At 45.9% G+C, this 72,089-nt stretch overlaps 3 protein-coding genes and 1 long non-coding RNA gene across 60 annotated transcripts in view; 1 reads left to right on the top strand and 3 right to left on the bottom strand.

Annotated features, from left to right (window-relative positions):
* The window catches only part of LOC118372507 (uridylate-specific endoribonuclease C-like), a 24,353-nt gene extending 23,954 nt beyond the window's left edge, over nt 1-399 (bottom strand). Inside the window, exon 1 of the mRNA XM_052475876.1 lies at nt 266-399. Coding sequence (XP_052331836.1) covers nt 266-276 — 11 coding nt within the window. The 5' untranslated portion in view covers nt 277-399. The remainder of the gene's footprint in view (nt 1-265) is intronic.
* A 39,316-nt stretch (nt 400-39,715) lies between these two features.
* Nucleotides 39,716-41,282, top strand: LOC127910855 (uncharacterized). 50 transcript variants are annotated; one of them, XR_008076409.1, is made up of 5 exons: nt 39,716-39,958; nt 40,164-40,204; nt 40,246-40,532; nt 40,697-40,983; nt 41,081-41,218. It is a non-coding gene; the product is annotated as an uncharacterized LOC127910855 (long non-coding RNA). The 50 variants fall into 50 exon arrangements; XR_008076412.1 differs by having other exon boundaries at nt 40,164-40,245; nt 40,369-40,532; XR_008076406.1 differs by having other exon boundaries at nt 40,123-40,204.
* Nucleotides 41,144-61,025, bottom strand: LOC118379968 (serine protease FAM111A-like). Of its 8 annotated transcripts, none has more exons than XR_008076355.1 (8): nt 60,836-61,025; nt 60,502-60,605; nt 53,550-53,725; nt 52,612-52,742; nt 52,444-52,518; nt 44,568-44,627; nt 41,781-44,265; nt 41,144-41,678 (listed from the first exon to the last, which is right to left on the bottom strand). XR_008076355.1 is itself a non-coding variant. In XM_052475874.1 (7 exons), exons 4-7 carry the CDS (start codon nt 52,657-52,659, stop codon nt 42,199-42,201), a joined length of 2,250 nt encoding a protein of 749 aa, XP_052331834.1. In that variant the 5' UTR covers nt 52,660-52,742; nt 53,550-53,725; nt 60,502-60,605; nt 60,836-61,025; the 3' UTR covers nt 41,776-42,198. The 8 variants fall into 8 exon arrangements, 1 of the variants encoding a protein (XP_052331834.1); XR_008076358.1 differs by having other exon boundaries at nt 41,144-41,625; XR_008076359.1 differs by having other exon boundaries at nt 41,144-41,572.
* Nucleotides 61,026-67,463: 6,438 nt separating this feature from the next.
* Nucleotides 67,464-72,089, bottom strand: part of LOC118379969 (zinc finger FYVE domain-containing protein 9-like) — a 65,919-nt gene continuing 61,293 nt past the window's right edge. The window contains 2 exon segments of the mRNA XM_052477384.1: nt 67,464-70,231; nt 71,579-71,761. Coding sequence (XP_052333344.1) covers nt 70,070-70,231; nt 71,579-71,761 — 345 coding nt within the window. The 3' untranslated portion in view covers nt 67,464-70,069.

The following is a 72,089-nucleotide window of genomic DNA, read 5'->3' as shown; positions in this document are numbered from 1 at the left end:
CCCTACACCTGCTGTATTCCGCGCATGTGACAAATCAAATTTGATTTACATTAGTGTTCAACTAACTAATATTTTTCGTAGCAGGCTGTTTGATTTAAAGATCAAACGCAAAAATAACATCACAAAAAAAATATACAATTGAGCAATCAACATTCACTAAAACTATATATTTTTTTGTTGCCAAAAGTAAATCTATCATTATTTGCGGTTGATCACTATAATTCAACAGCATGTATGCGAGAATTTAGGCTAAAATGTAACTCACCTCCGTGCCATAGTTAATTCTTCAGTAAGTAAATTACTTCCGACCTCGCATCCCTTCTTCAGCAATAAACAGTTTGCATGAAGACGGTTATCTGAGCTGTCCGCCAAAAAGTCCCTGATGTTTGTCCAATAACATGACAGACATATGAAAACGCGTCTGGGCGGGGCGTGGGGGCGGGGTTTGCACATTTTAGACCATTCCATTGGTCCTTAAGTGAAGTCTCCATGTACCTTGTGCACCAGGCATTGGGCGAATTTGATTGTGCTGATCCGCGGGGAAAGAAACGGTGAGGGAGGAACACTCTCTCAAAGCGAACAGTCATCTGCGCTGCTCGGTCATGTTATCAACAAGGCATGGTCCATTTTTCAGCAACAAATATAACTTCTATTTTACATAATATAGATTTATTTTTTTTATTCCAAAACGAATGCAATCAATGTTCACCTGGCGCAAAACCCGCCTCCACGGGCGCCCGAGCCAGATAAACCTAATCCGCTCCCTGCGGAACGTATAGGCCTGATCACGTGACACTGTTCGGCTTGAGGAGGAACCGGCTGTGAGGAAATACTCTCCGCTTTAACAGTGGGTACAAATCGGCTTGAGGAGGAACCGGCTGTGAGGAAATACTCTCCGCTTTAACAGTGGGTACAAATCCACTCAAGAGCATGGGAAACATGTTTAAATTGCCAAAGCAAGTGAAATAGATAAACAAAAGTGAAATAAACAATAAAAAATGTACAGTAAACATTTCACTCACAAAATATCCAAAGGAATAGACACATTTCACATGTCATATTATTACTATATACAGTGTTGTAACAATGTACAAATAGTTCAAGCACAAAAGGGAAAATAAATCAACCTAAATATGGGTTGTGTTTACAATGGTGTTTGTTCTTCACTGGTTGCCCTTTTCTTGTGGCAACAGATCTTGCTGTTGTGATGTCACACTGTGGTATTTCACCCAATAGATATGGAAGTTTATCAAAATGGGGTTTGTTTTCAAATTCTTTGTGGGTCTGTGTAATCTGAGGGAAATATGTGTCTCTAATATGGTTATACATTTGGCAGGAGGTTAGGAAGTGCAGCTCAGTAAGATTTCCTTCATTTTGGGTCAGTCACAGTGGTCAGGTATTCTGCCACTGTGTACTCTCTGTTTAGGGCCAAATAGCATTCTAGTTTGCTCTGTTATTTTGTTAATTATTTCCAATGTGTCAAGTAATTATCTTTTTGTTTTCTCATTATTTGGTTGGGTCTAATTGTGTTTTCTATCCTGGGGCTCTGTGGGGTCTGTTTGAGCTAAACGACTATCGGCCCCGTAGCACTCACTTCCGTCATCATGAAGTGCTTTGAGAGGCTAGTCAAGGATCATAACACCTCCACCCTACCTGACACCCTAGACCCACTTCAATTTGCTTACCGCCAAAATAGATCCACAGACGATGCAATCGCCATCACACTGCACACTGCCCTAACCCATCTGGACAAGAGGAATACCTATGTGAGAATGCTGTTCATCGACTACAGCTCAGCATTCAACACCATAGTACCCTCCAAACTCATCATTAAGCTCAGGGCCCTGGGTCTCAACCCCGCCCTGTGCAACTGGGTCCTGGACTTTCTGACGGGCTGCCCCCAGGTGGTGAGGGTAGGAAACAACATCTCCACCCCGCTGATCCTCAACACTGGGGCCCCACAAGGGTGCGTTCTCAGCCCTCTCCTGTACTCCCTGTTCACCCACGACTGCGTGGCCACGCACGCCTCCAACTCAATCATCAAGTTTGCAGACGACACTACAGTGGTAGGCTTGATTACCAACAATGATGAGACGGCCTACAGGGAGGAGGTGAGGGCCCTCGGAGTGTGGTGTCAGGAAAATAACCTCACACTCAACGTCAACAAAACTAAGGAGATGATTGTGGACTTCAGGAAACAGCATAGGGAACACCCCCCTATCCACATCGATGGAACAGTAGTGGAGAGGGTAGTAAGTTTTAAGCTCCTCGGTGTACACATCAACGACAAACTGAAATGGTCCACCCACACAGACAGCGTTGTGAAGAAGGCGCAGCAGCGCCTCTTCAACCTCAGGAGGCTGAAGAAATTCGGCTTGTCAACAAAAGCACTCACAAACTTTTACAGTTGCACAATCGAGAGCATCCTGTCGGGCTGTGTACTGGTACGGCAACTGCTCCGCCCACAACTGTAAGGCTCTCCAGGGGGTAGTGAGGTCTGCCCAACGCATCACCGCATAACAAATGACTTTGTTATGGAAGGTTTGGGAATCGCTTCCTTTTAGGTGGTTGTGGAATTGAATGACTCTTTTCTGGATTTAGTTCATTAGCAGGTATCGGCCTAATTCTGCTCTGCATGCATTATTTGGTGTTTTACATTGTACACACAGAGTCTCAATTTGTGAAATTTTGTGAATTTATGGTTGGTGATCGGACCCCAGACCTCACAACCATAAAGGGCAATCGGTTCTATAACTGATTCAAGTATTTTTTTTGCCAGATCCTAATTGATATGTTTCATTTTATATTCCTTTTGAAGGCTTCTTGCCTTGCCTCTCAGATTGTTCACAGCTTCGTGGAAGTTACCTGTGGAGCTGATGTTTAGGCCGAGGTATGTATAGTTTGTGTGCTCTAGGGCAGGTATTTCCTCCAGGGATACACACAAAGCCGTTGGGGGTACGCCAAATAAAAATGTGATTCACATTTATTTGTTAAAACAACACATTTTTTTGTAGTTTAAAAAAATAAAAAATCTTCACATTTATAGCCCTCTGATTGACCAGTGTCTGCAGCCTGTTAGCACAGAGATGATGCATTCTGGGAGTTTTAATGAGAGGAGGAGCAGCTATTCTTGGTGCTGTGTGTGTGCGCGCGTAATGCCCGTAAAGCATGTAGCATATTGTAGGAGAAAATTCATGACTTATGGGTGATTTTTTCTGTATCTAGACTGTTCTCCCAGAAGTAGTAAGCAGAATCAACATAAGGTTAATTTAGAGACATGTGCAAGCAGAATAAAGGCTGAGCTCAGGTGAATGAGAGCTGGGTCAACATGGAGTTAATCACTAGACATGTAAAAACAAGAACGTAAGCAGAAAATGTATGCCTGTGCTGTTGTAGGCCTGAGGGAAGTCATTACCTGGTACTGTGACTGGCTTTATGGAATGTAGTTGTATTGTATACAGTTGAAGTCGGAAGTTTACATACACTTATGTTGGAGTCATTAAAACTCGTTTTTCAACCACTTCACAAATTTCTTGTTAACAAACTACAGTTTTGGCAAGTCGGTTAGGACATCTACTTTGTGCATGACACAAGTAATTTTTCCAACAACTGTTTACAGACAGATTATTTCACTTATAATTCACTGCATCAGAATTCCAGTGGGTCAGAAGTTTACATACACTAAGTTGACTGTGCCTTTAAACAGCTTGGAAAATTCCAGAAAATTATGTCATTGCTTTAGAAGCTTCTGATAGGCTAATTGACATCATTTGAGTCAATTTGAGGTGTACCTGTGGATGTATTTCAAGGTCCACCTTCAAACTCAGTGCCTCTTTGATTGACATAATTGGAAAGTCAAAAGAAATCAGCCAAGACCTCTGAAAACAATCCCAGAACAACAGCAAAGGACCTTGTGAAGATGCTGGAGGAAACAGGTACAAAAGTATCTATATCCACAGTAAAACAAGTCCTATATCGACATAACCTGAATGGCCGCTCAGCAAGGAAGAAGCCACTGCTCCAAAACCACCATAAAAAAGCCAGACTATGGTCTACAACTGCACATGGGGACAAAGATTATAGTTTTTGGAGAAATGTCCTCGGGTCTGATGAAACAAAAATAGAACTGTTTGGCCATAATGACCATCGTTATGTTTGGAGGAAAAAGGGGGAGGCTTGCAAGCTGAAGAACAACATCCCGACCTTGAAGCAGGGGGTAGGGTCGGAGGGGGGACCGATACTCCAGTCAGGGGGCAGTATGACCAGACACATACCGTATCGAGCTTCATTGGGAATCTATACAGACAGCTGGTCAATTCCTGTTTCCAAACCCTTATTGCAACATTACTTGACAAATATGTTACCGTATGTTACCGTTATGTTTGCTGAGGAGGCAAAGTGTGAAATAAACATATTGACACTGTTTGACATTGTTGACCTACTGACAACAGTTGGTGTTAAGGAAGCTAAATTATCCAGATCCTAAGAGCTGATATCTGACCTAAATACACCTCCATCTTATTGTTTGCTGATGCAGCAACTTTCAGGTTTGGACTAAAAAGACTGGAGGTGTGGTGTACTTAGGTGTCAATATGTTTATTTCACACTGGACTGGTGACCTCCACCTAGACCAGAATACAGAGACGCATCAGGACTGGTGACCTCCATCTAGACCAGAATACAGAGACACATCAGGACTGGTGACCTCCATCTAGACCAGAATACAGAGACGCATCAGGGCTGGTGACCTCCATCTAGACCAGAATACAGAGACACATCAGGACTGGTGACCTCCATCTAGACCAGAATACAGAGACGCATCAGGACTGGTGACCTCCATCTAGACCAGAATACAGAGACACATCAGGACTGGTGACCTCCATCTAGACCAGAATACAGAGACACATCAGGACTGGTGACCTCCATCTAGACCAGAATACAGAGACGCATCAGGACTGGTGACCTCCATCTAGACCAAAATATAGAGACATCAGGACTGGTGACCTCCACCTAGACCAGAATACAGAGACACATCAGGACTGGTGACCTCCACCTAGACCAGAATACAGAGACACATCAGGACTGGTGACCTCCAACTAGACTAGAATACAGAGACACATCAGGACTGGTGACCTCCAACTAGACCAGAATACAGAGACACATCAGGACTGGTGACCTCCATCTAGACCAGAATACAGAGACACATCAGGACTGGTGACCTCCACCTAGACCAGAATACAGAGACACATCAGGACTGGTGACCTCCAACTAGACCAGAATACAGAGACACATCAGGACTGGTGACCTCCATCTAGACCAGAATACAGAGACACATCAGGACTGGTGACCTCCATCTAGACCAGAATACAGAGACACATCAGGACTGGTGACCTCCATCTAGACCAGAATACAGAGACACATCAGGACTGGTGACCTCCATCTAGACCAGAATACAGAGACACATCAGGACTGGTGACCTCCATCTAGACCAGAATACAGAGACGCATCAGGACTGGTGACCTCCATCTAGACCAAAATACAGAGACACGATTCAGGACTGGTGGCTCCAGCTAGACCAGAGTTTGGACACGGGGAATATATATACCAGGTGAAGGGAGTAGGTTTGGGTGGTATACTGTATATACCAGGTGAATGGAGTAGGTTTGGGTGGTATACTGTATATACCAGGTGAATGGAGTAGGTTTGGGTGGTATACTGTATATACCAGGTGAAGGGAGTAGGTTTGGGTGGTATACTGTATATACCAGGTGAAGGGAGTAGGTTTGGGTGGTATACTGTATATACCAGGTGAAGGGAGTAGGTTTGGGTGGTATACTGTATATACCAGGTGAATGGAGTAGGTTTGGGTGGTATACTGTATATACCAGGTGACGGGAGTAGGTTTGGGTGGTATACTGTATATACCAGGTGACGGGAGTAGGTTTGGGTGGTATACTGTATATACCAGGTGAAGGGAGTGCATTTTACAGGAGAAAAGAACAAGTAGCCCCACATCAGTCAGAGCGCTGTCTGCTGAGAAAATGCTTGTTTGTGAATTGTCATGAGTGGAGAAGTGCTACTGAAGCACAAAATGAGTCTGAAACCGAGCAGAAATTACAATAAGAAGCCTCTAAGATCTGCGTTTACAAAACGCAGCAAGAAAATGTATTTTGTTTTTTACAATTGTATCTAGTTTAAGTGGCTGAATTAATAAGGTGATGGGGCATCATGTTGCGTTAGCTTCCTGCCGTGTTTGAGAAGTCAAAGCCCCTTCGGATCGGTTATCTGTGCAGCTGCTCCTGTTTACTTCCTTGTTTTTTTCTCCTTTCCGTTCTCTGCTCCTCCGCCCTCTTCTCAGAGCAGGCTTGTTGCCATAGCGACTCGACGACACACACACACACACACACACACGCTGCTCCAGAGCCAGTACGGTTCTTCCTTCAAAACGTTGTGAATTTGCATAATGTCTCTCGTTCACATTCGCTTGTAAAATGTCCGAACTCACCAAAGATAACATTCGGTAACTTTAAGACTGCCTGTCTTTGCAACTCATTTATTTTCCTTTGCGCTCATTTCCATATTTAGCCAGCAGCCTCCATGGAAATGTGCATTACTAATTTGCATTAATGTTGTTAGCATGGAGAGAAAGACAGGATATAGAGAGAGGTAGACACAGTGAGGGAGGTGTAGATAACTCTCCATGTTGTTGTTTGTTTAGTGTTTTCCAATTTTCCCAGAAGGGGTTATTATTCTATGGATTCTTCAATTACATTGAGCTGATTTCTGATGTACTGAACCTCCTTTTTCCGAAGTGTATTTCTGTATTGTTTTAGTGATTCACTATAATGAAGGCGTAGACTCTCTGGGTCTCTATGTTTTTGGTTGGACAGGATTCTCAATTTCTTTCTTCGGTTTTTTGCATTCTTCATCAAACCATTTGTCATTGATGTTAATTTTCTTAGGTTGTCTGCTTTGATGCTGAGAGGTCAAATATACTGTTTAGGTTTTCTACTGCCAAGTTTACACCTTCACTATTACAGTGGAATGTTTTACCCAGGAAGTTGTCTAAAAGGGATTGAATTTGTTGTTGCCTAATTGTGTTTTGGTTTCCACACTACTTTCCTTCCATCTATAGCATTTCTTAATGTTACTCAGTTCCTTTGGCTTTGATGCCTCATGATTGAGTATTGCTCTGTTCAAGTAGACTGTGATTTTGCTGTGATCTGATAGGGGTGTTAGTGGGCTGACTGTGGTCTGATAGGGGTGTCAGTGGGATGACTGTGGTCTGATAGGGGTGTCAGTGGGCTGACTGTGGTCTGATAAGGGTGTCAGTGGGCTGACTGATCTGATAGGGGTGTCAGTGGGCTGACTGTGGTCTGATAGGGGTGTCAGTGGGCTGACTGTGGTCTGATAAGGGTGTCAGTGGGCTGACTGATCTGATATACCAGGGTGTCGGTTTGACTGTGGTCTGATACCAGGTGTCAGTGGGCTGACTGTGGTCTGATAGGTGGGAGTCAGTGGGCTGACTGTGGTCTGATAGGGGAGTCAGTGGGCTGACTGTGGTCTGATAGGGGAGTCAGTGGGCTGACTGTGGTCTGATAGGGGTGTTCAGTGGGCTGACTGTGGTCTGATAGGGAGTCAGTGGGCTGACTGTGGTACCGATAGGGAGTCAGTGGGCTGACTGTGGTCTGATAGGGGTGTCAGTGGGCTGACTGTGGTCTGATAGGGGTGTTTGGGTGGGCTGACTGTGGTCTGATAGGGAGTCAGTGGGCTGACTGTGGTCTGATAGGTGTCAGTGGGCTGACTGTGGTCTGATAGGGGTGGGCTGACTGTGGTCTGATAGGGTGTCAGTGGGCTGACTGTGGTCTGATAGGGGTGTCAGTGGGCTGACTGTGGTCTGATTGGGTGTCAGTGGGCTGACTGTGGTCTGATAGGGAGTCAGTGGGCTGACTGTGGTCTGATAGGGTGTCAGTGGGCTGACTGTGGTCTGATAGGGGTGTCAGTGGGCTGACTGTGGTCTGATAGGGGTGTCAGTGGGCTGACTGTGGTCTGATAGGGGAGTCAGTGGGCTGACTGGTCTGATACCAGGTGTCAGTGGGCTGACTGTGATCTGATAGGGGTGTCGGTGGGCTGACTGTGGTCTGATAGGGGTGTCAGTGGGCTGACTGTGGTCTGAAGGTGTGTCAGTGGGCTGACTGTGGTCCAGGTGATAGGTGTGTCAGTGGGCTGACTGTGGTCTGATAGTTTGGGTGGGCTGACTGTGGTCTGATAGGTGTGTCAGTGGGCTGACTGTGGTCTGATAGGGGTGGGCTGACTGTGGTCTGATAGGGGTGTCAGTGGGCTGACTGTGATCTGATAGGGGTGGGCTGACTGTGGTCTGATAGGGGTGTCAGTGGGCTGACTGTGGTCTGATAGAGGTGTCAGTGGGCTGACTGTGGTCTGATAGGTGTGTCAGTGGGCTGACTGTGGTCTGATAGGGGTGGGCTGACTGTGGTCTGATAGGTGTTCAGTGGGCTGACTGTGGTCTGACAAAGGGGTGGGCTGACTGTGGTCTGTTTTTTACAATTGTCAGTTTGGGCTGACTGTGATCTGATATGGGGGTGGGCTGACTGTGGTCTGATAGGGGTGTCAGTGGGCTGACTGTGGTCTGATAGAGGTGTCAGTGGGCTGACTGTGGTCTGATAGGGGTGGGCTTTCCGTTGTGGTCTGATCAGAGCAGGTGTCAGTGGGCTGACTGTGGTCTGATAGGGGTGTCAGTGGGCTGACTGTGGTCTGATAAGGGTGTCAGTGGGCTGACTGATCTGATAGGGGTGTCGGTGGGCTGACTGTGGTCTGATAGGGGTGTCAGTGGGCTGACTAGCCAGCAGCATGAAAATGTGTGGTCTGATAGCCAGCAGGGAGTCAGTGGGCTGACTGTGGTCTAGATGGGAGTCAGTGGGCTGACTGTGGATATAGATAGAGGGAGTCAGTGGGCTGACTGTGGTCTGATAAGGGGAGTCCATGTGGTTTGACTGTGGTCTGATAGAAGGGAGTCAGTGGGCTGACTGGGTTCTTAGGGAGTCAGTGGGCTGACTGTGGTCTGATAGGGTGTCAGTGGGCTGACTGTTTTGGTCTGATATGGGGTGTCGGTGGGCTCTACTGTGGTCTGATAGGGGTGTCAGTGGGCTGACTGTGGTCTGATAGGGGAGTCAGTGGGCTGACTGTGGTCTGATGTTAATTTTCTTGGGCTGACTGTGATCTGATAGGGGTGTCAAATGGGCTGACTGTGGTCTGATAGGGAGTCAGTGGGCTGACTGTGGTCTGATAGGGGTGTTTTCAGTGGGCTGTCTGTGGTCTGATAGGGGTGGGCTGACTGTGGTCTGATAGGGGTGTCAGTGGGCTGACTGTGGTCTGATAGGGGTGTCAGTGGGCTGACTGTGGTCTGATAGGGGTGTCAGTGGGCTGACTGTGGTCTGATAGGGGAGTCAGTGGGCTGACTGTGGTCTGATAGGGGAGTCAGTGGGCTGACTGTGGTCTGATAGGGGTGTCAGTGGGCTGACTGTGGTCTGATAGGGGTGTCAGTGGGCTGACTGTGGTCTGATAGGGGTGTCAGTGGGCTGACTGTGGTCTGATAGGGGTGTCAGTGGGCTGACTGTGGTCTGATAGGGGTGTCAGTGGGCTGACTGTGGTCTGATAGGGGTGTGGGCTGACTGTGGTCTGATAGGGGTGTCAGTGGGCTGACTGTGGTCTGATAGGGGTGGGCTGACTGTGGTCTGATAGGGGTGTCAGTGGGCTGACTGTGATCTGATAGGGGTGGGCTGACTGTGGTCTGATAGGGGTGTCAGTGGGCTGACTGTGGTCTGATAGAGGTGTCAGTGGGCTGACTGTGGTCTGATAGGGGTGGGCTGACTGTGGTCTGATAGGGGTGTCAGTGGGCTGACTGTGGTCTGATAGGGGTGTCAGTGGGCTGACTGTGGTCTGATAGGGGTGTCAGTGGGCTGACTGTGATCTGATAGGGGTGTCAGTGGGGTGACTGTGGTCTGATAGGGGTGGGCTGACTGTGGTCTGATAGGGGTGTCAGTGGGCTGACTGTGGTCTGATAGGGGTGGGCTGACTGTGGTCTGATAGGGGTGTCAGTGGGCTGACTGTGGTCTGATAGGGGAGTCAGTGGGCTGACTGTGGTCTGATAGGGGAGTCAGTGGGCTGACTGTGGTCTGATAGGGGTGTCAGTGGGCTGACTGTGGTCTGATAGGGGTGTCAGTGGGCTGACTGTGGTCTGATAGGGGTGTCAGTGGGCTGACTGTGGTCTGATAGGGGTGTCAGTGGGCTGACTGTGGTCTGATAGGGGTGTCAGTGGGCTGACTGTGGTCTGATAGGGGTGGGCTGACTGTGGTCTGATAGGGGTGTCAGTGGGCTGACTGTGGTCTGATAGGGGTGTCAGTGGGCTGACTGTGGTCTGATAGGGGTGTCAGTGGGCTGACTGTGGTCTGATAGGGGTGTCAGTGGGCTGACTGTGATCTGATAGGGGTGTCAGTGGGCTGACTGTGGTCTGATAGGGGTGTCAGTGGGCTGACTGTGGTCTGATAGGGGTGTCAGTGGGCTGACTGTGGTCTGATAGGGGTGTCAGTGGGCTGACTGTGGTCTGATAGGGGTGTCAGTGGGCTGACTGTGGTCTGATAGGGGTGTCAGTGGGCTGACTGTGGTCTGATAGGGGTGTCAGTGGGCTGACTGTGGTCTGATAGGGGTGTCGGTGGACTGACTGTGGTCTGATAGGGGAGTCAGTGGGCTGACTGTGGTCTGATAGGGGTGTCAGTGGGCTGACTGTGATCTGATAGGGGTGTCAGTGGGCTGACTGTGGTCTGATAGGGGTGGGCTGAATGTGGTCTGATAGGGGTGGGCTGACTGTGGTCTGATAGGGGTGGGCTGACTGTGGTCTGATAGGGGTGGGCTGAATGTGGTCTGATAGGGGTGTCAGTGGGCTGACTGTGATCTGATAGGGGTGTCAGTGGGGTGGGGTGTCAGTGGGCTGACTGTGGTCTGATAGGGGTGTCAGTGGGCTGACTGTGGTCTGATAGGGGTGTCAGTGGGCTGACTGTGGTCTGATAGGGGTGTCAGTGGGGTGACTGTGAACGCTCTGAGAGACTCTGGGTTGAGGTCAGTGATAAAGTAGTCTTCAGTACTACTGCCTAGAGATGAGCTATAGGAGGAGTAGGAGTCCCCTCGAAGCCTACCATTGACTATGTACAGGATACAGAGCCAGGATGTAACATTGACTAGCTGCATAAGTTTCAGTTGGTTATGTGGTCATAGTACCAATGTAACAGTTTTGTTTCTGTCCCCCTCCTCGCCCCAACCTGGGCTCGAACCACGAACCCTCTGCACACATCAACAACTGACACCCTCGAAGCATCGTTACCCATCACTCCACAAAAAGCTGCAGCCCTTGCAAAGCAAGGCAAACACCTACTTCAAGGTCTCAGAGCGAGTGATGTCACCGATTGAAACGCCATTAGCCGCGCACCCCGCTAACTAGCTAGCCATTTCACACCGGTTACACCTAGGGGGGGCATATGGGAGAGGGAATGCTGTCACCTTCTGGCAGGTGTTTGTCCCCCTGTGTGCTGAGGGTGTCAGGTTCTTGTCCTGTTCTGGCATTTAGGTCGCCACAGACTAGTACCATGTCCCTGAGCCTGGAAATGATTGATTTCCCCCTCCAGGATGGAGAAGCTGTCTTCATTAAAGTATGGGGATTCTATTAGGGGGATTTAGGTAGCACACAGGAGGACAGTTTTCTCTGTTGAGATAATCATCGTATTCATTTCTAGCCAGATGTGGGTTAGGTCTGCTCTATACCCGAGTCCCTTCCCTGTTTCACACCTGGTAGTGTGGTGGATGGGACTACCAGCTCTCTGTAACCTAGAGGACAACCAGTGGGTCCATCTCCTCTATACCACCCACCTGCTAGTGTGGTGGATGGGACTACCAGCTCTCTGTAACCTAGAGGACAACCAGTGGGTCCATCTCCTCTATACCACCCACCTGCTAGTGTGGTGGATGGGACTACCAGCTCTCTGTAACCTAGAGGACAACCAGTGGGTCCATCTCCTCTTTACCACCCACCTGCTAGTGTGGTGGATGGGACTACCAGCTCTCTGTAACCTAGAGGACAACCAGTGGGTCCATCTCCTCTATACCACCCACCTGGTAGTGTGGTGGATGGGACTACCAGCTCTCTGTAACCTAGAGGACAACCAGTGGGTCCATCTCCTCTATACCACCCACCTGGTAGTGTGGTGGATGGGACTACCAGCTCTCTATAACCTAGAGGGCAACCAGTGGGTCCGTCTCCTCTATACCACCCACCTGGTAGTGTGGTGGATGGGACTACCAGCTCTCTGTAACCTAGAGGACAACCAGTGGGTCCATCTCCTCTATACCACCCACCTGGTAGTGTGGTGGATGGGACTACTAGCTCTCTGTAACCTAGAGGACAACCAGTGGGTCCATCTCCTCTATACCACCCACCTGGTAGTGTGGTGGATGGGACTACCAGCTCTCTGTAACCTAGAGGACAACCAGTGGGTCTGTCTCCTCTATACCACCCACCTGGTAGTGTGGTGGATGGGACTACCAGCTCTCTGTAACCTAGAGGGCAACCAGTGGGTCCGTCTCCTCTATACCACCCACCTGGTAGTGTGGTGGATGGGACTACCAGCTCTCTATAACCTAGAGGGCAACCAGTGGGTCCGTCTCCTCTATACCACCCACCTGGTAGTGTGGTGGATGGGACTACCAGCTCTCTGTAACCTAGAGGGCAACCAGTGGGTCCATCTCCTCTATACCACCCACCTGGTAGTGTGGTGGATGGGACTACCAGCTCTCTGTAACCTAGAGGGCAACCAGTGGGTCCATCTCCTCTATACCACCCACCTGGTAGTGTGGTGGATGGGACTACCAGCTCTCTGTAACCTAGAGGACAACCAGTGGGTCCATCTCCTCTATACCATGTTTCTTGTAGGATGACAATGTCTGTATTTCCAATTTCATTGATGAAGTCTGGGTTCCTGCTCTGTAGGCCAAATGCAGATGACCTCATGAGATAGTAAAAGCTGTGTGTTCCATAGTGTCTAGTGTTCCATAGTGTCTAGTGTTCCATAGTGTCTAGTGTTCCATAGTGTCTAGTGTTCCATAGTGTCTAGTGTTCCATAGTGTCTAGTGTTCCATAGTGTCTAGTGTTCCATAGTGTCTAGTGTTCCATAGTGTCTAGTGTTCCATAGTGTCTAGTGTTCCATAGTGTCTAGTGTTCCATAGTGTCTAGTGTTCCATATTGTCTAGTGTTCCATAGTGTCTAGTGTTCCATAGTGTCTAGTGCTCCATAGTGTCTAGTGTTCCATAGTGTCTAGTGTTCCATAGTGTCTAGTGTTCCATCGTGTCTAGTGTTCCATAGTGTCTAGTGTTCCATAGTGTCTAGTGTTCCATAGTGTCTAGTGTTCCATAGTGTCTAGTGTTCCATCGTGTCTAGTGTTCCATAGTGTCTAGTGTTCCATAGTGTCTAGTGTTCCATAGTGTCTAGTGTTCCATAGTGTCTAGTGTTCCATAGTGTCTAGTGTTCCATAGTGTCTAGTGTTCCATAGTGTCTAGTGTTCCATAGTGTCTAGTGTTCCATAGTGTCTAGTGTTCCATCGTGTCTAGTGTTCCATAGTGTCTAGTGTTCCATAGTGTCTAGTGTTCCATAGTGTCTAGTGTTCCATAGTGTCTAGTGTTCCATAGTGTCTAGTGTTCCATAGTGTCTAGTGTTGTTTTCATGTGGTTTAGGCCCGGACCATCACAGTAGGTGTGAGCAGAGCATGTTGAGTATCCGATACATACCTCGTAGATACATACCTGAGAAAGTCTCTCAATTTAGCATACTTCATGGTCTTCTGATGGTTGATGAGCTCCTCATTGTATTCAAGGGGGTTAGGGTTAGGCTTGTGCCCCCAGAGCATTCATACCTGGCCAGTGGGGAATCAACAAGCAGTCTGTACTTCACAGAGCCTTGGAAGTTACCGTTTTCTTTTTCAATCACGTTGGTACAATTTTCACAAGCATGTCGTTCAGCACAAAATCAAAAACAGATCAGAGTGGGGCTCATGTTTCAAAACTCTCTAAAGCACATTTTCAGTTGACTGAGTCGCAGAAAACAAATTCACAAAGTCACTTGTTCACTGCACCAAATCACTTTCAATTAGGATACAAATTCGATCTAATTATCTGCTTTTCAAAATGCAATATTCACTTTACTATTGATATGATTTTCTTGTCATGTTAACAATACAATTAACTATCACTTAATCAACTGCTCAAAACTGATAGCTATTAAACCTAAATTACATAGTGCCTAGTTAACGTATATAGTTTGATAACTGCTGAACCTTGTAAATGTCTTATTTTACCCCTCATGAATATATAAATATGGCATCTATTCATGTTTATACCTTACATTTCAGTCAGTTAGAAGATGCTCTTATCCAGAGTGACTGACAGAATCAGTTACGGTGAACTGCCTTGTTCCAGGAAACCAAATTATATGAGCAGTTTGATTGGGTCGGCAGGTAGACTGGGGGGGGGCGGCAGGTAGACTGGTGGTTAGAGGGGAGGGGCGGCAGGTAGACTAGTGGTTAGAGTTTAGAGTGGAGGGGCGGCAGGTAGACTAGTGGTTAGAGGGGAGGGGCGGCAGGTAGACTAGTGGTTAGAGGGGAGGGGCGGCAGGTAGACTAGTGGTTAGAGTTTAGAGTGGAGGGGCGGCAGGTAGACTAGTGGTTAGAGTGTAGAGGCGGCAGGTAGACTAGTGGTTAGAGTGTAGAGGTGGCAGGTAGACTAGAGGTTAGAGGGGAGGGGCGGCAGGTAGACTAGTGGTTAGAGTTGGAGGGGCGGCAGGTAGACTAGTGGTTAGAGTGTAGAGGCGGCAGGTAGACTAGTGGTTAGAGTGTAGAGGCGGCAGGTAGACTAGTGGTTAGAGTGTAGGGGCGGCAGGTAGACTGGTGGTTAGAGTGTAGGGGCGGCAGGTAGACTAGTGGTTAGAGGAGAGGGGCGGCAGTTAGACTAGTGGTTAGAGTGGAGGTGCGGCAGGTAGACTAGTGGTTAGAGTGCAGAGGCGGCAGGTAGACTAGTGGTTAGAGGGGAGGGGCGGCAGGTAGATTAGTGGTTAGAGTGCAGAGGCGGCAGGTAGACTAGTGGTTAGAGTGTAGGGGCGGCAGGTAGCCTAGTGGTTAGAGCGTTGGGCCAGTAACCGAACGGTTGTGAATCCCCGAGCTGACAAGGTACAAATCTGTCGTTCTGTCCCTGAACAAGGCAGTTAACCCACTGTTCCTAGGCCGTCATTGTAAGTAAGAATGTTCTTAACTGACTTGCCGAGTTAAATAAAGGTCAAATAAAGGTTATATAAAATAAACTGTATGGATGTGTCTGTAAATACTATATCATCATTCTCCATCAGCCAGTGTGCTTCAATAGGACAAAGTGGAAAGAGTCACTCTCTGTGCTGCCATTATGAATGATCGTGTTGTGTACAATGTACTGCTGAAATACCTGTGTTGTTTCTGACAATATGTTCCACCCATTGTCGGAATTTCATTGATACACTGTAAGCAAAGAGACGGGCAATACTGTATAAGTTAATAAGTCGTATATAAAAAGTTGCTCTTGTACAACATGTTTTTTAAAGGAGCCAGCTGTTTTATTTCTGATGATTGTTTACGGATAATGAAAATGTAAAAGACTGACATATTTCTCAACATGCTCACAAACCGCCATTGGATACAAATGATAAACTGTCACACCCTGATCTGTTTCACCTGTCCTTGTGCTTGTCTCCACCCCTCCTCCAGATGTCGCCCATCTTCCCCTGGGTATTTATACCTGGGTTCTCTGTTTGTCTGTTGCCAGTTCATCTTGTCAGGTCTTACCAGCCTGCTTTCCCATCTCCCTTTTTCTCAAGTTCTGTTTCCTAGTTTTCCCGGTTCTGACTATTCTGTCTGCCCTGATCCCCGAGCCTGCCTGCCGTTCTGTACCTGCCTGACTCTGCCCTGATCCCCGAGCCTGCCTGCCGTTCTGTACCTGCCTGACTCTGCCCTGATCCCCGAGCCTGCCTGCCGTTCTGTACCTGCCTGACTCTGCCCTGATCCCCGAGCCTGCCTGCCGTTCTGTACCTGCCCGACTCTGCCCTGATCCCCGAGCCTGCCTGCCGTTCTGTATCTGCCTGACTCTGCCCTGATCCCCGAGCCTGCCTGCCGTTCTGTACCTGCCTGACTCTGCCCTGATCCCCGAGCCTGCCTGACGTTCTGTACCTGCCTGACTCTGCCCTGATCCCCGAGCCTGCCTGCCGTTCTGTATCTGCCCGACTCTGCCCTGATCCCCGAGCCTGCCTGCCGTTCTGTACCTGCCCGACTCTGCCCTGATCCCCGAGCCTGCCTGCCGTTCTGTACCTGCCCGACTCTGCCCTGATCCCCGAGCCTGCCTGCCGTTCTGTATCTGCCCGACTCTGCCCTGATCCCCGAGCCTGCCTGCCGTTCTGTACCTGCCTGACTCTGCCCTGATCCCCGAGCCTGCCTGACGTTCTGTACCTGCCTGACTCTGCCCTGATCCCCGAGCCTGCCTGCCGTTCTGTACCTGCCTGACTCTGCCCTGATCCCCGAGCCTGCCTGCCGTTCTGTACCTGCCTGACTCTGCCCTGATCCCCGAGCCTGCCTGCCATTCTGTATCTGCCCGACTCTGCCCTGATCCCCGAGCCTGCCTGCCGTTCTGTACCTGCCCGACTCTGCCCTGATCCCCGAGCCTGCCTGCCGTTCTGTACCTGCCCGACTCTGCCCTGATCCCCGAGCCTGCCTGCCGTTCTGTACCTGCCCGACTCTGCCCTGATCCCCGAGCCTGCCTGCCGTTCTGTACCTGCCCGACTCTGCCCTGATCCCCGAGCCTGCCTGCCGTTCTGTATCTGCCCGACTCTGCCCTGATCCCCGAGCCTGCCTGCCGTTCTGTACCTGCCCGACTCTGCCCTGATCCCAGAGCCTGCCTGCCGTTCTGTATCTGCCCGACTCTGCCCTGATCCCCGAGCCTGCCTGCTGTTCTGTACCTGCCTGACTCTGCCCTGATCCCCGAGCCTGCCTGCCGTTCTGTACCTGCCCGACTCTGCCCTGATCACGAACCCCTGCCTGTCCTCCACCTGCCCCATGTTTGTAATAAATGATCTGAGAACTGTACTATCAGCCTCCTGAGTCGTGATAGAAAACTTTATGTATGTCAAGTTATAGTGAAATTCTGGGAAATTATAATATAATAAATGATATTGACGATCTATTCTTTCTATTCATTACTTCAAAAATAACATAAATGTGCATCTTGTATTTTTGCTATTGGATTAAACTTAAAATGCCTAGATGGTGGTAACATGACCGAATAACTACTGTTCTGACCAGCATCACATAACCCCTCCAGGCTGAATAAATAACATGACCCCTCTAGGCTGAATAAACTACTGTTCTGACCAGTATAACATGACCCCTCCAGTCTGAATAACTACTGTTCTGACCAGTATAACATGACCCCTCCAGGCTGAATAAACTACTGTTCTGACCAGCATAACATGACCCCTCCAGGCTGAATAAACTACTGTTCTGACCAGCATAACATGACCCCTCCAGACTGAATAACTACTGTTCTGACCAGCCATAACATGACCCCTCCAGACTGAATACACTACTGTTCTGACCAGTATAACATGACCCCTCCAGGCTGAATAAACTACTGTTCTGACCAGTATAACATGACCCCTCCAGACTGAATAAACTACTGTTCTGACCAGTATAACATGACCCCTCCAGGCTGAATAAACTACTGTTCTGACCAGCATAACATGACCCCTCCAGGCTGAATAAACTACTGTTCTGACCAGCCATAACATGACCCCTCCAGGCTGAATAAACTACTGTTCTGACCAGCATAACATGACCCCTCCAGGCTGAATAAACTACTGTTCTGACCAGTATAACATGACCCCTCCAGACTGAATAAACTACTGTTCTGACCAGTATAACATGACCCCTCCAGACTGAATACACTACTGTTCTGACCAGTATAACATGACCCCTCCAGGCTGAATAAACTACTGTTCTGACCAGTATAACATGACCCCTCCAGACTGAATAAACTACTGTTCTGACCAGTATAACATGACCCCTCCAGTCTGAATAAACTACTGTTCTGACCAGTATAACATGACCCCTCCAGACTGAATAACTACTGTTCTGACCAGTATAACATGACCCCTCCAGTCTGAATAACTACTGTTCTGACCAGTATAACATGACCCCTCCAGACTGAATAACTACTGTTCTGACCAGCATAACATGACCCTCCAGACTGAATAAACTACTGTTCTGACCAGTATAACATGACCCCTCCAGACTGAATAAACTACTGTTCTGACCAGTATAACATGACCCCTCCAGACTGAATACATAACATGACCCCTCCAGGCTGAATAAACTACTGTTCTGACCAGTATAACATGACCCCTCCAGTCTGAATAAACTACTGTTCTGACCAGCATAACATGACCCCTCCAGGCTGAATAAACTACTGTTCTGACCAGTATAACATGACCCCTCCAGACTGAATACATAACATGACCCCTCCAGGCTGAATAAACTACTGTTCTGACCAGCATAACATGACCCCTCCAGGCTGAATAAACTACTGTTCTGACCAGTATAACATGACCCCTCCAGACTGAATGAATTACTGTTCTGACCAGCCATAACATGACCCCTCCAGACTGAATAACTACTGTTCTAACCAGTATAACATGACCCCTCCAGACTGAATAACTACTGTTCTGACCAGTATAACATGACCCCTCCAGCCTGAATAACTACTGTTCTGACCAGTATAACATGACTCCTACAGGCTGAATAAACTTCTGTTCTGACCAGTATAACATGACCCCTCCAGACTGAATAAACTACTGTTCTGACCAGTATAACATGACCCCTACAGGCTGAATAAACTACTGTTCTGACCAGTATAACATGACCCCTCCAGGCTGAAAAACTACTGTTCTGACCAGTATAACATGACCCCTCCAGTCTGAATAACTACTGTTCTGACCAGTATAACATGACCCCTCCAGTCTGAATAAACTACTGTTCTGACCAGTATAACATGACCCCTCCAGGCTGAATAAACTACTGTTCTGACCAGTATAACATGAACCCTCCAGGCTGAATAACTACTGTTCTGACCAGTATAACATGACCCCTCCAGTCTGAATAAACTACTGTTCTGACCAGTATAACATGACCCCTCCAGACTGAATAACTACTGTTCTGACCAGTATAACATGACCCCTCCAGGCTGAATAAACTACTGTTCTGACCAGCATAACATGACCCCTCCAGGCTGAATAAACTACTGTTCTGACCAGCCATAACATGACCCCTCCAGGCTGAATAAACTACTGTTCTGACCAGCATAACATGACCCCTCCAGGCTGAATAAACTACTGTTCTGACCAGTATAACATGACCCCTCCAGACTGAATAAACTACTGTTCTGACCAGTATAACATGACCCCTCCAGGCTGAATAAACTACTGTTCTGACCAGTATAACATGACCCCTCCAGGCTGAATAAACTACTGTTCTGACCAGTATAACATGACCCCTCCAGACTGAATAAACTACTGTTCTGACCAGTATAACATGACCCCTCCAGTCTGAATAAACTACTGTTCTGACCAGTATAACATGACCCCTCCAGACTGAATAACTACTGTTCTGACCAGTATAACATGACCCCTCCAGGCTGAATAAACTACTGTTCTGACCAGTATAACATGACCCCTCCAGACTGAATAACTACTGTTCTGACCAGCATAACATGACCCCTCCAGACTGAATAAACTACTGTTCTGACCAGTATAACATGACCCCTCCAGACTGAATAAACTACTGTTCTGACCAGTATAACATGACCCCTCCAGACTGAATACATAACATGACCCCTCCAGGCTGAATAAACTACTGTTCTGACCAGTATAACATGACCCCTCCAGTCTGAATAAACTACTGTTCTGACCAGCATAACATGACCCCTCCAGGCTGAATAAACTACTGTTCTGACCAGTATAACATGACCCCTCCAGACTGAATACATAACATGACCCCTCCAGGCTGAATAAACTACTGTTCTGACCAGCATAACATGACCCCTCCAGGCTGAATAAACTACTGTTCTGACCAGTATAACATGACCCCTCCAGACTGAATGAATTACTGTTCTGACCAGCCATAACATGACCCCTCCAGACTGAATAACTACTGTTCTGACCAGTATAACATGACCCCTCCAGACTGAATAACTACTGTTCTGACCAGTATAACATGACTCCTACAGGCTGAATAAACTACTGTTCTGACCAGTATAACATGACTCCTACAGGCTGAATAAACTACTGTTCTGACCAGTATAACATGACCCCTCCAGACTGAATAAACTACTGTTCTGACCAGTATAACATGACCCCTACAGGCTGAATAAACTACTGTTCTGACCAGTATAACATGACCCCTCCAGGCTGAAAAACTACTGTTCTGACCAGTATAACATGACCCCTCCAGTCTGAATAACTACTGTTCTGACCAGTATAACATGACCCCTCCAGTCTGAATAAACTACTGTTCTGACCAGTATAACATGACCCCTCCAGGCTGAATAAACTACTGTTCTGACCAGTATAACATGAACCCTCCAGGCTGAATAACTACTGTTCTGACCAGTATAACATGACCCCTCCAGTCTGAATAAACTACTGTTCTGACCAGTATAACATGACCCCTCCAGACTGAATAACTACTGTTCTGACCAGTATAACATGACCCCTCCAGGCTGAATAAACTACTGTTCTGACCAGTATAACATGACCCCTCCAGTCTGAATAAACTACTGTTCTGACCAGCATAACATGACCCCTCCAGGCTGAATAAACTACTGTTCTGACCAGCATAACATGACCCCTCCAGGCTGAATAACTACTGTTCTGACCAGTATAACATGACCCCTCCAGACTGAATAACTACTGTTCTGACCAGTATAACATGACCCCTCCAGGCTGAATAACTACTGTTCTGACCAGTATAACATGACCCCTCCAGGCTGAATAAACTACTGTTCTGACCAGTATAACATGAACCCTCCAGGCTGAATAACTACTGTTCTGACCAGTATAACATGACCCCTCCAGTCTGAATAAACTACTGTTCTGACCAGTATAACATGACCCCTCCAGACTGAATAACTACTGTTCTGACCAGTATAACATGACCCCTCCAGGCTGAATAAACTACTGTTCTGACCAGCATAACATGACCCCTCCAGGCTGAATAAACTACTGTTCTGACCAGCCATAACATGACCCCTCCAGGCTGAATAAACTACTGTTCTGACCAGCATAACATGACCCCTCCAGGCTGAATAAACTACTGTTCTGACCAGTATAACATGACCCCTCCAGACTGAATAAACTACTGTTCTGACCAGTATAACATGACCCCTCCAGGCTGAATAAACTACTGTTCTGACCAGTATAACATGACCCCTCCAGGCTGAATAAACTACTGTTCTGACCAGTATAACATGACCCCTCCAGACTGAATAAACTACTGTTCTGACCAGTATAACATGACCCCTCCAGTCTGAATAAACTACTGTTCTGACCAGTATAACATGACCCCTCCAGACTGAATAACTACTGTTCTGACCAGTATAACATGACCCCTCCAGGCTGAATAAACTACTGTTCTGACCAGTATAACATGACCCCTCCAGACTGAATAACTACTGTTCTGACCAGCATAACATGACCCCTCCAGACTGAATAAACTACTGTTCTGACCAGTATAACATGACCCCTCCAGACTGAATAAACTACTGTTCTGACCAGTATAACATGACCCCTCCAGACTGAATACATAACATGACCCCTCCAGGCTGAATAAACTACTGTTCTGACCAGTATAACATGACCCTCCAGTCTGAATAAACTACTGTTCTGACCAGCATAACATGACCCCTCCAGGCTGAATAAACTACTGTTCTGACCAGTATAACATGACCCCTCCAGACTGAATACATAACATGACCCCTCCAGACTGAATAACTACTGTTCTGACCAGTATAACATGACCCCTCCAGGCTGAATAAACTACTGTTCTGACCAGTATAACATGACCCCTCCAGTCTGAATAAACTACTGTTCTGACCAGCATAACATGACCCCTCCAGGCTGAATAAACTACTGTTCTGACCAGCATAACATGACCCCTCCAGGCTGAATAACTACTGTTCTGACCAGTATAACATGACCCCTCCAGACTGAATAACTACTGTTCTGACCAGTATAACATGACCCCTCCAGACTGAATAACTACTGTTCTGACCAGTATAACATGACCCCTCCAGGCTGAATAAACTACTGTTCTGACCAGTATAACATGAACCCTCCAGGCTGAATAACTACTGTTCTGACCAGTATAACATGACCCCTCCAGTCTGAATAAACTACTGTTCTGACCAGTATAACATGACCCCTCCAGACTGAATAACTACTGTTCTGACCAGTATAACATGACCCCTCCAGGCTGAATAAACTACTGTTCTGACCAGCATAACATGACCCCTCCAGGCTGAATAAACTACTGTTCTGACCAGCCATAACATGACCCCTCCAGGCTGAATAAACTACTGTTCTGACCAGCATAACATGACCCCTCCAGGCTGAATAAACTACTGTTCTGACCAGTATAACATGACCCCTCCAGACTGAATAAACTACTGTTCTGACCAGTATAACATGACCCCTCCAGGCTGAATAAACTACTGTTCTGACCAGTATAACATGACCCCTCCAGGCTGAATAAACTACTGTTCTGACCAGTATAACATGACCCCTCCAGACTGAATAAACTACTGTTCTGACCAGTATAACATGACCCCTCCAGTCTGAATAAACTACTGTTCTGACCAGTATAACATGACCCCTCCAGACTGAATAACTACTGTTCTGACCAGTATAACATGACCCCTCCAGTCTGAATAACTACTGTTCTGACCAGTATAACATGACCCCTCCAGACTGAATAACTACTGTTCTGACCAGCATAACATGACCCCTCCAGACTGAATAAACTACTGTTCTGACCAGTATAACATGACCCCTCCAGACTGAATAAACTACTGTTCTGACCAGACCCCTCCAGACTGAATACATAACATGACCCCTCCAGGCTGAATAAACTACTGTTCTGACCAGTATAACATGACCCCTCCAGTCTGAATAAACTACTGTTCTGACCAGCATAACATGACCCCTCCAGGCTGAATAAACTACTGTTCTGACCAGTATAACATGACCCCTCCAGACTGAATACCATGACCCCTCCAGGCTGAATAAACTACTGTTCTGACCAGCATAACATGACCCCTCCAGGCTGAATAAACTACTGTTCTGACCAGTATAACATGACCCCTCCAGACTGAATGAATTACTGTTCTGACCAGCCATAACATGACCCCTCCAGACTGAATAACTACTGTTCTGACCAGTATAACATGACCCCTCCAGACTGAATAACTACTGTTCTGACCAGTATAACATGACCCCTCCAGACTGAATAACTACTGTTCTGACCAGTATAACATGACTCCTACAGGCTGAATAAACTACTGTTCTGACCAGTATAACATGACCCCTCCAGACTGAATAAACTACTGTTCTGACCAGTATAACATGACCCCTACAGGCTGAATAAACTACTGTTCTGACCAGTATAACATGACCCCTCCAGGCTGAAAAACTACTGTTCTGACCAGTATAACATGACCCCTCCAGTCTGAATAACTACTGTTCTGACCAGTATAACATGACCCCTCCAGTCTGAATAAACTGTTCTGACCAGTATAACATGACCCCTCCAGGCTGAATAAACTACTGTTCTGACCAGTATAACATGAACCCTCCAGGCTGAATAACTACTGTTCTGACCAGTATAACATGACCCCTCCAGTCTGAATAAACTACTGTTCTGACCAGTATAACATGACCCCTCCAGACTGAATAACTACTGTTCTGACCAGTATAACATGACCCCTCCAGGCTGAATAAACTACTGTTCTGACCAGTATAACATGACCCCTCCAGTCTGAATAAACTACTGTTCTGACCAGCATAACATGACCCCTCCAGGCTGAATAAACTACTTTTCTGACCAGCATAACATGACCCCTCCAGTCTGAATAACTACTGTTCTGACCAGTATAACATGACCCCTCCAGACTGAATAACTACTGTTCTGACCAGTATAACATGACCCCTCCAGACTGAATAACTACTGTTCTGACCAGTATAACATGACCCCTCCAGTCTGAATAAACTACTGTTCTGACCAGTATAACATGACCCCTCCAGACTGAATAACTACTGTTCTGACCAGTATAACATGACCCCTCCAGTCTGAATAACTACTGTTCTGACCAGTATAACATGACCCCTCCAGACTGAATAACTACTGTTCTGACCAGTATAACATGACCCCTCCAGACTGAATAAACTACTGTTCTGACCAGTATAACATGACCCCTCCAGACTGAATAACTACTGTTCTGACCAGTATAACATGACCCCTCCAGGCTGAATAACTACTGTTCTGACCAGTATAACATGACCCCTCCAGGCTGAATAAACTACTGTTCTGACCAGTATAACATGACCCCTCCAGTCTGAATAAACTACTGTTCTGACCAGTATAACATGACCCCTCCAGTCTGAATAAACTACTGTTCTGACCAGTATAACATGACCCCTCCAGACTGAATAACTACTGTTCTGACCAGTATAACATGACCCCTCCAGACTGAATAACTACTGTTCTGACCAGTATAACATGACCCCTCCAGTCTGAATAACTACTGTTCTGACCAGTATAACATGACCCCTCCAGACTGAATAAACTACTGTTCTGACCAGTATAACATGACCCCTCCAGACTGAATAAACTACTGTTCTGACCAGTATAACATGACCCCTCCAGGCTGAATAACTACTGTTCTGACCAGTATAACATGACCCCTCCAGGCTGAATAACTACTGTTCTGACCAGTATAACATGACCCCTCCAGGCTGAATAACTACTGTTCTGACCAGTATAACATGACCCCTACAGGCTGAATAAACTACTGTTCTGACCAGTATAACATGACCCCTCCAGACTGAATAACTACTGTTCTGACCAGTATAACATGACCCCTCCAGACTGAATAAACTACTGTTCTGACCAGTATAACATAGCCCCTCCAGGCTGAATAACTACTGTTCTGACCAGTATAACATGACCCCTCCAGACTGAATAACTACTGTTCTGACCAGTATAACATGACCCCTCCAGACTGAATAACTACTGTTCTGACCAGTATAACATGACCCCTCCAGACTGAATAAACTACTGTTCTGACCAGCATAACATGAACCCTCCAGGCTGAATAAACTACTGTTCTGACCAGTATAACATGACCCCTCCAGGCTGAATAACTACTGTTCTGACCAGTATAACATGACCCCTCCAGACTGAATAAACTACTGTTCTGACCAGTATAACATGACCCCTCCAGACTGAATAACTACTGTTCTGACCAGCATAACATGACCCCTCCAGGCTGAATAACTACTGTTCTGACCAGTATAACATAGCCCCTCCAGACTGAATAACTACTGTTCTGACCAGTATAACATGACTCCTCCAGACTGAATAACTACTGTTCTGACCAGTATAACATAGCCCCTCCAGGCTGAATAACTACTGTTCTGACCAGCATAACATGACCCCTCCAGACTGAATAACTACTGTTCTGACCAGTATAACATGACCCCTCCAGACTGAATAACTACTGTTCTGACCAGTATAACATGACCCCTCCAGACTGAATAACTACTGTTCTGACCAGTATAACATGACCCCTCCAGGCTGAATAAACTACTGTTCTGACCAGTATAACATGACCCCTCCAGACTGAATAAACTACTGTTCTGACCAGTATAACATGACCCCTCCAGGCTGAATAAACTACTGTTCTGACCAGTATAACATGACCCCTCCAGACTGAATAAACTACTGTTCTGACCAGTATAACATGACCCCTCCAGACTGAATAACTACTGTTCTGACCAGTATAACATGACCCCTCCAGACTGAATAAACTACTGTTCTGACCAGTATAACATGACCCCTCCAGACTGAATAACTACTGTTCTGTCCAGTATAACATGACCCCTCCAGACTGAATAACTACTGTTCTGACCAGTATAACATGACCCCTCCAGACTGAATAACTACTGTTCTGACCAGTATAACATGACCCCTCCAGACTGAATAAACTACTGTTCTGACCAGTATAACATGACCCCTCCAGTCTGAATAAACTACTGTTCTGACCAGCATAACATGACCCCTCCAGGCTGAATAAACTACTGTTCTGACCAGCATAACATGACCCCTCCAGGCTGAATAACTACTGTTCTGACCAGCATAACATGACCCCTCCAGACTGAATAACTACTGTTCTGACCAGCATAACATGACCCCTCCAGTCTGAATAACTACTGTTCTGACCAGTATAACATGACCCCTCCAGACTGAATAACTACTGTTCTGACCAGTATAACATGACCCCTCCAGACTGAATAAACTACTGTTCTGACCAGTATAACATGACCCCTCCAGGCTGAATAAACTACTGTTCTGACCAGTATAACATGACCCCTCCAGTCTGAATAAACTACTGTTCTGACCAGCATAACATGACCCCTCCAGGCTGAATAAACTACTGTTCTGACCAGCATAACATGACCCCTCCAGGCTGAATAAACTACTGTTCTGACCAGCATAACATGACCCCTCCAGACTGAATAAACTACTGTTCTGACCAGTATAACATGACCCCTCCAGACTGAATAACTACTGTTCTGACCAGTATAACATGACCCCTCCAGACTGAATAAACTACTGTTCTGACCAGTATAACATGACCCCTCCAGTCTGAATAAACTACTGTTCTGACCAGCATAACATGACCCCTCCAGGCTGAATAAACTACTGTTCTGACCAGTATAACATGACCCCTCCAGACTGAATACATAACATGACCCCTCCAGGCTGAATAAACTACTGTTCTGACCAGTATAACATGACCCCTCCAGACTGAATAAACTACTGTTCTGACCAGCCATAACATGACCCCTCCAGACTGAATAACTACTGTTCTGACCAGTATAACATGACCCCTCCAGACTGAATAACTACTGTTCTGACCAGTATAACATGACCCCTCCAGGCTGAATAAACTACTGTTCTGACCAGTATAACATGACCCCTCCAGACTGAATAAACTACTGTTCTGACCAGTATAACATGACCCCTCCAGACTGAATAACTACTGTTCTGACCAGTATAACATGACCCCTCCAGACTGAATAAACTACTGTTCTGACCAGTATAACATGACCCCTCCAGACTGAATAACTACTGTTCTGTCCAGTATAACATGACCCCTCCAGACTGAATAACTACTGTTCTGACCAGTATAACATGACCCCTCCAGACTGAATAACTACTGTTCTGACCAGTATAACATGACCCCTCCAGACTGAATAAACTACTGTTCTGACCAGTATAACATGACCCCTCCAGTCTGAATAAACTACTGTTCTGACCAGCATAACATGACCCCTCCAGGCTGAATAAACTACTGTTCTGACCAGCATAACATGACCCCTCCAGGCTGAATAACTACTGTTCTGACCAGCATAACATGACCCCTCCAGACTGAATAACTACTGTTCTGACCAGCATAACATGACCCCTCCAGTCTGAATAACTACTGTTCTGACCAGTATAACATGACCCCTCCAGACTGAATAACTACTGTTCTGACCAGTATAACATGACCCCTCCAGACTGAATAACTACTGTTCTGACCAGTATAACATGACCCCTCCAGACTGAATAAACTACTGTTCTGACCAGTATAACATGACCCCTCCAGTCTGAATAAACTACTGTTCTGACCAGCATAACATGACCCCTCCAGGCTGAATAAACTACTGTTCTGACCAGTATAACATGACCCCTCCAGTCTGAATAAACTACTGTTCTGACCAGCATAACATGACCCCTCCAGACTGAATAAACTACTGTTCTGACCAGTATAACATGACCCCTCCAGACTGAATAACTACTGTTCTGACCAGTATAACATGACCCCTCCAGACTGAATAAACTACTGTTCTGACCAGTATAACATGACCCCTCCAGTCTGAATAAACTACTGTTCTGACCAGCATAACATGACCCCTCCAGGCTGAATAAACTACTGTTCTGACCAGTATAACATGACCCCTCCAGACTGAATACATAACATGACCCCTCCAGGCTGAATAAACTACTGTTCTGACCAGTATAACATGACCCCTCCAGACTGAATAAACTACTGTTCTGACCAGCCATAACATGACCCCTCCAGACTGAATAACTACTGTTCTGACCAGTATAACATGACCCCTCCAGACTGAATAACTACTGTTCTGACCAGTATAACATGACCCCTCCAGGCTGAATAACTACTGTTCTGACCAGTATAACATGACCCCTACAGGCTGAATAAACTACTGTTCTGACCAGTATAACATGACCCCTCCAGTCTGAATAAACTACTGTTCTGACCAGTATAACATGACCCCTCCAGACTGAATAAACTACTGTTCTGACCAGTATAACATGACCCCTCCAGACTGAATAACTACTGTTCTGACCAGTATAACATGACCCCTCCAGACTGAATAAACTACTGTTCTGACCAGTATAACATGACCCCTCCAGACTGAATAAACTACTGTTCTGACCAGTATAACATGACCCCTCCAGGCTGAATAACTACTGTTCTGACCAGTATAACATGACCCCTCCAGGCTGAATAACTACTGTTCTGACCAGTATAACATGACCCCTCCAGGCTGAATAACTACTGTTCTGACCAGTATAACATGACCCCTACAGGCTGAATAAACTACTGTTCTGACCAGTATAACATGACCCCTCCAGACTGAATAACTACTGTTCTGACCAGTATAACATGACCCCTCCAGACTGAATAAACTACTGTTCTGACCAGTATAACATAGCCCCTCCAGGCTGAATAACTACTGTTCTGACCAGTATAACATGACCCCTCCAGACTGAATAACTACTGTTCTGACCAGTATAACATGACCCCTCCAGACTGAATAACTACTGTTCTGACCAGTATAACATGACCCCTCCAGACTGAATAAACTACTGTTCTGACCAGCATAACATGAACCCTCCAGGCTGAATAAACTACTGTTCTGACCAGTATAACATGACCCCTCCAGACTGAATAACTACTGTTCTGACCAGTATAACATAGCCCCTCCAGGCTGAATAACTACTGTTCTGACCAGTATAACATGACCCCTCCAGACTGAATAACTACTGTTCTGACCAGTATAACATGACCCCTCCAGACTGAATAACTACTGTTCTGACCAGTATAACATAGCCCCTCCAGGCTGAATAACTACTGTTCTGACCAGCATAACATGACCCCTCCAGGCTGAATAACTACTGTTCTGACCAGTATAACATGACCCCTCCAGACTGAATAACTACTGTTCTGACCAGTATAACATGACCCCTCCAGGCTGAATAACTACTGTTCTGACCAGTATAACATGACCCCTCCAGACTGAATAACTACTGTTCTGACCAGTATAACATGACCCCTCCAGACTGAATAACTACTGTTCTGACCAGTATAACATGACCCCTCCAGACTGAATAACTACTGTTCTGACCAGTATAACATGACCCCTCCAGGCTGAATAACTACTGTTCTGACCAGTATAACATGACCCCTCCAGACTGAATAACTACTGTTCTGACCAGTATAACATGACCCCTCCAGGCTGAATAAACTACTGTTCTGACCAGTATAACATGACCCCTCCAGACTGAATAAACTACTGTTCTGACCAGTATAACATGACCCCTCCAGACTGAATAACTACTGTTCTGACCAGTATAACATGACCCCTCCAGACTGAATAAACTACTGTTCTGACCAGTATAACATGACCCCTCCAGACTGAATAAACTACTGTTCTGACCAGTATAACATGACCCCTCCAGACTGAATAAACTACTGTTCTGACCAGTATAACATGACCCCTCCAGGCTGAATAACTACTGTTCTGACCAGTATAACATGACCCCTCCAGGCTGAATAACTACTGTTCTGACCAGTATAACATGACCCCTCCAGGCTGAATAACTACTGTTCTGACCAGTATAACATGACCCCTACAGGCTGAATAAACTACTGTTCTGACCAGTATAACATGACCCCTCCAGACTGAATAACTACTGTTCTGACCAGTATAACATGACCCCTCCAGACTGAATAAACTACTGTTCTGACCAGTATAACATAGCCCCTCCAGGCTGAATAACTACTGTTCTGACCAGTATAACATGACCCCTCCAGACTGAATAACTACTGTTCTGACCAGTATAACATGACCCCTCCAGACTGAATAACTACTGTTCTGACCAGTATAACATGACCCCTCCAGACTGAATAAACTACTGTTCTGACCAGCATAACATGAACCCTCCAGGCTGAATAAACTACTGTTCTGACCAGTATAACATGACCCCTCCAGGCTGAATAACTACTGTTCTGACCAGTATAACATGACCCCTCCAGACTGAATAAACTACTGTTCTGACCAGTATAACATGACCCCTCCAGACTGAATAACTACTGTTCTGACCAGCATAACATGACCCCTCCAGGCTGAATAACTACTGTTCTGACCAGTATAACATAGCCCCTCCAGACTGAATAACTACTGTTCTGACCAGTATAACATGACTCCTCCAGACTGAATAACTACTGTTCTGACCAGTATAACATAGCCCCTCCAGGCTGAATAACTACTGTTCTGACCAGCATAACATGACCCCTCCAGGCTGAATAACTACTGTTCTGACCAGTATAACATGACCCCTCCAGACTGAATAACTACTGTTCTGACCAGTATAACATGACCCCTCCAGGCTGAATAACTACTGTTCTGACCAGTATAACATGACCCCTCCAGACTGAATAACTACTGTTCTGACCAGTATAACATGACCCCTCCAGGCTGAATAAACTACTGTTCTGACCAGTATAACATGACCCCTCCAGACTGAATAAACTACTGTTCTGACCAGTATAACATGACCCCTCCAGACTGAATAACTACTGTTCTGACCAGTATAACATGACCCCTCCAGACTGAATAAACTACTGTTCTGACCAGTATAACATGACCCCTCCAGACTGAATAACTACTGTTCTGACCAGTATAACATGACCCCTCCAGACTGAATAACTACTGTTCTGACCAGTATAACATGACCCCTCCAGACTGAATAACTACTGTTCTGACCAGTATAACATGACCCCTCCAGACTGAATAAACTACTGTTCTGACCAGTATAACATGACCCCTCCAGTCTGAATAAACTACTGTTCTGACCAGCATAACATGACCCCTCCAGGCTGAATAAACTACTGTTCTGACCAGCATAACATGACCCCTCCAGGCTGAATAACTACTGTTCTGACCAGCATAACATGACCCCTCCAGACTGAATAACTACTGTTCTGACCAGCATAACATGACCCCTCCAGTCTGAATAACTACTGTTCTGACCAGTATAACATGACCCCTCCAGACTGAATAACTACTGTTCTGACCAGTATAACATGACCCCTCCAGACTGAATAACTACTGTTCTGACCAGTATAACATGACCCCTCCAGACTGAATAAACTACTGTTCTGACCAGTATAACATGACCCCTCCAGTCTGAATAAACTACTGTTCTGACCAGCATAACATGACCCCTCCAGGCTGAATAAACTACTGTTCTGACCAGTATAACATGACCCCTCCAGTCTGAATAAACTACTGTTCTGACCAGCATAACATGACCCCTCCAGGCTGAATAAACTACTGTTCTGACCAGTATAACATGACCCCTCCAGACTGAATACATAACATGACCCCTCCAGGCTGAATAAACTACTGTTATGACCAGCATAACATGACCCCTCCAGGCTGAATAAACTACTGTTCTGACCAGTATAACATGACCCCTCCAGACTGAATAAACTACTGTTCTGACCAGCCATAACATGACCCCTCCAGACTGAATAACTACTGTTCTGACCAGTATAACATGACCCCTCCAGACTGAATAACTACTGTTCTGACCAGTATAACATGACCCCTCCAGGCTGAATAACTACTGTTCTGACCAGTATAACATGACCCCTCCAGGCTGAATAAACTACTGTTCTGACCAGTATAACATGACCCCTCCAGTCTGAATAAACTACTGTTCTGACCAGTATAACATGACCCCTCCAGACTGAATAAACTACTGTTCTGACCAGTATAACATGACCCCTCCAGACTGAATAACTACTGTTCTGACCAGTATAACATGACCCCTCCAGACTGAATAAACTACTGTTCTGACCAGTATAACATGACCCCTCCAGACTGAATAAACTACTGTTCTGACCAGTATAACATGACCCCTCCAGGCTGAATAACTACTGTTCTGACCAGTATAACATGACCCCTCCAGGCTGAATAACTACTGTTCTGACCAGTATAACATGACCCCTCCAGGCTGAATAACTACTGTTCTGACCAGTATAACATGACCCCTACAGGCTGAATAAACTACTGTTCTGACCAGTATAACATGACCCCTCCAGACTGAATAACTACTGTTCTGACCAGTATAACATGACCCCTCCAGACTGAATAAACTACTGTTCTGACCAGTATAACATAGCCCCTCCAGGCTGAATAACTACTGTTCTGACCAGTATAACATGACCCCTCCAGACTGAATAACTACTGTTCTGACCAGTATAACATGACCCCTCCAGACTGAATAACTACTGTTCTGACCAGTATAACATGACCCCTCCAGACTGAATAAACTACTGTTCTGACCAGCATAACATGAACCCTCCAGGCTGAATAAACTACTGTTCTGACCAGTATAACATGACCCCTCCAGACTGAATAACTACTGTTCTGACCAGTATAACATAGCCCCTCCAGGCTGAATAACTACTGTTCTGACCAGTATAACATGACCCCTCCAGACTGAATAACTACTGTTCTGACCAGTATAACATGACCCCTCCAGACTGAATAACTACTGTTCTGACCAGTATAACATAGCCCCTCCAGGCTGAATAACTACTGTTCTGACCAGCATAACATGACCCCTCCAGGCTGAATAACTACTGTTCTGACCAGTATAACATGACCCCTCCAGACTGAATAACTACTGTTCTGACCAGTATAACATGACCCCTCCAGGCTGAATAAACTACTGTTCTGACCAGTATAACATGACCCCTCCAGACTGAATAAACTACTGTTCTGACCAGTATAACATGACCCCTCCAGACTGAATAACTACTGTTCTGACCAGTATAACATGACCCCTCCAGACAGAATAACTACTGTTCTGACCAGTATAACATGACCCCTCCAGGCTGAATAACTACTGTTCTGACCAGTATAACATGACCCCTCCAGACTGAATAACTACTGTTCTGACCAGTATAACATGACCCCTCCAGGCTGAATAAACTACTGTTCTGACCAGTATAACATGACCCCTCCAGACTGAATAAACTACTGTTCTGACCAGTATAACATGACCCCTCCAGACTGAATAACTACTGTTCTGACCAGTATAACATGACCCCTCCAGACTGAATAAACTACTGTTCTGACCAGTATAACATGACCCCTCCAGACTGAATAACTACTGTTCTGTCCAGTATAACATGACCCCTCCAGACTGAATAACTACTGTTCTGTCCAGTATAACATGACCCCTCCAGACTGAATAACTACTGTTCTGACCAGTATAACATGACCCCTCCAGACTGAATAACTACTGTTCTGACCAGTATAACATGACCCCTCCAGACTGAATAACTACTGTTCTGACCAGTATAACATGACCCCTCCAGACTGAATAAACTACTGTTCTGACCAGTATAACATGACCCCTCCAGTCTGAATAAACTACTGTTCTGACCAGCATAACATGACCCCTCCAGGCTGAATAAACTACTGTTCTGACCAGCATAACATGACCCCTCCAGGCTGAATAACTACTGTTCTGACCAGCATAACATGACCCCTCCAGACTGAATAACTACTGTTCTGACCAGCATAACATGACCCCTCCAGTCTGAATAACTACTGTTCTGACCAGTATAACATGACCCCTCCAGACTGAATAACTACTGTTCTGACCAGTATAACATGACCCCTCCAGTCTGAATAAACTACTGTTCTGACCAGTATAACATGACCCCTCCAGACTGAATAAACTACTGTTCTGACCAGTATAACATGACCCCTCCAGACTGAATAACTACTGTTCTGACCAGTATAACATGACCCCTCCAGACTGAATAACTACTGTTCTGACCAGTATAACATGACCCCTCCAGACTGAATAACTACTGTTCTGACCAGTATAACATGACCCCTCCAGACTGAATAAACTACTGTTCTGACCAGTATAACATGACCCCTCCAGACTGAATAAACTACTGTTCTGACCAGTATAACATGACCCCTCCAGGCTGAATAACTACTGTTCTGACCAGTATAACATGACCCCTCCAGGCTGAATAACTACTGTTCTGACCAGTATAACATGACCCCTCCAGGCTGAATAACTACTGTTCTGACCAGTATAACATGACCCCTACAGGCTGAATAAACTACTGTTCTGACCAGTATAACATGACCCCTCCAGACTGAATAACTACTGTTCTGACCAGTATAACATGACCCCTCCAGACTGAATAAACTACTGTTCTGACCAGTATAACATAGCCCCTCCAGGCTGAATAACTACTGTTCTGACCAGTATAACATGACCCCTCCAGACTGAATAACTACTGTTCTGACCAGTATAACATGACCCCTCCAGACTGAATAACTACTGTTCTGACCAGTATAACATGACCCCTCCAGACTGAATAAACTACTGTTCTGACCAGCATAACATGACCCCTCCAGGCTGAATAACTACTGTTCTGACCAGTATAACATGACCCCTCCAGACTGAATAAACTACTGTTCTGACCAGTATAACATGACCCCTCCAGACTGAATAACTACTGTTCTGACCAGCATAACATGACCCCTCCAGGCTGAATAACTACTGTTCTGACCAGCATAACATGACCCCTCCAGGCTGAATAACTACTGTTCTGACCAGTATAACATAGCCCCTCCAGACTGAATAACTACTGTTCTGACCAGTATAACATGACCCCTCCAGACTGAATAACTACTGTTCTGACCAGTATAACATAGCCCCTCCAGGCTGAATAACTACTGTTCTGACCAGCATAACATGACCCCTCCAGGCTGAATAAACTACTGTTCTGACCAGTATAACATAGCCCCTCCAGGCTGAATAACTACTGTTCTGACCAGTATAACATGACCCCTCCAGACTGAATAACTACTGTTCTGACCAGTATAACATGACCCCTCCAGACTGAATAACTACTGTTCTGACCAGTATAACATGACCCCTCCAGACTGAATAAACTACTGTTCTGACCAGTATAACATGACCCCTCCAGACTGAATAACTACTGTTCTGACCAGTATAACATGACCCCTCCAGACTGAATAACTACTGTTCTGTCCAGTATAACATGACCCCTCCAGACTGAATAACTACTGTTCTGACCAGTATAACATGACCCCTCCAGACTGAATAACTACTGTTCTGACCAGTATAACATGACCCCTCCAGACTGAATAACTACTGTTCTGACCAGTATAACATGACCCCTCCAGACTGAATAAACTACTGTTCTGACCAGTATAACATGACCCCTCCAGTCTGAATAAACTACTGTTCTGACCAGCATAACATGACCCCTCCAGGCTGAATAAACTACTGTTCTGACCAGCATAACATGACCCCTCCAGGCTGAATAACTACTGTTCTGACCAGCATAACATGACCCCTCCAGACTGAATAACTACTGTTCTGACCAGTATAACATGACCCCTCCAGTCTGAATAACTACTGTTCTGACCAGTATAACATGACCCCTCCAGACTGAATAACTACTGTTCTGACCAGTATAACATGACCCCTCCAGTCTGAATAAACTACTGTTCTGACCAGTATAACATGACCCCTCCAGGCTGAATAACTACTGTTCTGACCAGTATAACATGACCCCTCCAGACTGAATAACTACTGTTCTGACCAGTATAACATGACCCCTCCAGACTGAATAAACTACTGTTCTGACCAGTATAACATGACCCCTCCAGACTGAATAACTACTGTTCTGACCAGTATAACATGACCCCTCCAGACTGAATAACTACTGTTCTGTCCAGTATAACATGACCCCTCCAGACTGAATAACTACTGTTCTGACCAGTATAACATGACCCCTCCAGACTGAATAACTACTGTTCTGACCAGTATAACATGACCCCTCCAGACTGAATAACTACTGTTCTGACCAGTATAACATGACCCCTCCAGACTGAATAAACTACTGTTCTGACCAGTATAACATGACCCCTCCAGTCTGAATAAACTACTGTTCTGACCAGCATAACATGACCCCTCCAGGCTGAATAAACTACTGTTCTGACCAGCATAACATGACCCCTCCAGGCTGAATAACTACTGTTCTGACCAGCATAACATGACCCCTCCAGACTGAATAACTACTGTTCTGACCAGCATAACATGACCCCTCCAGTCTGAATAACTACTGTTCTGACCAGTATAACATGACCCCTCCAGACTGAATAACTACTGTTCTGACCAGTATAACATGACCCCTCCAGGCTGAATAAACTACTGTTCTGACCAGTATAACATGACCCCTCCAGGCTGAATAACTACTGTTCTGACCAGTATAACATGACCCCTACAGGCTGAATAAACTACTGTTCTGACCAGTATAACATGACCCCTCCAGACTGAATAAACTACTGTTCTGACCAGTATAACATGACCCCTCCAGTCTGAATAACTACTGTTCTGACCAGTATAACATGACCCCTCCAGACTGAATAACTACTGTTCTGACCAGTATAACATGACCCCTCCAGTCTGAATAAACTACTGTTCTGACCAGTATAACATGACCCCTCCAGTCTGAATAACTACTGTTCTGACCAGTATAACATGACCCCTCCAGGCTGAATAACTACTGTTCTGACCAGTATAACATGACCCCTCCAGTCTGAATAAACTACTGTTCTGACCAGCCATAACATGACCCCTCCAGGCTGAATAACTACTGTTCTGACCAGTATAACATGACCCCTCCAGGCTGAATAAACTACTGTTCTGACCAGTATAACATGACCCCTCCAGACTGAATAAACTACTGTTCTGACCAGTATAACATGACCCCTCCAGGCTGAATAACTACTGTTCTGACCAGTATAACATGACCCCTCCAGACTGAATAACTACTGTTCTGACCAGCATAACATGACCCCTCCAGGCTGAATAAACTACTGTTCTGACCAGTATAACATGACCCCTCCAGGCTGAATAACTACTGTTCTGACCAGTATAACATGACCCCTCCAGGCTGAATAAACTACTGTTCTGACCAGTATAACATGACCCCTCCAGGCTGAATAACTACTGTTCTGACCAGTATAACATGACCCCTCCAGACTGAATAACTACTGTTCTGACCAGTATAACATGACCCCTCCAGACTGAATAACTACTGTTCTGACCAGTATAACATGACCCCTCCAGTCTGAATAAACTACTGTTCTGACCAGTATAACAGGACCCCTCCAGTCTGAATAAACTACTGTTCTGACCAGCCATAACATGACCCCTCCAGGCTGAATAACTACTGTTCTGACCAGTATAACATGACCCCTCCAGTCTGAATCAGCACAGTTCTGGAAAAGGGTTGTGAATTGGGATGCAGCCCAACGTTGGTGTTGATGAGGAGAACCCTAGCCAGTATATAAATGGGTGGATGTATTGGCTAACGTTATCCTTGTGGTTTATGTACAGGTGACCACATTCGTGGTGAAGGTGGACGAGTACCTGCTAGAGATGGTGGTGTATCGTCAGGGGCGATCCATCGGAACCTCCTACCCCAAACTACTCAGCAGCAACAACAGGGACCTGTAGTGGGGAGATCTACGCACCCTGATTCTGAAATGGAAACCTAATCCCTATGTAGTGCACTGCTTTCAACCAGGGCCCATAGGGCTAGTAGTGCACTATATAGGGAATAGGGTGCCATTTGGGGCCTAGTCAGAATCATCTGTCATGTCGTGTACTGTGTTTTTGACTCCATAGTGTTATTAGGTTGTGTTCTTCTCCATCAAATCCTTAACCTCGTTCCCAGGTTCAATTACTAATTACAGATCCTGGATCATTCATCATTCGCTCTGAACTATTATATTAGAGGTTACAGTTGATTCAGGACCAGGATTGTGTCTCTCTCTGCTACCAGCTCTCCTCTCTGTCCTGAATATTCAGTTCTGGTCCTTGGTCTTTCACAAAGCAGAGGGCTGCTTTTATTTTCTGTTAAGAAAACTACTAAAGCATTTTGACAATCCATTAAAACATAGATTTACTATGATAGGAACCTGATTGTCTAACATTATATTAACAGTGTTGTTCTCTTGTTTTTAACATATTACTACTTTGTGATGATTATTAAGTTTAATTTCTGCTTGAAGAAAATAAAACATGTTTACAAGTATACTATCTTATTTACTTATCCTTTATTTAACCAGGTATTTATATATATAACCCTTTATTTAACCAGGTATTTATATATATATAACCCTTTATTTAACCAGGTATTTATATATATAACCCTTTATTTAACCAGGTATTTATATATATAACCCTTTATTTAACCAGGTATTTATATATATAACCCTTTATTTAACCAGGTATTTATATATATATAACCCTTTATTTAACCAGGTATATATATATATATAACCCTTTATTTAACCAGGTATTTATATATATATAACCCTTTATTTAACCAGGTATTTATATATATATATAACCCTTTATTTAACCAGGTATTTATATATATATATATAACCCTTTATTTAACCAGGTATATATATATATATAACCCTTTATTTAACCAGGTATTTATATATATATAACCCTTTATTTAACCAGGTATATATATATATAACCCTTTATTTAACCAGGTATTTATATATAACCCTTTATTTAACCAGGTATTTATATATATATATATAACCCTTTATTTAACCAGGTATTTATATATATATAACCCTTTATTTAACCAGGTATTTATATATATATATAACCCTTTATTTAACCAGGTATTTATATATATAACCCTTTATTTAACCAGGTAGACCAGTTGAGAACAATTCATTTACAACTGAGACCTGGCCAAGATAAAGCAAAGCTGTGCGACACAAACAACAACACAGTTACACATGGAATAAACAAACATACAGTCAATAACACAGTAGAAAAGCTTCGCCTGTGCTTTTATTTTGAAGATTAAAACAAACAATGGTTACAGTGCGTCTCCTTGGCAGAAAACAATACAATCATGTCAGACTAGAGTATATTAAACTACAATTACCATGGAAAGATCTCAGGTTTATTTGACTCAATAGTAGAAGGTTACATGAATGATGCATCAAATGTAATCATGATCTGCCTCAGAACAGGTCTGTATTGAGGAATGTTATCATGATCTGCCTCAGAACAGGTCTGTATTGAGGAATGTTATCATGATCTGCCTCAGAACAGGTCTGTATTGAGGAATGTTATCATGATCTGCCTCAGAACAGGTCTGTATTGAGGAATGTAATCATGATCTGCCTCAGAACAGGTCTGTATTGAGGAATGTAATCATGATCTGCCTCAGAACAGGTCTGTATTGAGGAATGTAATCATGATCTGCCTCAGAACAGGTCTGTATTGAGGAATGTTATCATGATCTGCCTCAGAACAGGTCTGTATTGAGGAATGTAATCATGATCTGCCTCAGAACAGGTCTGTATTGAGGAATGTAATCATGATCTGCCTCAGAACAGGTCTGTATTGAGGAATGTAATCATGATCTGCCTCAGAACAGGTCTGTATTGAGGAATGTTATCATGATCTGCCTCAGAACAGGTCTGTATTGAGGAATGTTATCATGATCTGCCTCAGAACAGGTCTGTATTGAGGAATGTTATCATGATCTGCCTCAGAACAGGTCTGTATTGAGGAATGTTATCATGATCTGCCTCAGAACAGGTCTGTATTGAGGAATGTTATCATGATCTGCCTCAGAACAGGTCTGTATTGAGGAATGTAATCATGATCTGCCTCAGAACAGGTCTGTATTGAGGAATGTAATCATGATCTGCCTAAGAACAGGTCTGTATTGAGGAATGTAATCATGATCTGCCTCAGAACAGGTCTGTATTGAGGAATGTAATCATGATCTGCCTCAGAACAGGTCTGTATTGAGGAATGTAATCATGATCTGCCTAAGAACAGGTCTGTATTGAGGAATGTAATCATGATCTGCCTCAGAACAGGTCTGTATTGAGGAATGTTATCATGATCTGCCTCAGAACAGGTCTGTATTGAGGAATGTTATCATGATCTGCCTAAGAACAGGTCTGTATTGAGGAATGTAATCATGATCTGCCTCAGAACAGGTCTGTATTGAGGAATGTTATCATGATCTGCCTCAGAACAGGTCTGTATTGAACAGGTCTGTATTGAGGAATGTAGTCATGATCTGCCTCAGAACAGGTCTGTATTGAGGAATGTAATCATGATCTGCCTCAGAACAGGTCTGTATTGAGGAATGTTATCATGATCTGCCTCAGAACAGGTCTGTATTGAGGAATGTAATCATGATCTGCCTCAGAACAGGTCTGTATTGAGGAATGTAATCATGAAATATAAACTAATTAATATATGAAAACATAATAATCCAGTTTAGATTAAAAGCATGGATTTTAATAAAATACACGTCACTCCTTTCATTATCATCAGTGGTGTAAAGTACTTTAGTAAAAAATACTTTAAAATAAACTTAAGTTGTTTTGTGGGATACCTGCAGCTTACTTTACTGTTTATATTTTTGACAACTTTGAATTTTACTTCACTATATTCCTAAAGCAAACTATGTACTTTTTACTCCATACATTTTCCCCGACACACAAAAGTCCTCATTACATTTTGACAGGAAAATAGTCAAATCCAGGAAAACATCCCTGGTCATCCCTACTGCCTCTGATCTGGAGGACTCACTAAACAGAGAACATCCCTGGTCATCCCTACTGCCTCTGATCTGGAGGACTCACAAAACAGAGAACATCCCTGGTCATCCCTACTGCCTCTGATCTGGAGGACTCACAAAACAGAGAACATCCCTGGTCATCCCTACTGCCTCTGATCTGGTCATCCCTGGTCATCCCTAGCCTCTGATCTGGAGGACTCACAGAAACAGTCATAAGCCTCTGATCTCCCTAAACAGATCATCCCTACTAGCCTCTGATCTGGAGGACTCACGAAACAGAGAACGTCCCTGGTCATCCCTACTAGCCTCTGATCTGGAGGACTCACTAAACAGAGAACATCCCTGGTCATCCCTACTGCCTCTGATCTGGAGGACTCACTAAACAGAGAACACCCCTGGTCATCCCTACTGGCTCTGATCTGGAGGACACTAAACACAAATGCATCGTTTGTAAATGTTGTCTGAGTGTTGGAGCGTGGCCCCTGGCTATCCATACATTTTCAAAACAAGAAAATGGTGCCGTCTGCTTTGCTTAACCGTAACGAATTTGAAATTATTTACACATTTACTTTTGATATTTAAGGCTATTTTAAACTAAATACTTTTAGACTTTTACTGAAGAAGTATTTTACTGGGCGACTCCCACTTTCACTGGAGTCACTGGAGTCACTTTCTATTAAAGGTATCTTTACTGTTACTCAAGACAACTGGGCACTTCTTCCACCACTGGTCATCATCCACCTCCATGGCTTCGACCCCTGTGGCGTTGACCCCTGTGGCGTTGACCCCTGTGGCGTTGACCCCTGTGGCGTTGACCCCTGTGGCTTTATCAAAGAGGAACTGGTGGAAGGTTCTCTGCTCTCCCTGATCTGTAGCCGAAGAGTTACTGTTGAACGGCAGCTTCTCCTGAAATGCCTTGACCAGGCTGGCGTTATCAGACTGTGTCTTGACTCTTTCCATCACTACGTCTAATTTCATACTCCTCCGCCTCAGGAATTCCTGTAGCACATCAACTCTTTTCCTACGCACCGCTTGAATGATGATCTCCTCAAGTATGCCTGACAGGGGAATGGCATACTCTATGACACTCTGGGTTTTCCCTCTTTTACCCTGGTAGGAGTAGCCTGCTGTATGCATAGCGATCAGCTGGCAGTACTCATTGAAGACTGGAGAGCCAGAGGCACCGTGGAAGAAACAGGTGTCATAGGTCATCTTTTCTGTGTCCATCAGTAGATGTGTGTCGATGTCCCATTTCTCCTCAAAATATCTGTTGTTTATGACATATAAGAATTCCTCATTTTCTGTTAAATGTTTTTCTACGGCTTGTTTACGATCTCCATGTTGAATGATAAAGCAGGGGTCCATCTTTTTCACCCCGCCCTCGGGGTGGCCGATGATGCAGATTCCACCCTCTAGAGACGGAAAGCTGAAGCTGTCAAGCAAGCTTGAAGGCAAGGTGATGTCAGGATCTGAGCTAATCTCCAGCAGAGCAAAGTCAACACAACCCGAATCAACTTTTCCATAGGCTACAACCTCACTTTGCACTGGTATCTGCTGCGTTCTCTCATCCAGGTCTTCAAAGTCAAACGTGACTGTTACCGATTGGTGCAGCTGGTTAGTTATCGGCTCATAGATTTGATGGACAACATGGGCGTTTGTAAGGATGAACTTTTCAAACAGAAGGAAGCCAGTTCCTTTTGGTGTCCCTTCAATTCTCACCTGACAAACAGAAGCACTCAGCTCCATTACTCTCTTCACTTTCTTCACCTCTTGGAAGCTCTGTGTTTTCTTTCCAAACTCTACTCTCAAGAATTGTTGCACGTCTGAAGGCTTTTTCAAATTCTCTCTCTCTTTCAAGTGATCTACCAAACCTGCATATTGGGAACGCAGGATGTTTAGGACCTCTTTAGAGTTTGGAATCTCTTGCCGTTTTTGCTTCACTACCAGAGAACTACCATCTTTTCCTGCCTCCTTTGCCTGTAACTTTGTTGTAACTGTGTCTGTTGTGGTAGGACTCTGAGGAAAGAGAGGTGCTTCCGATGTTACACCAGAGGGGACGGACAGCTCTTCAGTTGGTGTGTTGTCCCAATCCTCAAGACTATCTGGCTGTGGCTGAGATACACGACCGATACGTTTCACCTTCACAATCAACATTTCACCTTTACGACTTTTCCCATCAAGACCATCAACTGGCTGGGACATCTCTGTGTCGACACTGGTCTCTGGCTCAGAAAGAACACAGCGTGTTTTCCAGACGGTTTTATCAAATCGCCCATCTCTCCTCAAGGCTTGCTTCACCTTGTCCCCTTTGTAGCAGTACACACAAACATACTTCACTTTCTTCTTTAGCTCTGGGTTTTTCATGACTTTAGTTTTAATATTTTGTCCACCCTCAGTTTCAACACAGAAAGTCATCAACTTGTCAGGTTGTATTTTTGGGTGGTAAAGGCCCCGGGTATCTGAAGAACCACCGTTTAGAACTCTGATGAAGCTGACTGTCACTAGCTCATCCTTATCAATTAAATGACAGGGGAAATGTGTACTGACAGCTGCCCGTGGTTCTTTCTCTCTTTGAATGACTATTTCCATCCCCTGTCTCGTCTTTGTCGTATTCTTGAACTCCGTGCTTGTTCGCAGTGCATCCAGGACCGTTCCATGAGTATGGCATGTAACGCTGCGCTGTTGGTATCCGAAGCGGTATCGGAAAGAATGGCTTTCATCATGTCCTTCTTTCTGTGACAGAAGAGATGTAAGTGTTAAGGCTCAGGGGATTTAGAACCACAGTCTCCCCCTCTCAGGAAACCAATGTCAACCATTAGGCCAAGAGGAAATTCCCCCGTGGTCCGAGAGTGACAACGATTTTAAGACGCAGGAAGAGAGTGACTCCGCCTCACCTCCACTACATCAGCTTGTAAAATAGAAGACTATATATTAATATAGAACACTCATAATTTACTATTATTAATGAACAGATAAATACATTGGACAAGCATGATCAACTAAAGCAAATACAGGCAGATGAATGCATGTCTAACCTTGATATGAGGATCCTGAGATTGGCAAGATGTTCCTGGCTGGTTGCCCGAGGATTTACCCTGACGAGTTTGTAATGGATGAGTTACAACATATACATCAACTACAATTACAAGAAAAGGGGGTCATTTTTCATCCAAACAAATTGTGTGACTTGCTTCTTTGTACGTTAGTGGAATCATTTCTGAAGTTTAAATTGTTAGAGGCTAATGTTGAAAAATTGGGGCTAGTATTAGAGGTTGACCGATTAATGGAATGGCCGATTTCAAGTTTTCATAACAATCGGAAATCGGTATTTTTTTACACCTATATTTCATATTTATTTAACTAGGCAAGTCAATTAAGAACACATTCTTATTTTCAACGACGGCCTAGGAACAGTGGGGTTAACTGTTAACTACCTTGTTCAGGGGCAGAAAGACAGATTTTCATCTTGTCAGCTCGGGGGATCCAATCTTGCAACCTTACAGTTAACTAGTACAACGCAATAACGACCTGCCTCTCGTTGCACTCCACAAGGAGCCTGTTACTCGAATGCAGTAAGCCAAGGTAAGTTGCTAGCTAGTATTAAACTTACCTTTATAAAAAACAATCAATCATAATCACTAGTTAACTACACATGGTTGATGATATTACTAGATATTATCTAGCGTGTCCTGCGTATCTAAGTCTCAATCAATCATAATCACTAGTTAACTACACGTGGTTGATGATATTACTAGATATTATCTAGCGTGTCCTGCGTTGCATATAATCTGACTGAGCATACAAGCATCTAAGTATCTGACTGAGCGGTGGTAGGCAGAAGTAGGCGCGTAAACATTCATTCAAACAGCACTTTCGTGCGTTTTGCCAGCAGCTCTTCGTTGTGCGTCAAAGCATTGCGCTGTTTATGACTTCAAGCCTATCAACTCCCGAGATGAGGCTGGTGTAACCGATCTGAAATGGCTAGCTAGTTAGCGCGCGCCAATAGCGTTTCAAACGTCACTCGCTCTGAGCCTTCTAGTAGTTGTTCCCCCTTGCTCTGCATGGGTAACGCTGTTTGAGGGTGGCTGTTGTCGTTGTGTTCCTGGTTCGAACCCAGGTAGGGGCGAGGAGAGGGACGGAAGCTATACTGTTACACTGGCAATACTAAAGTGCCTATAAGAACATCCAATAGTCAAAGGTTAATGAAATACAAATGGTATAGAGAGAAATAGTCCTATAATTCCTATAATAACTACAACCTAAAACTTCTTACCGGGGAATATTGAAGACTCATGTTAAAAGGAACCACCAGCTTTCATATGTTCTCATGTTCTGAGCAAGGAACTGAAACGTTAGCTTTTTTACGTGGCACATATCGCACTCCTACTTTCTTCTCCAACACTTTGTTCTTGCATTATTTAAACCAAATTGAACAGGTTTCATGATTTATTTTAGGCTAAATTGATTTTATTGATGTATTATATTAAAGTTAAAATAAGTGTTCATTCAGTATTGTTGTAATTGTCGTTATTACAAATAAATAAAAATCACCCGATTAATCGGTATCGGCTTTTTTTGGTCCTCCAATAATCAGTATCAGTGTTGAAAAATCATAATCGGTCGACCTCTATATATAGTATAGTATATAGTAGTGACTGTATTATAAATACTAGAGGGATAGTAGTAGTGGTGGTAGTTGTAGTAATGGTGGTATTAGTAGTAGTAGTTTATTTTTTATTTTACCTTTATTTAACTAGGCAAGTCAGTTAAGAACAAATTCTTATTTTCAATGACAGCCTGGGAACAGTGGGTTTAACTGCCTGTTCAGGGGCAGAACGACAGATTTGTACCTTGTCAACTCGGGGATTTGAACTTGCAACCTTCCGGCTCTAACCACTAGGCTACCCTGCCGCCCCGTAGTAATGGTGGTAGTAGTAGTGGTAGTAATGGTGGTAGTACTAGTAGTGGTAGTAATGGCAGTAGTAGTAGTAGTGGTAGTAGTAATGGTGGTAGTAGTAGTAGTAGTAGTTGTAGTAGTAATGGTGGTAGTAGTAGTAGTAGTAGTAGTAATAGTAGTAATGGTGGTAGTAGTAGTAGTAGTAGTAATGGTGGTAGTAGTAGTAGTAGTAATGGTGGTAGTAGTAGTTAGTAGTGGTAGTAGTAGTAATGGTGGTAGTAGTAGTTAGTAGTGGTAGTAGTAGTAATGGTGGTAGTAGTGGTGGTAGTGGTAGTAGTAGTAGTAATGGTAGTAGTAGTAGTAGTAGTAGTAGTAGTAATGGTGGTAGTAGTAGTAGTAGTGGTAGTAATGGTGGTAGTAGTAGAAGTAATGGTGGTAGTAGTAGTTAGTAGTGGTAGTAGTAGTAATGGTGGTAGTAGTGGTGGTAGTGGTAGTAGTAGTAGTAATGGTAGTAGTAGTAGTAGTAGTAGTAATGGTGGTAGTAGTAGTAGTAATGGTGGTAGTAGTAGTAGTAATGGTGGTAGTAGTAGTAGTAGTAGTAATGGTGGTAGGAGTAGTAGTAGTAATGGTGGTAGTAGTAGTAGTAATAGTGGTAATAGTAGTATTAGTTGTAGTGGTAATAGTATTAGTAGTAGTTGTAGTAATGTTGGTAGTAGTAGTAATGGTGGTAGTAGTAATGGTGGTAGTAGTAAATGGTGGTGGTAGTAGTAGTAGTAGTAGTTGTAGTGGTGATAGTAGTATTAGTTGTAGTGGTAATAGTATTAGTTGTAGTTGTATTAGTAGTAGTAGTGGTGGTAGTAGTAAATGGTGGTGGTAGTAGTAGTAGTAGTTGTAGTGGTGGTACTATTAGTTAATATATAATAATAATATAATAATAATAATATTAGTTGTAGTGGTGGTAGTAGTAGTAGTAGTAGTAGTAGTAGTGGTGGTGGTAGTAGTAGTAGTAGTGGTGGTAGTAGTAGTGGTGGTAGTAGTAGTTGTAGTGGTGGTAGTAGTAGTTGTAGTGGTGGTAGTAGTAGTTGTAGTGGTGGTAGTATTAGTTGTAGTGGTGGTAGTAGTAGTGGTAGTGGTAGTATTAGTTGTAGTGGTAGTATTAGCTGTAGTGGTGGTAGTAGTAGTTGTAGTGGTAGTATTAGTTGTAGTGGTAGTAGTGGTAGTATTAGCTGTAGTGGTAGTAGTGGTAGTATTAGCTGTAGTGGTAGTAGTGGTAGTATTAGCTGTAGTGGTAGTAGTGGTAGTATTAGCTGTAGTGGTAGTAGTGGTAGTATTAGCTGTAGTGGTAGTATTAGCTGTAGTGGTAGTAGTGGTAGTATTAGCTGTAGTGGTAGTATTAGTTGTAGTGGTAGTATTAGTTGTAGTGGTAGTAGTGGTAGTATTAGCTGTAGTGGTAGTAGTGGTAGTATTAGCTGTAGTGGTAGTAGTGGTAGTATTAGTTGTAGTGGTGGTAGTAGTAGTGGTGGTAGTATTAGTTGTAGTGGTGGTAGTATTAGTTGTAGTGGTAGTATTAGTTGTAGTGGTAGTATTAGTTGTAGTGGTAGTATTAGTTGTAGTGGTAGTATTAGCTGTAGTGGTAGTAGTAGTAGTTGTAGTAGTAATGGTGGTGGTAGTAGTAGTAGTAGTAGTAGTAGTAGTAATAGTAGTAATGGTGGTAGTAGTAGTAGTAGTAGTAATGGTGGTAGTAGTAGTAGTAGTAATGGTGGTAGTAGTAGTAGTAATGGTGGTAGTAGTAGTAGTAGTGGTAGTAATGGTGGTAGTAGTAGAAGTAATGGTGGTAGTAGTAGTTAGTAGTGGTAGTAGTAGTAATGGTGGTAGTAGTGGTGGTAGTGGTAGTAGTAATGGTAGTAGTAGTAGTAGTAGTAGTAGTAGTAGTAATGGTGGTAGTAGTAGTAGTAATGGTGGTAGTAGTAGTAGTAGTAGTAATGGTGGTAGGAGTAGTAGTAGTAATGGTGGTAGTAGTAGTAGTAATAGTGGTAATAGTAGTATTAGTTGTAGTGGTAATAGTATTAGTAGTAGTTGTAGTAATGTTGGTAGTAGTAGTAATGGTGGTAGTAGTAATGGTGGTAGTAGTAAATGGTGGTGGTAGTAGTAGTAGTAGTAGTTGTAGTGGTGATAGTAGTATTAGTTGTAGTGGTAATAGTATTAGTTGTAGTTGTATTAGTAGTAGTAGTGGTGGTAGTAGTAAATGGTGGTGGTAGTAGTAGTAGTAGTAGTTGTAGTGGTGGTAGTAGTAGTATTAGTGGTGGTAGTAGTAGTGGTGGTAGTAGTGGTAGTAGTAGTGGTAGTGGTAGTATTAGTTGTAGTGGTAGTATTAGCTGTAGTGGTGGTAGTAGTAGTTGTAGTGGTAGTATTAGTTGTAGTGGTAGTATTAGTTGTAGTGGTAGTAGTGGTAGTATTAGCTGTAGTGGTAGTATTAGCTGTAGTGGTAGTAGTGGTAGTATTAGCTGTAGTGGTAGTAGTGGTAGTATTAGCTGTAGTGGTAGTAGTGGTAGTATTAGCTGTAGTGGTAGTAGTGGTAGTATTAGCTGTAGTGGTAGTATTAGCTGTAGTGGTAGTAGTGGTAGTATTAGCTGTAGTGGTAGTATTAGTTGTAGTGGTAGTAGTTGTAGTGGTAGTAGTGGTAGTATTAGCTGTAGTAGTAGTGGTAGTATTAGCTGTAGTGGTAGTAGTGGTAGTATTAGTTGTAGTGGTGGTAGTAGTACATTTACATTACATTTAAGTCATTTAGCAGACGCTCTTATAGACTTACAAATTGTGCATACACCTTATGACAACCAGTGGAACAGCCACTTGCATCTAAATCTTGTTGGGGGGTGAGTGAGAAGGATTACTTACCCTTACTTACCCTATCCTAGGTATTCCTTGAAGAGGTGGGGTTTCAGGTGTCTCCGGAAGGTGGTGATTGACTCCGCTGTCCTGGCGTCGTGGAGTTTGTTCCACCATTGGGGGCCAGAGCAGCGAACAGTTTTGACTGGGCTGAGCGGGTGTACTTCTTCAGTGGTAGGGAGGCGAGCAGGCCAGAGGTGGATGAACGCAGTGCCCTTGTTTGGGTGTAGGGCCTGATCAGAGCCTGGAGGTACTGAGGTGCCGTTCCCCTCACAGCTCCGTGGCGAGCACCATGGTCTTGTAGCGGATGCGAGCTTCAACTGGAAGCCAGTGGAGAGAGCGGAGGAGCGGGGTGACGTGAGAGAACTTGGGAAGGTGAACACCAGACGGGCTGCGGCGTTCTGGATGAGTTGTAGGGGTTTAATGGCACAGGCAGGAGCCCAGCCAACAGCGAGTTGCAGTAATCAAGACGGGAGATGACAAGTGCCTGGATTAGGACCTGCGCCGCTTCCTGTGTGAGGCAGGGTCGTACTCTGCGGATGTTGTAGAGCATGAACCTACAGGAACGGGACACCGCCTTGATGTTAGTTGAGAGTGGTGTTGTCCAGGATCACGCCAAGGTTCTTAGCGCTCTGGGAGGAGGACACAATGGAGTTGTCAACCGTGATGGCGAGATCATGGAACGGGCAGTCCTTCCCGGGAGGAAGAGGAGCTCCGTCTTGCTGAGGTTCAGCTTGAGGTGGTGATCCGTCATCCACACTGATATGTCTGCCAGACATGCAGAGTATTAGCCACCTGGTCATCAGTAGGGGGAAAGGAAGATTAATTGTGTGTCGTCTGCATAGCAATGATAGGAGAGACCATGTGAGGTTATGACAGAGCCAAGTGACTTGGTGTAGCGAGAATAAGAGAGGGCCTAGAACAGAGCCCTGGGGGACACCAGTGGTGAGAGCGCGTGGTGAGGAGACAGATTCTCGCCACGCCACCTGTAGGAGCGACCTGTCAGGTACGCAATCCAAGCGTGGGCCGCGCCGTAGATGCCCAACTCGGAGAGGGTGGAGAGGAGGATCTGATGGTTCACAGTATCGAAGGCAGCCGATAGGTCTAGAAGGATGAGAGCAGAGGAGAGAGAGTTAGCTTTAGCAGTGCGGAGCGCCTCCGTGTACAGAGAAGAGCAGTCTCAGTTGAATGACTAGTCTTGAAACCTGACTGATTTGGTGGTCATTCTAGTAGCGGTAGAGCTGGCCAAGTAGGCACGCTCAAGAGTTTTGGAGAGAAAAGAGAGAAGGGATACTGGTCTGTAGTTGTTGACATCGGAGGGATCGAGTGGTTTTTTCAGAAGGGGTGCAACTCTCGCTCTCTTGAAGACGGGAGGGACGTAGCCAGCGGTCAGGGATGAGTTGATGAGCGAGGTGAGGTAAGGGAGAAGGTCTCCGGAAATGGTCTGGAGAAGAGAGGAGGGGATAGGGTCAGTAGTAGTGGTGGTAGTATTAGTTGTAGTGGTGGTAGTATTAGTTGTAGTGGTAGTATTAGCTGTAGTGGTAGTAGTGGTAGTATTAGCTGTAGTGGTAGTATTAGTTGTAGTGGTAGTATTAGTTGTAGTGGTAGTAGTGGTAGTATTAGCTGTAGTGGTAGTAGTGGTAGTATTAGCTGTAGTGGTAGTAGTGGTAGTATTAGTGGTGGTAGTATTAGTTGTAGTGGTGGTAGTATTAGTTGTAGTGGTGGTAGTATTAGTTGTAGTGGTAGTATTAGTTGTAGTGGTAGTATTAGTTGTAGTGGTAGTATTAGTTGTAGTGGTAGTATTAGCTGTAGTGGTAGTATTAGTTGTAGTGGTAGTATTAGTTGTAGTGGTAGTATTAGTTGTAGTGGTAGTATTAGCTGTAGTGGTAGTATTAGCTGTAGTGGTAGTATTAGTTGTAGTGGTAGTATTAGTTGTAGTGGTAGTATTAGTTGTAGTGGTAGTATTAGTGTAGTTTAGTGGTAGTAGTGGTAGTATTAGCTGTAGTGTAGTGGTAGTATTAGTTGTAGTGGTAGTATTAGTTGTAGTGGTAGTATTAGTTGTAGTGGTAGTATTAGTTGTAGTGGTAGTATTAGTTGTAGTGGTAGTATTAGTTGTAGTGGTAGTAGTGGTAGTATTAGCTGTAGTGGTAGTATTAGTTGTAGTGGTAGTATTAGTTGTAGTGGTAGTATTAGTTGTAGTGGTAGTATTAGTTGTAGTGGTAGTATTAGTTGTAGTGGTAGTATTAGTTGTAGTGGTAGTATTAGTTGTAGTGGTAGTATTAGCTGTAGTGGTAGTATTAGTAGTAGTGGTAGTATTAGTTGTAGTGGTAGTATTAGTTGTAGTGGTAGTATTAGTTGTAGTGTTAGTATTAGCTGTAGTGGTAGTATTAGTTGTAGTGGTAGTATTAGCTGTAGTGGTAGTATTAGCTGTAGTGGTAGTATTAGTTGTAGTGGTAGTATTAGTTGTAGTGGTAGTATTAGTTGTAGTGGTAGTATTAGTTGTAGTGGTATCTAGCATAAACAGTGCTAAGGGAATTTAATTGTTTGTACTATTCTTTTAACTAATTTCTGTCTTCTATTCATGTGCTGTTCTAGTAACCAATTTCTGTGTTCATGCAAGTGGCTGACTGTACAAATCCTCACTATCAGTAGCTGTAGTTTGGCAGTAAGACCAGATTTTGTTTGGAGAACAAACAAAAGATATCTCAGTTTCAAGGTTTCAGCTTAGAGAGGAGCCTTGTGAGGTATCACATGCTACGAACCAGCCTTGGTCCGTCACACGAATAGAACAAAACGGTAATGATTCATTAATTATGCTAAATCATGCAAATATAAAACTTGCCTGTGTATAGCCGTGTATAAGACAACTGCTGGGTCTTATGAGGCAGAGCTCCTGATTGACATGTGTACTAGCACGCTGACAATAAACAATTATTTATTTAAAGATTGACTTTGAGTGTCCCTGTGTAAGAATTTCCATGAAACAGTGTACAAAAAAAAATTGCTTTCCAAAGAAGAGTCAGAAATAAGTTGTACAATATTTAAAGTGTAACTGCTGAAGCAAGTCACACTAATAAAATAAAACTAAGATTATAAGTAACATGACAGAGTGTGTGTGTGTGTGTCACCTTGGCATCAGCTCCTGGAGATTGGTCAGGAGTTTGTTGTTGGTTGTTTGAAGTGTTACTTGGACTAGTAATCTTCTGTAATTTAGAAAAAACACCATCACATTTTGTAGTTTCTGGCGGGGACTCAAGTTGTAGAACGCTAGTTTGGTAAAACTCCTTTCAAAATACCTTCAAAAATGTATCCAGTTTCTGTTGTTTCTGCCATAGATCTCCCATGGTTTTATGTTCAGGCAACAGCACAGTTCAATTCTGCCAGCAGCACAAACAAAGATGCCACTACCGTATGGTAATGAGGAAACCTTCAAAATAAAAGCTTGCATTTCAACACATTGTAATAATTAGTTGAATAATAAGATAAAATTGGACAGTGATTAAAATTATATTGTGCCAGCAAGAAAAGGCCATAAGTTATTTATGAGATTTAAAAAATATTTAGGACCAATTATGAAAACTACCATTTTTATTATCCTGTTGTCTTGTCACTTTATCCATACACACATTCTCATATCTACCTCGATTACCTCGTACCCCTGCACATCGACTCAGTACTGGTACCCTGTATATATAGCCATGTTATTACCTCATACCTGCACATCGACTCAGTACTGGTACCCTGTATATATAACCATGTTATTACCTCATACCCTGCACATCGACTCAGTACTGGTACCCTGTATATATAACCATGTTTATTACCCTGCACATCATACTGGTACCCTGTATATATAACCATGTTATTACCTCATACCCTGCACATCGACTCAGTACTGGTACCCTGTATATATAACCATGTTATTACCTCATACCCTGCACATCGACTCAGTACTGGTACCCTGTATATATAACCATGTTATTACCTCATACCCTGCACATCAACTCAGTACTGGTACCCTGTATATATAGCCATGTTATTACCTCATACCCTGCACAAGGTGCGTTGCGGTACATTTTACACTGAAGCGTTACATACCAGTTAGAGAAAAAAAAAAAAAAATTACAGAAAATACCGTTGCTGACCTTGATAATCATCACGTCTCTGTATCATATTTCCATCTTGTCGTTATTGGTTTAGAAAACTAGGTAATAAGACTACAGTATCCTCTAACCTTGACAGAAAAGCAACACCTCCGCCGCGCCGATAGCCTTGCCTCCGCCGCGCCGATAGCCTTGCCTCCGCCGCGCCGATAGCCTTGCCTCCGCCGCGCCGATAGCCTTGCCTCCGCCGCGCCGATAGCCTTGCCTCCGCCGCGCCGATAGCCTTGCCTCTGCTGACCTTGATAATCTAGTTTGTAAATAATATTTTTGACAACTAGGTAATAGTCCTATGCTTTTACTGCTAACCTTGATAGACAAGCAGCACATATCGGCCTACAACTTGTAAATCATTTTCTCCGTCGCTGTTCGTAAAAGAGCGATTATACTATGTCCCAATAGCCTGGTTAATATTCATTACATTTAACTTGTAAATAAATGAGATGGTCATTTAGAAAAATATATATATATATTTGAAAGTTTGACTTTTGCCTTTCATTTAAAGCTGTGTTGCTGGATATTTATCACAGTGCCCCTCCAAAAACTATCCGTATTTGTTTAATAGAGACCTGTATTTTCCACCCTAGTTCATAAGACCGGAAGTAACGTTTTTTTCTCTACAAGCCAATCAGTATCTCATATACTGATTGTATTGCAGTGAATGGAGTGAGTCACCTGTACTCTGTATTCAACCTGTTGCCCAGCACAATAGAGAAACTTTTTACGTTTTGCAGATTCTATTAAGTCATTCCAATAACATACATTTGTTATAGTGTATTTCTTTAAATATACACAAAGGCGCTCCAACCCTGTTCCTGGAGAGCTACCACCCTGAACAGGGTTGGAGAGAGAACCTGCAGGGTGGTAGCTCTCCAGGAACAGGGTTGGAGAGAGAACCTACAGGACGGTAGCTCTCCAGGAACAGGGTTGGAGAGAGAACCTACAGGACGGTAGCTCTCCAGGAACAGGGTTGGAGAGAGAACCTACAGGACGGTAGCTCTCCAGGAACAGGGTTGGAGAGAGAACCTACAGGACGGTAGCTCTCCAGGAACAGGGTTGGAGAGAGAACCTACAGGGTGGTAGCTCTCCAGGAACAGGGTTGGAGCGAGAACCTACAGGACGGTAGCTCTCCAGGAACAGGGTTGGAGAGAGAACCTACAGGACGGTAGCTCTCTAGGAACAGGGTTGGAGAGAGAACCTACAGGACGGTAGCTCTCCAGGAACAGGGTTGGAGAGAGAACCTACAGGGTGGTAGCTCTCCAGGAACAGGGTTGGAGAGAACCTACAGGGTGGTAGCGCTCCAGGAACAGGGTTGGAGAGAGAACCTACAGGGTGGTAGCTCTCTAGGCACACGGTTGGAGAGAGAACCTACAGGGTGGTAGCTCTCCAGGAACAGGGTTGGAGCGAGAACCTACAGGACGGTAGCGCTCCAGGAACAGGGTTGGAGAGAGAACCTACAGGGTGGTAGCTCTCCAGGAACAGGGTTGGAGAGAGAACCTACAGGGTGGTAGCTCTCCAGGAACAGGGTTGGAGAGAGAACCTATAGGGTGGTAGCTCTCCAGGAACAGGGTTGGAGAGAGAACCTACAGGACGGTAGCTCTCCAGGAACAGGGTTGGAGAGAGAACCTACAGGGTGGTAGCTCTCCAGGAACAGGGTTGGAGAGAACCTACAGGGTGGTAGCGCTCCAGGAACAGGGTTGGAGAGAGAACCTACAGGGTGGTAGCTCTCGAGGAACAGGGTTGGAGAGAGAACCTACAGGGTGGTAGCTCTCCAGGAACAGGGTTGGAGAGAGAACCTACAGGGTGGTAGCTCTCTAGGAACAGGGTTAGAGAGAGAACCTGCAGGGTGGTAGCTCTCTAGGAACAGGGTTGGAGAGAGAACCTACAGGGTGGTAGCTCTCCAGGAACATGGTTGGAGAGAGAACCTACAGGACGGTAGCTCTCCAGGAACAGGGTTGGAGAGAGAACCTGCAGGGTGGTAGCTCTCCAGGAACAGGGTTGGAGAGAGAACCTGCAGGACGGTAGCTCTCCAGGAACAGGGTTGGAGAGAGAACCTACAGGGTGGTAGCTCTCTAGGAACAGGGTTGGAGAGAGAACCTGCAGGGTGGTAGCTTTCTAGGAACAGGGTTGGAGAGAGAACCTGCAGGGTGGTAGCTCTCCAGGAACAGGGTTGGAGCGAGAACCTACAGGACGGTAGCGCTCCAGGAACAGGGTTGGAGAGAGAACCTACAGGGTGGTAGCTCTCCAGGAACAGGGTTGGAGAGAGAACCTACAGGGTGGTAGCTCTCCAGGAACAGGGTTGGAGAGAGAACCTATAGGGTGGTAGCTCTCCAGGAACAGGGTTGGAGAGAGAACCTACAGGACGGTAGCTCTCCAGGAACAGGGTTGGAGAGAGAACCTACAGGACGGTAGCTCTCCAGGAACAGGGTTGGAGAGAGAACCTACAGGGTGGTAGCTCTCCAGGAACAGGGTTGGAGAGAACCTACAGGGTGGTAGCGCTCCAGGAACAGGGTTGGAGAGAGAACCTACAGGGTGGTAGCTCTCGAGGAACAGGGTTGGAGAGAGAACCTACAGGGTGGTAGCTCTCCAGGAACAGGGTTGGAGAGAGAAACAGGGTGGTAGCTCTCTAGGAACAGGGTTAGAGAGAGAACCTGCAGGGTGGTAGCTCTCTAGGAACAGGGTTGGAGAGAGAACCTACAGGGTGGTAGCTCTCCAGGAACATGGTTGGAGAGAGAACCTACAGGACGGTAGCTCTCCAGGAACAGGGTTGGAGAGAGAACCTGCAGGGTGGTAGCTCTCCAGGAACAGGGTTGGAGAGAGAACCTACAGGACGGTAGCTCTCCAGGAACAGGGTTGGAGAGAGAACCTACAGGGTGGTAGCTCTCCAGGAACAGGGTTGGAGAGAGAACCTACAGGGTGGTAGCTCTCCAGGAACAGGGTTGGAGAGAGAACCTACAGGGTGGTAGCTCTCCAGGAACAGGGTTGGAGAGAGAACCTATAGGGTGGTAGCTCTCCAGGAACAGGGTTGGAGAGAGAACCTACAGGACGGTAGCTCTCCAGGAACAGGGTTGGAGAGAGAACCTACAGGGTGGTAGCTCTCCAGGAACAGGGTTGGAGAGAACCTACAGGGTGGTAGCGCTCCAGGAACAGGGTTGGAGAGAGAACCTACAGGGTGGTAGCTCTCGAGGAACAGGGTTGGAGAGAGAACCTACAGGGTGGTAGCTCTCCAGGAACAGGGTTGGAGAGAGAACCTACAGGGTGGTAGCTCTCTAGGAACAGGGTTAGAGAGAGAACCTGCAGGGTGGTAGCTCTCTAGGAACAGGGTTGGAGAGAGAACCTACAGGGTGGTAGCTCTCCAGGAACATGGTTGGAGAGAGAACCTACAGGACGGTAGCTCTCCAGGAACAGGGTTGGAGAGAGAACCTACAGGGTGGTAGCTCTCCAGGAACAGGGTTGGAGAGAGAACCTACAGGGTGGTAGCTCTCCAGGAACAGGGTTGGAGAGAGAACCTATAGGGTGGTAGCTCTCCAGGAACAGGGTTGGAGAGAGAACCTACAGGACGGTAGCTCTCCAGGAACAGGGTTGGAGAGAGAACCTACAGGGTGGTAGCTCTCCAGGAACAGGGTTGGAGAGAACCTACAGGGTGGTAGCGCTCCAGGAACAGGGTTGGAGAGAGAAACAGGGTGGTAGCTCTCGAGGAACAGGGTTGGAGAGAGAACCTACAGGGTGGTAGCTCTCCAGGAACAGGGTTGGAGAGAGAACCTACAGGGTGGTAGCTCTCTAGGAACAGGGTTAGAGAGAGAACCTGCAGGGTGGTAGCTCTCTAGGAACAGGGTTGGAGAGAGAACCTACAGGGTGGTAGCTCTCCAGGAACATGGTTGGAGAGAGAACCTACAGGACGGTAGCTCTCCAGGAACAGGGTTGGAGAGAGAACCTGCAGGGTGGTAGCTCTCCAGGAACAGGGTTGGAGAGAGAACCTACAGGACGGTAGCTCTCCAGGAACAGGGTTGGAGAGAGAACCTACAGGGTGGTAGCTCTCTAGGAACAGGGTTGGAGAGAGAACCTGCAGGGTGGTAGCTTTCTAGGAACAGGGTTGGAGAGAGAACCTGCAGGGTGGTAGCTCTCTAGGAACAGGGTTGGAGAGAGAACCTACAGGACGGTAGCTCTCCAGGAACAGGGTTGGAGAGAGAACCTACAGGACGGTAGCTCTCCAGGAACAGGGTTGGAGAGAGAACCTACAGGACGGTAGCTCTCCAGGAACAGGGTTGGAGAGAGAACCTACAGGGTGGTAGCTCTCCAGGAACAGGGTTGGAGCGAGAACCTACAGGGTGGTAGCTCTCTAGGCACACGGTTGGAGAGAGAACCTACAGGGTGGTAGCTCTCCAGGAACAGGGTTGGAGAGAGAACCTACAGGGTGGTAGCTCTCTAGGAACAGGGTTGGAGAGAGAACCTACAGGACGGTAGCTCTCCAGGAACAGGGTTGGAGAGAGAACCTACAGGACGGTAGCTCTCCAGGAACAGGGTTGGAGAGAGAACCTACAGGGTATACACAACAGCTTTCAACATACCAGTATTTGTGTAATTTAAAAAAAAATGAAATGCTGGTATACATTTTTATTTCTTTATTTAACTAGGCAAGTCAGTTAAGAACAAATTCTTATTTTCAATGACGGCCTAGTAACAGTGGCCTTGTTCAATAAATACAATATTACAAATAAAATACGTCAAATTATAATTTATTCCCCCCCCAAAGGTGGTTGCAATGCTGTGAAAAACAGTTGAACTGCACGGGTGCAAAAATGTTTTATACTCCCAAAGTTTAGCATGTCTATGCAGCGGGACTCTTACTTTGAAGGGGAAAAAAATCTGCAATCGTGCCGCCAGCATAATATCCTGCTGCTAGGAGAACTGTAAATCAACTTCAGAAGAGTATTAGGGCTAAGCGAAGAAAAAAAATGATGTACTTAAAAAGGTTGACTTTGGGCAAAAACAACAGCTTTAAACTGTATAATTGATCAATACCCCATCATGCCAGGTCATTTAATGTTTAAAAATAACAAAATGGCTGAATAAGATATTTAGCTACAGAAGTGCCATTTCTTACAGATCTCTACAGCTTCCGTCCAAAAACAAATCCTGTAAAATGACGTCAACACGTACTGGAGGGCAGTGGAGGCTGCTGACGGGAGGACGGCTCATAATAATGGCTGGAAAGGAGCGAAAGGAACGGCGTCAAACAAATAGGAAACCATGGAAACCATGTGTTTGATACTATTCCACCTATTCCGCTCCAGCCAATACCACGAGCCTGTCCTCCCAAATTAAGGTGCCACCAACCTCCTGTGCTGGAGGAGTTACTGGCTAGGTACAGTGTCTAGCTTAGCTAACAAACTAGCTACAGTGGCTAGTTTAGCTAACAAACTAGCTTCAGTGGCTAGCTTAGCTAACAAACTAGCTACAGTGGCTAGCTTAGCTAACAAACTAGCTTCAGCATGACCAGAAAAACATATGGATGAACCACTTATGCCACACCCCATTTCTGTCTGAAAATTGAGAAAGAAGCAGAGTAGGACTGTTTAATTGTACCCAAAGTTGACCCCTTTTTTTTCTTTTTCTTTTTCTTAAACTTTTTTTTAAATGCATGAATAACACTTCAAATTCTTAGAATGTTGAGAATAAAGTATTACATTGAGACTAGTCTAAATTAAACTTATTTAAATAATAAAGTGTACATTTAATTTCGAGAACATCTTTCCTCCTCAGACCTTACTCCGTAACTAGTCAAGGATCACCCCTCCTCCTAAACCCTCCCCTAGTCAAGTATCACCCCTCCTCCTAAACCCTCCCCTAGTCAAGTATCACCCCTCCTCCTAAACCCTCCCCTAGTCAAGTATCACCCCTCCTCCTAAACCCTCCCCTAGTCAAGTATCACCCCTCCTCCTAAACCCTCCCCTAGTCAAGTATCACCCCTCCTCCTAAACCCTCCCCTAGTCAAGTATCACCCCTCCTAAACCCTCCCCATGTCAAGTATCACCCCTCCTCCTAAACCCTCCCCTAGTCAAGTATCACCCCTCCTCCTAAACCCTCCCCTAGTCAAGTATCACCCCTCCTCCTAAACCCTCCCCTAGTCAAGTATCGCCCCTCCTCCTAAACCCTCCCCTAGTCAAGTATCACCCCTCCTCCTAAACCCTCCCCTAGTCAAGTATCACCCCTCCTCCTAAACCCTCCCCTAGTCAAGTATCACCCCTCCTCCTAAACCCTCCCCTAGTCAAGTATCACCCCTCCTCCTAAACCCTCCCCTAGTCAGTTATGGAATGAGTTCCTAATATGTATTCCGTACCATGCTGTTCCCAGTAGTCATGTGATTATGGCTGAGAAAAATATCCTGCCTTCTCACTCCAATGTTTGACTTTATTCTCCAAATATTATTTCTACTTTATTCTCAATTTTATTTTAAATCTGAAAATATTTATACTTTATTCTAAAATTATTGCGACTTTAACTACATTTTATTTGGACTTTATTCTCCAATTAATAGTGACTTATTCTCTTTAAGTATTTCGAGTTTTTGATAGCACCCTCCATGCAATGTACTCCCCCCCACAACCGGCCGTGATTTGGCGTCCCATAGGGCGGCGCCCAATTGGCCCAGCATCGTCCGGGTTAGACCGGTGTAGGCCGTCATTGTAAATAATAATTTATTCTTAACTGACTTGCCTAGTTAAATAAAATGTTAAATAAAAAATATTATGATTCATGAAAGTAGTTTCCTTCTTGACTCTTAACCGCACCAAACCAATATGAGTGTTTCTAAACTCTGGTGCGTCGAACCCCTTAGTTCGGACTATTCGGTTCATTTGGACACTATAATGGAGCAAAGAGTCGAACTCTGATTCGAACTACAGCTCAAAATTATTTGAGAAAACGACCTTATATATATAAAAAAAATGTAGTTTGCAGTCCGGAACATTTTTCTTGAACATTTGAACTATGGTTTCCATGAATCAACATTAATACATGTCTTACCTGATTCAAAATCGTATCATATGTTTTAGGATACCAAAATCTAAATGTCCATGAAGTTGTCCGTCACCGTGAGAAGAAAACACGATATCAGCCACCTGATAGACCTAGAAAATGGCGCGATAACATTTGAGACAGATCAGCTGCGATGAAAAGGTGCTCGATAAAGAACTGTCTTCTTTATACTAACTCGGTGTATACTTGAACGATGTATTCATGTATAAACATATAGCTTTCTTTATTGATCATTAATATTTCTGGATTTACGCATGTCACCACAGTCTTGACCTAAAAACAAACCCGTATAACTCAGAGATCATAACAGCGGGATACTTACGAGGATAGTTCTTCCAAACCGACAGGACAGTCCCCGCGAACTGTGAGCAGAATAAACTAGTATCAAACGCTGTGTTGATGACCTGGGCAGAATAACATTAAATGAAACCAGCAGAATAACATTAAATGAAACCAGCAGAATAACATTAAATGAAACCAGCAGACCCTCTCAGAAGGCGTCAGAAAGACGATCATTCGTGTATTTTTTCGCGGGCAGTGGTTTAAATAGTCTCGCCATAGAGGAAGTATCGGGATGCACACCACAACGGACCACGATTGGTTGATCAAATCGCCCTGTTCAAGACTCACCACGGAGCGACTTTTTACACATTTTCCGCAGACCAAAAAAGACAATAATGTGTATCAAATATTGTTTATATATTTTTTTTTTTTAATCACAAAATCTTCAAAATGTCGGTTGTATCCAACAGCTGGAACTCAGCCAGGTAAAAGAGCTCACATGACCTGACTAGAAACCAACTCACCACAAGCCTGTCAGCTCATCTCGTTCATCCTCAGGCTTTACCAGATCTCTTTCTGGGTTGGTTTGTAATTACTCTGGTTAGGGCTGTTTAAAGTGGAACTGGCTCCATTTTTAGCAACATGAAATCTGATTAAAATCTGCTAATATACACACCCAGGAAGAATATGACATTGAACAAAAATATTCTGACAAGTGAGCACTTAGATGTGGTCATTTTCATGGAGGTGGTGGTGTGTTGTTGCTGGTGTTACAGTCTAACTTTCGAACCAGGGACCCTCTGCACACATAGACAACAGCCACCCTCAAAGCATCGTGACCCATCACTCCACAAAAGCCGCTGCCCTTGCAGAGCAAAGGGGGAACCACTACTTCAAGGTCTCAGAGCGAGTGACGTCAGCCGATTGAAATGCTATTAGCGCGCACCACCGCTAACTAGCTAGCCATTTCACATCGGTTACACTGTCAGTGATTTATTTAGAATTCAAGGGACTCTTAACCAGCATGGCTACCACAGCATTCTGCAGTGATACACCAATCCCATGTAGTTTGCGCTTAGTGGGATTATAATTTGTTTTTCCACAGGACCATGACCCAAAACACACCTCCAGGCTGTGTAAGTGCTATTTGACCAAGAAGGAGAGTGATGGAGTGCTGCATCAGATGACCTAGCCTCCGCAATCAAAAAGCATTCCTCGTGAAGCTGGTTGAGAGAATGCCAAGAGTGTACGAATTACCTTCACAGATCTTGTAAAATTGTAAAGTGTTTAAACACGGTTTCACCAGGCTTGTTCAATGAATCATAAACAATTAATGAACATGCACCTGTGGAACGGTCGTTAATGAGACACTAACAGCTTACAGACTGTAGGCAATTAAGGTCACAGTTATGAAAACTTAGGACACTAAAGAGGCCTTTATACTGACTCTGAAAAACACCAAAAGAAAGATGCCCAGGGTCCCTGCTCATCTGCGTGAATGTGCCTTAGGTATGCTGCAAGGAGGCATGACGACTGCAGATGTGGCCAGGGCAATAAATTGCAATGTCCGTACTGTGAGACGCCTAAGACAGCACCACAGGGAGACAGGACAGACAGCTGATCGTCCTCGTAGTGGCAGACCACGTGTAACAACACCTGCACAGGATCGTTACATCCGAACATCCCACCTGCGGGACAGGTACAGGATGGCAACAACAACTGCCTGAGTTACACCAGGAACGCACAATCCCTCCATCAGTGCTCAGACTGTCCACAATAGGCTGAGAGAGGCTGGACTGAGGGCTTGTAGGCCTGTTGTAAGGCAGGTATTTATCAGACATCACCGGCATCAACGTCGCCTCTGGGCACAAACCCCCCGCCATCGCTGGACCAGACAGGACTGGGAAAAAAAGTGCAGTTCATGGGTGATGGTCGGATTTGCGCTCATTGTCGAAGGAATGAGCGTTACACCGAGGCCTGTACTCTGGAGCGGGATCGATTTGGAGGTGGAGGGTCCGTCATGGTCTGGGGCGGTGTGTCACAGCATCATCCGACTGAGCTTGTCATTGCAGGCAATTTCTATGCTGTGCGTTACAGGGAAGACATCCTCCTCCCTCATGTGGTACCCTTCCTGCAGGCTCATCCTGATGCAGCCCACTGTGTTCTTGGGGACCTTCAATGCTGCAGACATTTTTTGGTACCCTTCCCCCAGATTTGTGCCTCGACACAATCCAATATCCCAGAGCTCTACAGACAATTCCTTCAACCTCATGGCTTGGTTTTCTGTCTGACATGCACTGTCAACTGTGGGACCTTATATAGGCAGGTGTGTGCCTTTCCAAATCATGTCCAATCAATTGAATTTACCACAGGTGGACTCCAATCAAGTTGTAGAAACATCTCAAGAATGATCAATCGAAACAGGATGCACATGAGCTCAATTTCGAGTCTCATAGCAACGGGTCTGAATACTTGTGTAAAGAAGGAGTCTGTTTTTTATTTTTTTTTATACATTTGCAAAAAATTCTAAAAGACCTGTTTTCACTTTGTCCTTATGGGGTATTGTGATGTCATTATGGGGTATTGTGATGTCATTATGGGGTATTGTGATGTCATTATGGGGTATTGTATGTAGATGGATGAGGGAAATGTTTTATTTAATCCATTCTAGAGTAAGGCTGTAACATAAAACATAAAAAATGTGGAAAAAGTCTGAATTCTTTCCGAATGCACTGTACCTCGATATACAGAGAACATCTAGGACATTGAGTACATCACTACTATCATCATATTGCCAACTGATTACTTATAATCAATGCAGTCACATCTCCCCAAAATCTCCTTTTTAATTTAATGTTTCTCATCAAAACGCAAACTATGGCACCTCCGCTCCAACACGTCCCCCCCCGCTCCAATACGCCCCCTCCGCCCCAACACGCCCCCCCTCCGCCCCAACACGTCCCCCCCCCTCCAATACGTTCCCCCCTCCGCTCCAATACGTCCCTCCGCTCCAATACGTCCCCCCTCTGCTCCAATACGTTCCCCCTCTGCTCCAATACGCCCCCCTCCGCTCCAATACGTTCCCCCTCCGCTCCAATACGTTCCCCCTCCGCTCCAATACGTTCCCCCTCTGCTCCAATACGTTTCCCCCTCTGCTCCAATACGTTCCCCCTCCGCTCCAATACGTCCCCCTCCGCTCCAATACGTCCCCCCGCTCCAATACGTTTCCCCCCTCCGCTCCAATACGTTCCCCCCCTCCGCTCCAATACGTTCCCCCTCCGCTCCAATACGTTCCCCCTCCGCTCCAATACGTTCCCCCTCCGCTCCAATACGTTCCCCCTCCGCTCCAATACGTTCCCCCTCCGTTCCAATACGTTCCCCCCTCCGCTCCAATACGTCCCCCTCCGCTCCAATACGTCCCCCTCCGCTCCAATACGTTCCCCCCTCCGCTCCAATACGTTCCCCCTCCGCTCCAATACGTTTCCCCCCTCCAGCTCCAATACATTCCCCCTCCCTCCAATACGTTTCCCCCTCCGCTCCAATACGTTCCCCCTCCGCTCCAATACGTTCCCCCTCTGCTCCAATACGTTCCCCCTCCGCTCCAATACGCCCCCTCCGCTCCAATACGTTCCCCCTCTGCTCCAATACGTCCCCCCTCTGCTCCAATACGTTCCCCCTCTGCTCCAATACGTCCCCCCCCTCCTGCTCCAATACGTTCCCCCTCTGCTCCAATACGTTCCCCCTCTGCTCCAATACGTCCCCCCTCTGCTCCAATACGTTCCCCCTCTGCTCCAATACGTCCCCCCTCTGCTCCAATACGTCCCCCCTCTGCTCCAATACGCCCCCCTCCGCTCCAATACGTTCCCCCTCCGCTCCAATACGTTCCCCCTCCGCTCCAATACGTTCCCCCTCTGCTCCAATACGTTTCCCCCCTCCTGCTCCAATACGTTCCCCCCTCTGCTCCAATACGTCCCCCCTCCGCTCCAATACGTCCCCCTCCGCTCCAATACGTCCACCCCCTCTCTGCTCCAATACGTCCCCCCTCCGCTCCAATACGTTCCCCCTCCTGCTCCAATACGTTCCCCCTCCGCTCCAATACGTCCCCCTCCGCTCCAATACGTCCCCCCTCTGCTCCAATACGTCCCCCTCCGCTCCAATCGTTCCCCCTCCGCTCCCGTTCCCTCCGCTCCAATACGTTTCCCCCTCCGCTCCAATACGTTCCCCCTCCGCTCCAATACGTTTCCCCCTCCGCTCCAATACGTTCCCCCCTCCGCTCCAATACGTTCCCCCTCCGCTCCAATACGTTCCCCCTCCGCTCCAATACGTTCCCCCTCCGCTCCAATACGTTTCCCCCTCCGCTCCAATACGTTCCCCCCTTCTCCCCCCCTCCGCTCCAACGTTTCCCCCTCCGCTCCAATACGTTCCCCCTCCGCTCCAATACGTGTCCCCCCCCCGCTCCAATACGTCCCCCCTCCGCTCCAATACGTTCCCCCTCCGCTCCAATACGTTCCCCCCTCTGCTCCAATACGTCCCCCCCCTCCGCTCCAATACGTTCCCCCCTCCGCTCCAATACGTTTTCCCCCTCCGCTCCAATACGTTCCCCCCGCTCCAATACGTCCCCCCTCCGCTCCAATACGTTCCCCCTCCGCTCCAATACGTCCCCCCTCCGCTCCAATACATCCCCCTCCGCTCCAATACGTTCCCCCCTCCGCTCCAATACGTTCCCCCCCTCCGCTCCAATACGTTCCCCCCCTCCGCTCCAATACGTCCCCCTCCGCTCCAATACGTCCCCCCTCTGCTCCAATACGTCCCCCCGCTCCAATACGTTCCCCCTCCGCTCCAATACGTTCCCCCCTCCGCTCCAATACGTTTCCCCCTCCGCTCCAATACGTTCCCCCTCCGCTCCAATACGTTCCCCCTCCGCTCCAATACGTTCCCCCTCCGCTCCAATACGTTTCCCCCTCCGCTCCAATACGTTTTCCCCCTCCGCTCCCACGTTCCCCCTCCGCTCCAATACGTTCCCCCTCCGCTCCAATACGTGTCCCCCCGCTCCAATACGTCCCCCCTCCGCTCCAATACGTTCCCCCTCCGCTCCAATACGTTCCCCCTCCGCTCCAATACGTCCCCCCTCCGCTCCAATACGTTTCCCCCCTCCGCTCCAATACGTTCCCCCTCCGCTCCAATACGTTCCCCCTCCGCTCCAATACGTTCCCCCTCCGCTCCAATACGTTCCCCCCTCCGCTCCAATACGTCCCCCCTCCGCTCCAATACGTCCCCCCTCCGCTCCAATACGTTCCCCCTCCGCTCCAATACGTTCCCCCCTCCGCTCCAATACGTTCCCCCCTCCGCTCCAATACGTTCCCCCTCCGCTCCAATACGTTCCCCCTCCGCTCCAATACGTCCCCCCTCCGCTCCAATACGTTCCCCCTCCGCTCCAATACGTTCCCCCTCCGCTCCAATACGTCCCCCCTCCGCTCCAATACGTCCCCCTCCGCTCCAATACGTCCCCCCTCCGCTCCAATACGTTTCCCCCCTCCGCTCCAATACGTTCCCCCTCCGCTCCAATACGTCCCCCCTCCGCTCCAATACGTCCCGTCCCCCTCCGCTCCAATACGTCCCCCCTCCGCTCCAATACGTCCCCCTCCGCTCCAATACGTCCCCCCTCCGCTCCAATACGTTCCCCCTCCGCTCCAATACGTTCCCCCCCCTCCGCTCCAATACGTTCCCCCTCCGCTCCAATACGTTCCCCCTCCGCTCCAATACGTTCCCCCTCCGCTCCAATACGTTTCCCCCCTCCGCTCCAATACGTTCCCCCTCCGCTCCAATACGTTCCCCCTCCGCTCCAATACGTTCCCCCTCCGCTCCAATACGTTCCCCCTCCGCTCCAATACGTTCCCCCTCCGCTCCAATACGTTCCCCCCTCCGCTCCAATACGTTCCCCCCCTCCGCTCCAATACGTTCCCCCCTCCGCTCCAATACGTTCCCCCTCCGCTCCAATACGTTCCCCCTCCGCTCCAATACACGTCCCCCTCCGCTCCAATACGTTCCCCCTCCGCTCCAATACGTTCCCCCTCCGCTCCAATACGTCCCCCCTCCGCTCCAATACGTCCCCCTCCGCTCCAATACGTTTCCCCCTCCGCTCCAATACGTCCCCCTCCGCTCCAATACGTTCCCCCTCCGCTCCAATACGTTCCCCCTCCGCTCCAATACGTTCCCCCTCCGCTCCAATCCCCCCCCTCCGCTCCAATACGTCCCCCTCCCCCCCTCCGCTCCAATACGTCCCCCCTCCGCTCCAATACGTCCCCCCTCCGCTCCAATACGTCCCCCCCTCCGCTCCAATACGTTTCCCCCCTCCGCTCCAATACATTCCCCCAATACCCCCCCTCCGCTCCAATACGTTCCCCCCTCCGCTCCAATACGTTCCCCCCTCCGCTCCAATACGTTCCCCCTCCGCTCCAATACGTTCCCCCTCCGCTCCAATACGTTTCCCCCCTCCGCTCCAATACGTTCCCCCTCCGCTCCTCCGTTCCCCCTTGGTTCCAATGTTTTATACGTTCCCCCTAAAGAGACTTCCCCCTCCGCTCCAATACGTTCCCCCCTCCGCTCCAATCCCGTCCCCCCTCCCTCCAATACGTCCCCCCCTGCTCCAAAAAAAAAAGGAAAGATGCTTTCAACTTGTATATACATTTTTATTATACTACAGTTTGATAGACTGGTTTAGACATTTGTTGTGAACGGTAAAGATGTACAGGGTTTTTGGCTTTTCATACAGATGCTTTTTTTGGTTGGATTGATGATATCAAAATGTTAAAATGAAGAAGAAAACAGGATTTTCTGAAAAGCTCAAGGCTGATCCAATGGATGTTTGTGTGTTGGACTCAACGGCAGAATGTTGTCCGCAGAGAAGTTGGTTCGCTCTCGTCACCATTGCGAGCTTGTCGAGTTGGTTTCTGGATACATGCAGTACAGAGTTCTGGTAGAAAGTCTGTTTAATTCAATAACAAAATGCTACCATCAAGAAAAACAAAAACAAAATACACCTTCGGGTTAATGCACACCTGAAGTAATGCCAAGGGAGGGAGGGGAGTCAAAGGGTGTGTTCACTAGTGTACACCGTAAGCAAACGGAAAATGATTGGTCATAACAAGAGAGTTTCTATTGGACCATTTTAGGTAGGTCCCGCCCCGTTTCGTACGGTTCCAATATATCCATGGAAAATCTTGGGACGAAAAAGAATCTTTCAAATGTTTCCTATTGAAGTTGCACACTGCAGTGTGAAGATAAGGAAGCCACTGACACACACACACAATGACAATGATCGTCCCCCCCTCTCCAGAAAACTGGGATGCTGTTCATTAGGGCATGTTACAGAAAATAATAATGCAAAAGACACACAAAAAGAAAAGAGTGTTTCTTATTGGACAACTCCAACACTCCAACGCCGTATTACATTAGCGCAAAACGTTTTACAGTGGAAAATGAAAACAAGTGTTCCTCGTTGGACAGGTAGTTCAGTTAGTCCCTTCCTGTCACAGTCTGTTTTCTTCCGTGTGGTGCCGAATGAACACGACCCAGGAGGAATGAAACCCTCCAACAATAACCATTTTAAATGTCATTTGTCCAGAGCAGTTTGTTTATTCATTGTCCTCATTATACTACGTCCTCAATTACTGCCCTGCCAAACACATTTATTTTATCGTCACAATCAAATGACTATCTTTAATACATACGGTATACAAACGTATACCTTAAATGATGTTTGTCAATGCATCTCCTGCAGATATTCATGCGTGATTGTCTGAGTTTACAGATGAGACTTGTCTATCTATCGTAGCACTGCTCGTTCATATCGTAGGAATATTGTTTTATACCAACAAAACCACAATGGTCATGTCTCAAGTACTTAATAATATATTGATCTTTGTTTACACACAACTTCAGATTTACCGTCACTATCTTTACGAAATGTCAGCATGTCTATTGGGGGGGAAGAGGGGCTTGTTCTGCCAAATTTATCGACAAAAATTAGACCTTACAGTTTCTCATCCTCAAGAACAGAATTACATTATTCTTACAAAGCTGTTTAGGTCCTTATTCACACAGCAGAGGGCAGTCCTGGGCTGCGCTGCATCCCAAATCTATGGACCCCTATCCCTTATATAGCTCACGACTTTTCACCGAAGGCCTATGGGGTCAAGTTGTGCCCTAACAAGGGAGTAGGATGCTGCGCTGCATCTCTGCTACAGGAGGATCGAGTGAGACAACTACAATTGTGCTGCCTAGAAAACATTCCAACAACACAACCAGAGCAAACAAACTGTAGTCCAGGAAGTGCGTCAGGAAATAAAGAATCTGGTGATCATTGGATAAAGCTAAAAGAGGCCAGACTTAAGACCCCTGAGGAGAGTCCTTCCTTTTCTTGCATCCTTCCTTAAACCCTTCCTTCCTCTGTGAAGAGTTGTGCCTGTAGGCACCGACACTGAGCACCGGGGTGCAAAATGAAACCGCATCAACAGGAGGATGCTTCCTCTCTCTCTCTCTCTCCACTTATCGGAGTTTCTTTCACCTTCCTAGCTCACCGGACCGCGTGATGTCCCTGTCAGCGGAGATAGAAGTGCCGTTTCATCAGGCAGAGCTCTGGACACCTCTCCATCAGTTCCTCAGAGCACCCCATGCTACAACAAGGCCTTCAGAGAATACATTTCCCAGAGAACTGTGCTTCTGCTTTGTCCTCTAGCTACCACAGTGGAACTGGAATGCTACTCAGACTTCCTGGATCATGTGATCTGGTCCAAGGACAGAGAAGAGATGGTGCATAGGCTGAGTGGAGGGACGCTAGCTAGCTGGTAGCTAACCAGCAGAGCTAGCTGTCCGTCTGGTGAAGGGATAGCAACATTAGCTAGCTGGTAGCCAACCAGCAGAGCTAGCTGTCCGTCTGGTGAAGGGATAGCAACATTAGCTAGCTGGTAGCTAACCAGCAGAGCTAGCTGTCCGTCTGGTGAAGGGATAGCAACATTAGCTAGCTGGTAGCTAACCAGCAGAGCTAGCTGTCCGTCTGGTGAAGGGATAGCAACATTAGCTAGCTGGTAGCTAACCAGCAGAGCTAGCTGTCCGTCTGGTGAAGGGACAGTAACATTAGCTAGCTGCCCTGCTCAGTTTTCAGCCCCTCTGAAGGGATGGGAGGCGAGGCAGAATGGGAGGGGGGAAAAAAAGAGGTGGTGGCAGAGAGAAAGGGAGAACCAGGAGACGGGAGGGGGTCCGTTGCATCCGTCTCCTAGGAGATAATCTCCAGGATGTAGAAAACCAGCTCCATGATGACAGGGCCCTCACTGAGTTGACATGCCCCGCTGTGGATGACAGGGATCAGGGTACTGTCCAGGTCGCTCAGGTAACGGGGGAGGAGAGGCTGGCCATTACTGCCCGCCAGGTAACCCACCTAGGAACAGGACAGAGACAGGTAGTTATGATTGATCAATCTATATTCATGGAAATTCTACACAATGTTGTGGAAATTACCACTTGAAGTCAATCTTAAATGAATCATTTTTTTTAAATTGTCAGCGCGCACCATAGTGAACGTCTGTCAGAAGCTATATATTATTATTATTATTATTATATTATTATTATAAGCTCAAACGGGACGGTCCCGTTAGTTCCCTTATATACTGACAAGTCATATTTGCATGATTTAGCTTATTCATCAATTCATAATTAATTAAAGTTTGTTTCATTCATCTGACAGACCAATGCCACACAAGGCTTCTTCTCTACAAGCGGGAGACCTTGAAACTGAGATATCTTTCATTCTCAAAACAAGGTTTGGGCGTCCTGCCAAAGTGCAGATACTGGTAAGTGAGGATTAATTCGTTCAGTCACTTGCATGAACACAGACATGGGTTATTAGAACAGGACATGAATAGAACACAGACATGGGTTATTAGAACAGCACATGAATAGAACACAGACATGGGTTATTAGAACAGGACATGAATAGAACACAGACATGGGTTATTAGAACAGCACATGAATAGAACACAGACATGGGTTATTAGAACAGCACATGAATAGAACACAGACATGGGTTATTAGAACAGGACATGAATAGAACACAGACATGGGTTATTAGAACAGCACATGAATAGAACGCAGACATGGGTTATTAGAACAGGACATGACTAGAACACAGACATGGGTTATTAGAACAGGACATGAATAGAACACAGACATGGGTTATTAGAACAGCACATGAATAGAACACAGACATGGGTTATTAGAACAGGACATGAATAGAACGCAGACATGGGTTATTAGAACAGCACATGAATAGAACACAGACATGGGTTATTAGAACAGCACATGAATAGAACAGACATGTATTGAAAAAGCACAAGAAAAATGTCCAATCAATCTATCCTGGGCGCTCGCACACACACACACACACACACACACACACACACACACACACAGGTTACTGTAGAACACAGCTACATTACTCTGTCACCTAGGTTACTGGAGAACACAGCTACATTACTCTGTCACCTAGGTTACTGTAGAACACAGCTACATTACTCTGTCACCTAGGTTACTGTAGAACACAGCTACATTACTCTGTCACCTAGTCATCACAAACAGCTTGTTGTTTCTTACCCTGGTTTAGAAGACAATTAACAGATGCTCTGGCTGCCCTGATTGGCAGAAATCGTTGTGCTCTGCTGTCACAGGGGACAGAGGGATCTGGATTGTACCTTTGATGACAATATACAACAACAAAAAAACCATCTACCTGCTCTGAGTCGAGGGTGACACGTAGGCTCAGCTTGGCCATGCCATCCTCCTTCAACAGTTTCAGGTGAGGGCACAACGCCACACAGAACGCCCTCGCTACGTTCTCCGTCAAACGGCTGTGATCAGCAGGGTCACTCAGACCGTTGGGCTGAGCCTGGTCATCACTCTGGAGGTAGAACACCTGGAGAGAGAGAGAGAGCGAGAGGGGGAAATTAGACATCAATATTTCCAACACCAATCCATTCCTTTTAAATCCACGAAGGGGAATGAACCATCCCTTCAGAGGGGCTGAACCTCTGGGGAGAAGCCTCGCCTCCCATCCCTTCAGAGGGGCTGAACCTCTGGGGAGAAGCCTCTCCTCCCATCCCTTCAGAGGGGCTGAACCTCTGGGGAGAAGCCTCTCCTCCCATCCCTTCAGAGGGGCTGAACCTCTGGGGAGAAGCCTCTCCTCCCATCCCTTCAGAGGGGCTGAACCTCTGGGGAGAAGCCTCGCCTCCCATCCCTTCAGA

The sequence above is a fragment of the Oncorhynchus keta genome, chromosome 23, assembly GCF_023373465.1.
Source record: "Oncorhynchus keta strain PuntledgeMale-10-30-2019 chromosome 23, Oket_V2, whole genome shotgun sequence".
NCBI lineage: Eukaryota > Metazoa > Chordata > Actinopteri > Salmoniformes > Salmonidae > Oncorhynchus > Oncorhynchus keta.
The sequence above is the reverse complement of the archived record's forward strand: the minus strand, read 5'-3'. Positions and strand labels throughout refer to the sequence as shown.

Coding starts and splice junctions, on each gene's coding strand:
- LOC118379968 (XM_052475874.1), bottom strand. CDS start 52,659: ATGGGAGATCTATGGCAGAAACAACAGAAACTGGATACATTTTTGAAG. Junction 52,519..52,611: donor AACTGGATACATTTTTGAAG/GTATTTTGAAAG, acceptor TCTAAATTACAG/AAGATTACTAGTCCAAGTAA. Junction 44,628..52,443: donor CTCCAGGAGCTGATGCCAAG/GTGACACACACA, acceptor CAAACTCGTCAG/GGTAAATCCTCGGGCAACCA.